At 33.7% G+C, this 72089-nt stretch overlaps 1 protein-coding gene across 2 annotated transcripts; it reads left to right on the forward strand.

Annotated features, from left to right (window-relative positions):
- The first annotated feature begins 18036 nt into the window (after positions 1-18036).
- LOC134247655 (transient receptor potential cation channel subfamily M member 5-like) lies at positions 18037-45981 on the forward strand. 2 transcript variants are annotated; one of them, XM_062729995.1, is made up of 21 exons: positions 18037-18071; positions 21189-21382; positions 21578-21783; positions 24014-24125; positions 25706-25844; positions 27087-27219; positions 27479-27599; positions 28605-28843; positions 29097-29213; positions 30267-30329; positions 31145-31250; positions 31638-31796; positions 31975-32071; positions 32502-32742; positions 35492-35545; positions 35959-36111; positions 39680-39943; positions 42333-42543; positions 43049-43136; positions 45248-45399; positions 45511-45981. In XM_062729995.1, the coding sequence occupies exons 1-21, from the start codon at positions 18052-18054 to the stop codon at positions 45594-45596; spliced, it is 2955 nt and encodes a 984-aa protein (XP_062585979.1). In that variant the 5' UTR covers positions 18037-18051; the 3' UTR covers positions 45597-45981. The 2 variants fall into 2 exon arrangements, with proteins under 2 accessions (XP_062585979.1, XP_062585980.1); XM_062729996.1 differs by having other exon boundaries at positions 28614-28843.
- Positions 45982-72089: the final 26108 nt, after the last annotated feature.

The raw sequence follows: 72089 nt of genomic DNA on the forward strand, positions 1-72089 counted from the left end.
CATCAGCTCCATAACATACAACATAGAAATTATATGACATTAAGTATGACATTTTCTAATTATTGAATCTTTAATGAATTGATAACAGTTTATGTGACCACTTTTCATCGCATAATTTCATTGTGGGAAGCTGGAAAACAAGGGCTACTCGAGACACTGTGTTAAAAATGAATGGTCAAGAATCGGTGAATTAGAGTAGAATTGAACGCGTCATTAAAGCTGCTGTAAATCTTGTTAATTTTCCAAAAATATATTAACTGAAATATGTGAAATTTACATCAACTTATGTCTGTTTCAAACACACATGAACAGGTGGATTTCAATTACCAAAAATTATATAATGGTCATCAAAAATGGGTGCCCTCCTTGTCAACAAGGACATACAACAAACCCATGTATATTAGCGATAATTCAACAAATTATCACAGATTATGTTTTATTGACTTTAAGTTACACAGCAAATTTGCTAGACATCATATCGGGGGTACTTCATACTGTTTTAAAGAAACATTTTATTGTAAAAAAGTTTAATACTCAAATGTCACCCTATATTTATAAATATGAGTGAAAACGAGAGCGTGTAGAAAATCTAAACAATTTTTTTTTTTTAAATCAAAAATTGGTCTTATCCACGTTTTTCTGAAATTCAAACAGATCATGAAACTTGAATCCATTTTGTGTTAAACCCTTAAAACAAATTTAGAATAAGATGTACTTGACAAAACTGCAAAGGCCTAAGAAGAGCAAAAATTTGCAAGAACACAAAAACAGTTTTATACGCTATTTTCTTAAATATTAGCGGTCTTGTTGTTCAAATACATATATAGGGAGGCAGTTCAATGTCTGGAGGAGTCTAGTAAGAAAAATATTTGCCAAAAAATTGAAAGGTTTATGAGAGGAAGGAAACAGAATGAGGAATTCACTACATTAAATTTCTTCCTGACAGCGTCCAAACCCACAGGCCATGAAGAGTAAAGGAGTTTTGGGGAAAACAGAAAGTTAATGTTTTATCACATCAACAATATTCGCCAGATCTTTCAATCTTTGACTTGTTTCATTTCCCAAACTTAGGAAAACACCTTTCAGAGAGAAAAAAAAAGCACAGAAAATTATAGGATCTGCCATTTTCCAGTATACGAAGGGTCATACTCAAAACTGTGTTCTAAAAACAATTAGAAATTGAATGAATATGTTACGGACATGTCTTTTAATTAAAAGTGAATATTTTAGTTAAATCATTAAGACAAAATCATAAAAAAGCGATTTTTGATTCTTTCCGAGCCCTTATGACATTATTTATTGAACGCCCCTCGTAAAATGTTTTAAGCCTATGAAAAATGCATGACGTTTAAATTGAAACTAAAAAACATTGTTCCTTTCAGGAATTTAAGCTTAAAGCATAATAGGACCAAATGAAAAGATTAAGACATTGCATTCATTTATGGCAAATGAATTTTCATCTTATATCTAAGAAGTTTTATTTTCTGTTGAATATTGACGCTGTTATTCTCTTCTCTTTAATCATTGACACCCAGTATTTTCTTTTTTACAATGCTTCTTTTGTCTATCTTATTTGTACTTGTATTGATGTTTCGAAAAATATTGTCGTCTCTATCTAGCTTTAAGGATTTACAACCATAGTGGGACTAAATTCTCATTCTTAAATGTCCGTCAATTACAAAATAGTATATGATATTTTAAAAATTAAAGCATTTTATAGTAGAAAAGAATTTACTGACAGAAAGTTTCAAAAATTTAATTCACTAAGCACCCCTGAACCTGGGGTCATGGAATTCACAATTTCGGAAGAGGCATCGTTGCTTATTATAACTAAGTAGTTAGTTTGTTTGATACCCAGGAGATGAGAAGATTATTTTCAAAGAATTAATGCATTTTCACTATATAATCAAAGAGGTTCACCCTAACACCAGAATCCCTTGGTCCTGGGGCCATGAAATTAACAAATTTGGAAGAGACACTCTTCCTCATTATTGTTATACATCATGGACATAAAGTTTGTTTGTTTAATACCAAGGAAACTAGAAGAAGTTTTTCAAAGAAATGATTGACACTTTCAATGTATAATCTGTACAGCCTCGCCCTAGCACTAAAACACCTGACCCTGGGCCATGAATTTCACATTTTTGATAGAGGGCTCAATACATATTACAATCATGCCAACAGTTTGTCTGCTTCAAGTAGTAAAGAAGAACATTTTGAAAGGTAACATTAATTTTGATAGATTAACTTTCACCCCTCAGCACCCCCCCCCCCCCCTGGAGCGAGGGGGCCTATGAAATTCAAAATTTTGTTCCCCGTTCACCCATAGATGCTAATAGTGACTGAAATTGGTTCAGTTGTTTCAGAGAAAAAGCTGTAAATATTTAAATGTTAACACACAACGACGGACAAAAAGGGATAACAATAGGTGCCTCAGGTTACTTAAAGAGAATTATTATTTGAACCCAAAGTTGCAAAGTTTTATCCAAGTAGGATTTCTGGATTTCATACCTAGCATCAAATATCTACTACATTTTCTTTACTTTGCTGTTAAACTAGCAAAATTATTGTTCAAAATTCGTATCTGTACTTAAAATATATCTAGTTATGATTTTGTGAATACTTATGATATACAAGAACTAGTAGGTTTAACTTAAGGTTCATAATTCCTCTGCTCACTCATATAAAATGTTGCTTGAACCTTAATGATTTTCCAAAAGAGAAGTATTTTATAAGTAAAATACTGACAAGTATAGCATAGCTTGCGGGGCAAAATTGGACAATAAAGACACTTCAATTTGGCAAATCTATAAAGGAATAATAGACATTAATGTCATTAAGAGTTATCTCTCTTATAAGAGTATCAATGACCCCTAAGCTAAGTTTTATAAAACTGTTCTAAAATTATTTTTACCTGAACTTCTACAATGTAAACATTAAATGTTTTTTAACAACCTTCAGTAATGTCCATATCATAGGTCTTTTTGTACTTCATTATGTTAACAGTTTGCCTGTTGTTTTGTTCAGTTGCTAAACTTTCATTGTATTAACATACCCCATGTTAAGGTTTTGTTTCACGGTCCATTAGTACCAAACTTTGCCCTACAAGGTACGGCTATGATGGAACTCTGCACTTTAAAAAAGATTTTTTTTTGAAAATCACAAGCTTTAAAGCATTACTTTATAAGTGGAAAGAATGATGAACCTTGATATACTATGGATATGATAAAATTTATGTACTTCAATCTTTAGACAATATTATGCAATAAAAATAATTTACGAATTACCAAGGACAGTTTAATATAATGATAGTAACTTCCATTCTTATGTCGATACGATATATCATGGTGAGCTTGAGATAAAAGATACCACTGAGTCTGACACATCTGTTTCATACTTTGATATATAACGCCTACTTGAAAAAGATGTAAAAGGTAATCTAACAATAAATCTCTATGATAAAGGTGATGACTAACTTTTCTACCGTCAACTTCCCTTACAGAGTTTATATAACAGTTGATTCAATACGCAAGAGGGGCAGCGGAAAGGGCAAAAATTACCATAATGAGAAAACAAACAATTATTTTAATTTCAATGATCATAAAAACTTAACAAATGATATACAATGCATAATCAACAGACCTTTTCGCAGAACAAGTATACTTTAAAGCATAACATACGAACAAGTACGTAACAAACATACATAAATGCAAAACCAACGATCATCGTTGCAGTACAAACGTACATAAAAACACGACAAACGAAAAAAAACAACCAACGCGCACGCGGTAGATCTGACTCCCGGCTCCCGACGGTATCGGATTTTTTTTTAGATTTCTGTTTTGTCGGTGCACAAAAACTCTTCAAACTTCTCAGACACATTTTCTTTTTAAATGAATTCAATAATATGTAAAAACTTTAACAAATTTGCGTAATTATTACTGAATCAGCAGTATCACCTTCCAAAAAGCTGTAAATGTAGTACTCCGTTATAAATATGAAAACCAAAAACGGACATCGATACAGAGAGACGTAATGTGTCGTAGATAGTATAAAAGGTGCATGGACACAGATCTGAAGTTAATATTTTCTGTATAATATTACGACTTATATATTTTAATAGCATTTCACACAAAAAATATATTAAAAATCTTATTTCATCTAAAAGTTATTAAAACTTCAAATTTTTAGACGGGTTTGATTGACACATCCTTGCACTCTCACAAATTTTAATTTTATTCTTAATACTTAGGAAAAGTGACAATCTTGTTTCAATAACTTTAAGACGAAATAAATTAACTTCAAATCTGTGTCCATGTATCTTTAAAGATATTTAAGGTATTTGTATTGAGAAGATATTTCTTCTCAAAAAGATTGAATTAGTATTACAGTGAAAATTGGTGGTGTTAATAAAAAAAAATGAACAATTAAATTCTATAAAAATTCATAACATCAAAATGATTTGATTTCAAAAAAGATTTTTATCAAAATCTGCATAAAAATAGCTAAATCTAACATTGTACTTATGGTAAAATAATGCAAAATGAAAGTACTGCATTGTTATACATTGACGTAGCATCGTTTTTAAAAGGAGGGGGTAGCCAAAGAAAAAATTTAATCTAGCTTAAAAAAATATTTTAAAAACTTAACAAGCCAAAACAAAAAGGAAATTTAAATTATATAGCCCAAACTCGAAAACCCCGTGTGTGTGAGTGTTTGTGTGTGTGTGTGTTTGGGGGGGGGGGGGGGGGGGGGTTAGGTTCAACTTCTTTCAGTGCCAATTTTTTTTCCTAATATACATGTACTACATAACCCTTTTTTGACCTTACTCTTAAAATTGGAATAGTTGCTACGTACCTGTCATATGATATGCCACTGTAATGTAAAGTTATCATAATATTCTTGTAATATTTAAAGAATTGGGGAAAACCAACTTATGTAACAAGAACAACAAAAATTGACGAAACGGCCTTCAGGAGAATGAGATATTTTTCTACATTTTATGTAAATTCTTTACTTTCATTTTAAATTTTTAGGATGAATTAATCCCCCAAAAAAGGAAAAATTTAAGGGGGATCCGAGGTAGAACCACGTCCATGTTGTATAGCCTGGGATAATAAACATAATGTGGCAAAGAGTTCTGTACAAAAAAAATGTGTGGGGGAATTTCTGTGCATTCAAATTATCTAGCATGTAAATGAGGGTTTTCATTTATTAAAAAATATAAACTGTACCTCAGTTTGTATTTTTTAATCGCGATTCTACGAAAACATTTGTGTCCTTTTTCCAGTGGTTTTCGCTTTTATAGCTGAGTACTAGATTTGCCGCTTTTGGCAGATGATACTGCTGATTCAGTAATAAATACACAAATTTGTTAAAGTTTTCATATATTAATGAATTCTTTTTAAACCTAGAAATTTGCCTGAGAAGTGTGAAGACTTTCTGTGCGCCTACAAAAAAGAAATCGGCAAGAAAAAAGAAAAGAAAACGTGACCGTCGGGAGCCGGGAGTCGGGAAGACTAGATTTACCGCGTGCACGTTGGTTAAGTTTTTTTCGTTTGTCGTGTTTTTATGTACATTTGTACTGCAAAGATGGTCGTTGGTTTTGCATTTATGTATGTTTGTTACGTAATTGTTCGTTGGTTTTGCTTAAGTGTATATTTGTTCTGCGAAAAGGTCTGTTGATTATGCATTGTATATCATTTGTTAAGTTTTTATGGTCATTGAAATAAAATAATTGTTTGTTTTCTTATTATTGTAATTTTTGCCCTTTCCGCTGCCCATAAGCATGCTCTACGTATGCGTATGAACAATTTCTAAAACGAGACAAACAAGTTGATGAAACAAGAATATCAGCAATCTCGTTTAAAGTGATCATTTCGTAAGTTCTATGGTCGATAGAATGACCTTGTCAGCCAATACAATATATCATTGAGTCAAATGCTGACTGACGTTTTTCATACTGATTATTAGTCCATTATTTATACATTGAATTGACAATGGATTTTTTCGTGATTTCCCGATCATGAGAACACGGCGGGTGACCGGTCGTCAGGGGATGCTCACTCCTTTATGGGACCTGATCCCACCTCCGATGTTTTGGAGGTCCGTGTTTGCTCTGCTCCAGTTTTGTATTTTTTAAGGACTTTTGATATTGAATACTCTGTTATCTCCATATGTTTCATCAAAGGAAAAACAACAAAGTCTTTTTATTCTTTCACAAAAGTAAACCTATTCTTTTTTCAAATCGATAGATAAGACTCATTTCTAAATATTTATTGATAGATTCAACTTATATATATAATGCACATGGTAACACAGTTAATTAGATAGACATTTTTTTCTTCAGCTGAAAATATGAAAGTGGTATATGTTTTACTGAATATCTGTGCCATAAGTATCTATTTAAGTCGACCGCAATGCACTTTGGACATGGAATGTCATTTCTTTGACTGGTTACCATGGAGTCCGTGCACTGGTACCTGTGGCAGACAGTCACAATACAGATACCGTCACATGTGCTGCTCGATACTACCGGCTACTCTAGAAACTTGTCTGAGAAGCTGTAACAAAAGTATAAATTTCCCGATGAACGTGTCTCAATCATGCCGAATATGTGAAAATGGTGGCACGCTACATCCTGCATCTTTGTCGTGTGTATGTGATCCACATTTTATGGGGGACTGTTGTCAAGGTAGGAAATTAGATCTCTATCAAATTGTATATTTAAATATAATCTTCATCAATGCTTCCTTTTTTTTTTTTAAAGAAGTACATAAATGGACAAAACAAATCAAAATTTATTTTAGTGAAAATATTTGAATGTGTGCATTTTAGAGAACCTTTGAATATGTTTAATTTTTTTTTTTACATAAAATGTAATAATTATTAAAATCAATAATATTATAGGAAACAAAAATTATGTTACAGTAATTTGATAATTTGATAATCATAATAGCCAATAATAACGAACGCTATTCATATCAAGTCTGACTATCAAAGTCAAAATTTATTTGATGAAATTTACGAGAATTTAATCATAAACGCTTATAATTGAATGGAATATTGAAAATAATAATTTTCACCGAACATTTCAATTTTTGACAAAGTATTTAAGAAATGAAAGTGTATATAGTATACACTTTTTAAAATAATAAATTTTAATATGATTTACGTCAATACATGCATATTTACCTACAAATTATCAATCGTGTTCTCCCCTGATCATACATCAGCTCATCATAAGATTTCTTTAAAAAACGATAAGAGATCAAGTAATTAAATATATATTATTATAACAGTAACTTGATCCGAAGGGTCGTATCACGTCGAGTTGACAGGCGCGGATCATCAGATCTAACGAGACGCGAAGCCTTGTTTTATGAATATGCTATACAATTGATCTCTGAAGTTTTATTTTGCTATATTTTGCTAGTTACGAGGGGGTACGAAGAGCCGTATCTGATGATCCGCGCCTGTCAACGAGACGTGATACGGCTCTTCGGATCAAGCTACTGTTATAATGATAAATTTATCATATACCCCCTCGTAACTAGCAAAATATAGCAAAACATGCTAAAAATCTAAACATTGCTTTTTACCGGAAAAAAAGTCATATACGCCGATAATTCATCTGCACTGATATTTATTTATACCGTGATAATTTTAGAGGTATTGGGCTTTGGAAAAATAAACTTGTAATTAATTCCTAGACCAACCTAGATGATGAACTTTTTTTTCAATTTATGTATTATTTACATATCATTTCCAAAGTTATATCATTGGGATTTAAGCTTCGAAATCTCAAAAAAAAAAAAAGAGAAAAGTTTCAGTGTAAATCAAAGTATCAAAATATTTACTGTAGTTGACTATAATATTCAATTTTAAGTTAATGTTGGCTTTGAATTCGCAGAAGATAGAATGTTTCAGTAATGGATTTTTTATGTTTTTAAAAAAATAGCTGAAGGTTACAAACCAGGTAGCCTTGTACACAGAATATCATAGCTTAAATATTCATACAAATTATGATCTGCTGAAATAATGTTTATTTTTCATTAAATATATTTATGAATATTGTATTGAATGCACCTAAAAGTTTTGATGTTAATTTCTTTTTGTATGTTGACTTCTTTTTCTCTTTATTGAAATCGAAAAAATTTAAGGTTATTCTCTATTTCCAAAAAAATGCTTGAAAATGTTTGCAAATTGTTTAAACTACAGTATATATATAACTATGATGGTAATTATACATGTGGTTATTTATTTACAACAGTGAATCTTAATGATATTATGCCATGATGACATTAACTTTTCTATCGTCAACTTCCCTTACTTATAAAGCAATATACCCTCATCACCTGCAAACTGAGTTTATATATCTCACTTGAGTCGATCCGCAAGAGCATGCTCTACTTATGAACAATTTTTAGATCGACGTAAACTATTGACAAACAAGTTGATGACACAAGAATATCAACCGTCTCGTTTAAAGTCACCATTTCTTTGGTCGATACAATGACCATGTCAGTAAATACAATTTATCATTGCATGAGTCAAATGCTGACTGACGTTTTTCATACCAATTGTTAGTCCAATATTCATACACTAAATTAACGACGGATTTTTCGTTTATTTCCCGATCATGACAAGGAGCACACAGAGGGTGTGACCGGTCGGCAGGGAATGCTCACTCCATGGCACCTTATCCCACCTCTGATGTTTCGGAGGTCCGTGTTTGCCCTGCTCTTATTTTGTGTTATTTAACGGACTTTTTATCTTGAATACTGTTCATTATCTCCTATAGGACCAATTGCGCTCCGTTACTAGCAGACCTATTTTTGTATTCATATGAAGCAGAATTTGTGCAAAATCTTATGCATGAAAAGAAAACACTTGCCGTGGCCTTCAACGCGACATTTAGATATATCGACGACGTATTGGCAATTAACAATGGTAATTTCAATTCCTATACGTCGATAATGATTTATCCTGGAGAGCTTGAATTAAAAGATACCACAGAGTCCGACACTTCTGCTTCATACTTGGATATTTTACTTGAAAAAGAAGTTAATGGTAATCTAACAAACAAGCAATAAGATAAACGTGATGACTTTAACTTTAACAAAATTCCTTTACTTACGTACTTGAGTCGTTTTTGCCGAAATGTATTTCAAATAAAATATGTAATCAAAGTACTCAGAAGTACAGAGAGCCGGGCTCATTTACAGAGTAGAATGGATTTCTTACATGAACCACGTTTATATTCTGATGAAAAAAATATTTTAAAACCATCAATATAAATGATAAGACACTGACAGTGAGTTTTTCAATCCTAATACCACGGTCCGATTTTGTCAGAATCAGAATTAATCTGGTACCGCAGCTGAATGTAAACAAACAGGCCAGTCTGGTTCCCTCTCCTGCTTTACCTCGTATGTGTAGAGAACTACGGTAACACTGATTATCAAAAATCCTTTCGCTAATGAACTATGTTCTTTGACTTATGAAGTTTTCAAAGTCATTACTACTAATGTTTATTTTATATAGATAAAACTTCGTTTTATTTTTGTTGCTTTATTTAATGACTGTATTATCTCAAAAGCGGCTGAGAGTAAGAACTATATTTTTGCAGGTAACTTTAAAATGGCGACTATTGGGTCAACATCCTGCCTTGAACAGGATCCCATAAGCCGGCAATTGCTCTTTGAGCAATAAGCACGGCTAAAAAGTCATTGAGCGGAAGAGTGGTCGTTCATGTAGAACTGATTTAGCCTCTGGTTTAAATATAAATTTAAATTGTAGATCTTGTGACCTGTCGAGAACATCCCTGTAAGCATGGGACATGTACCAATACCAATCGTACATATTCCTGTACCTGTGACAAAGGTTATACAGGAGCAGTCTGTGATACATTTAATTATTTATTTAAGCTTGATAACATGTTAAAGCAAAATTTGGTTAAACATTTATTTTCAGATCTATTTACATGTCAAACGTGAGAGACTGTTGTTTCACAAGATAACAGTATGCTGTATGACACATTCTTTCATTTATATATTAGTGTCGACGTGTACCCGATTAATCGGGTCCTCGATCGAACGTCCGAGTATCGAATACAAAAATGGTACTCGCTTACGCGTCGCCGGTAAATCTCAGTTTGCGATCGTTAAATTAGCATTTACGATTGCAAATACCAAATAAGAAGATAGTTATTTCCTAAATCACTCAAAGTGAATGCACTGACATCGTCCTAACTAAAGAGACTTGGCTGTCATTACGTCAAAATTGTTAAAAACACGCTTCTTATACTATGATGTTACGTTCTACGTAACTTATCACAAAAGGAGGAATATCACGTGACGTCCTTTCAGCCAATGAAAATTACGAAAATAATCTTCTTATATAATATACAGTAATTAGTGACTCTCACCTTTTGTGGCCCGTAATTTTTGGCTTCAATGATTTGTTTCACTGAACATCGTATAAGTATGGTATATAATCTTTAAATCATTATTCGGTAGAGAAATCGGACATGCATACATGTAGATACCCAATTAAAAAGTGAAAAAAATATTCAGAAATACATGTAATTGAATACTTAAAAATTGTTTAAAATCAGTTATGCGGAATAAATTTAGCATTAGTCTTTTAACAACCAACATATGAAGAAATCTGCTTAGTGATCCCAACAACGTACGTGTCCCTTGTCTTTCTTTATACATGTAGTCTGATCATAACAAAGAACTGCAAACCATTTGTATTAATTAGTGTATTAATTAATCTTTGCATTATATATGCAAAAGAAACCATCGTTGTAGTTTAACAAAGATTAAATAGGCTGAAGAAATGTAACACAATTTTATTTACACTTTTTACCGAGTATCTATAAGTACTCGATCGGGAAAATGTCCGAGTAACCGAAAATCCGAATATCAAATACCGGAATTAACCGATTTGAAATCCCTTATATATACATGTATGTGATGAAATGAATAATGTAAAACCATTTTGATATAAGCTACACAATGGAATTCAAATATTACGACCAACTATTATCTGCATGTAAATTACAAATTCGTATTACATATTGTCAGGAGTAATTGTATTTCCGAAAGTAAAAAAGCTATTTTGAACATTTTAGATGCGGCTATAACCAACCCTGCTACTGCCTCGAGCTCTCCATTCAAATCTTTAGGAGCGATCTTGGGTTTGACATTCCTAGGCGTCATGTGTGTCGTCACTGCTGTCGTCATCGTCGTCTGCTGTCTGTATTCTCCGTGGATTTGCTTCTGTACCAGGCCTAAAAGAGACAACAAGGAAGAAAACGACAGGCGTGTCAGAGATGGGAGTACTAACGGCAGAGTTGTCCCTTTGTGATGATGATACTTATTTGAAGTCTTTTATAAGCCTTATCTTCTCTGTAGAATCACAATTACAAGTGAAAAAAGAATTTGATAGATTACATGATCAGTACGTACTGGTCCCTGCTGGCAAAGCAGGTAACAACATTGTCTTCCTTTGTAAGGCTCATTATATAAATTGTATTTTAGAAGAACTTGGATTAAATTATGCAAGTGGTAATCCAACTTATACTCATAGTTCCCTTTCCAAGGAGGAAATTCTCAGTCAAAATCATATGTCAGTTTTGAATATTGATGCTTTTCTGGCCCAGTGGTTCTTCAGAAGAAGGTTTCTCCTATATATTTCCTATTGCGGCCCCGCCCTACCCCAAAGGGTCATGTTTTGAACAATTTAGAATCTACCCTACCCCAGGGTGCTTCCAAAAAGTTTCAGCTTTTTGGCCGATTGTTTCTTGAGATTGATTGGTTATCGTCCCTCTCGAGAATTTTCTGGTGGAGAGCTGCAAATTTTGTCCTATACTCGGCACTCAGGTTCATTGAGCAGGGAGGGATCTTATTTCTTGCCAGCACTACTGCGACACAAGACCTCGGTTTATACAGTCTCTTCCGAAGGACCAGTCTCCACGTCCCACACTTGGATTCGAACCTGCAATGTAAGCAAGACCAACTCCTTACTTCGCGACTCTAGAGCAGACGCTTTAACCACTGCGCCACGCAGCCGACGTGGTTCTTGAGAAGATTTTTCAAAGACTTTTCTTTTCAGTATATATAAAACTTGGATTCTCTATTGCAGTCCCGCCCTACCCACGGGGGGGAGGGGGGGGGGTCATGTTTTAAACAAATTATAATCCACACTACCCAAGAATGCTTCCAAATAAATTTCAGCTTTTCTGGCCCAGTGGTTCTTGAGAAGATTTTTAAATTATTTGCTATATATATTAAAATAAAACTTGGATTTCCTATCGTGGCTCCATCATATCCCCGGGGGTCATGATTTGGACAATTTAGAATCTATACTACGCCAGGATGTTTCCACATACGTTTCAGCTTTTCTGGCCTAGTGGTTCTTCAGAAGAAATAAAACTGCCATTGTATTCACGTAGTATGAAAGATCGTGTATGACGTCACCGACTTGGACCCACAGTGTAGGGAAACAGGAGAGGAGTGGAACAACATACTCCTTAATTTGTTGATACAAGAATGTGGTAACCTTTATTAGTTTATATTAGTTAAACAGAGTCATGTGACCATGTGTCCTTCACATCTGCCATCGTTCTGCACATGTGCAAATCAAGTGATCCAGGCGGTCACTTACATGCTCTGTAGCGTTCTGTTCACAAAAGCTAAATGGTCTTATATGAATATCAATACTTTTGAGCTTTTGACCTTTACCTTGAAGTTTGACTACTTTTGAAAAAACTTTAACCTTGGCCATGTCTTTTGAACAGATTTCCTAGGGCTTTAATATTTCACGTGTATTTCTCGTGACAAAACATTCCCATGGATACCTTAAATTGGAGCCCTTGACATTGACTTTTCAGTTTGATTTACACTTGAGGGCTTTCATATTTCACAGATAAATTCATTGAGACAAGATTTCTTTTGGGTAACAACATTTTTGACCTTGGAGTTTGATTTGCATTTGAAAAATTTTAACCTTCACCAAAAGCTGCCATAGGAAGGGATCAGTGTTTCAGAAACACGTCTTGTTTATTTTGGCACGAGTTTAATTTTTTAAATACATGTATACCAAAGGAAAAAATTATTTAATGTTCACAATTGTATACTGTTTCCTACCTTTATGCATTCTAATCATTGTAAATTATCCCTATATGATTTAAACATAATACCGTGACCTTTTAATCTTTTTTTCAATCAAAATGTGAAAAATTCTCACAGAAAGATCAAACAAACAAGATTTTACAAGTAGGTAAATTTGTATGTATTTACATGAACATCACTGTGAAATACATGTACATGTATAAGAAGGTGTGATATTGTTATAGTGATAATACATGTGAATCTCTTCTACATGTTTATAAACCATATCTGGTCTAAAGTTAGCATTTGCAGTGTTGTCTGTGAATATGGTTGGAGCTGCTGCTAATACGGTTCGATGAAGCAGATTATAGAAGGATAGTCTGGAGAAAAGCACTTGTGAGAGAGTGAGCTCTAACAGATTCGTGTCTGAAATTCCGTCACCTGCAAAACGGCAGAAGATTCTCTTCATCCTGACCTACATTGGAAGTAAAGCAAATCATGCATATATTAATCATATTTAGTAGTTCTGGTACAAAATGACTTTAAAGATATATACAATTTCTGCACTTGAATAAAACAAAGCCTGCAGACGTAAGATTACCTAAAAATTGTCGCTTCCTTTATTAGGTGGTGAAGATACATTCTTCAGTGTACTATTTTTAAAGTTTTATTAAAGTAACCCTCATTAAATAAAATACATTACCATGGAAATCTTACATTTTTACAAATTATTATCAACAGATCAAATAAAATGGGCGCTCATGATCATAGCTTTAAAGCTGCACATATACCCGTTTTTCCTTTTGTCTCTTCTATGCTTTTTTTTGGGGTGGAGTGGGGGTCCCTGAAAAGTAAGAATACATTCTGAATCTAAATTATATTTAATAAACTGAGAATCATTTTGGTAGATTGATTGATTATATGTTGTTAAGTCCCTCTCGAGAATTTTTCACTCATATGGAGACTCCACCGCTTGCCGATGGAGAGATACAAATTATGACTCAGGACCATTGAGCAGTGAGGGATCTTTTTCGTGCCAGCACCTACTGCGACACGGTACTTGGTTTACATGGTGTCATCCGAAGGACCGGTCTCCACGTCCGACAGTAAGATTCCAACCTGCGATGTAACGATCAACTCCTTATTTTGTGACCTAAATCAGACGATTTAATCGCAGCGTCACGTGCCCGCGGGCGACCATGGTGGCAGAAAAAATATCAAGAAAATGAGTATTGCATTAGAAATCAATATTATAAGGAATTACAAATCCATAAGCAAGGGCATCTGAGTTCCTCAATTTTATAGAAATGGTACATGAAAATAATCTTACCTAGAATTTTGTTATAGCCAATTGTTTCTGCGATCATCTACTTTTTGGACTCTCCTGTTCTGTTGTGGTGTTTTATACTTGTCTCAGATTCTTTCCTCAAACACTTCTTCATCCAATAGAGTAATTGTAGTGGCATGAAGAGTATGGTTTGTATAATATTTGCTTAACATGTACTGCAAATTGTGAAAGCCTGTGCAAACTGTCTTATTAATTACTATAACGTAGTTTTTTTTGTTTTATTATCCTAATGTCTTTTAAACAAAAATACCACCCCACCTTGGCATTTTCAATTCATATATACAAGTATTTGGGACACTTTCATATAAATAAAACGTAAAAAAAACCCAAAAAACATTTAACATAAGTAAGAAAGCGCGAACATACAGTAAGCACTACAAAAAATATAAAGGAACAAATTGAAGGCATGTAAATAAAAGGTAACAAAAACATTTTAACCTAAGAAAGCGTGAACATAAGTACTACAAAAAAGAGGCCCATGGGCCACATCGCTCAATTGAGTAACTTGGGTGATGCAGTTCTTACCAGATTCCCCCTCTTGCTATACCTATCATGCCCCACTACCCCCTTCCCTTTTATGATTTTAAGAATTTAATATCTACAGTACCCAAGGATGCTTCCATATAATTTTCAGCTTTCCTGGCCCAGTGGTTCTTGAGAAGAAGATTTTTAAAGATTTGTTCTATATATTTCTATGTAAAACTTGGATTTCCTATTGTGGCCCCGCCCTGCCCCCGAGGGTCATGATTTTAACAATATAATATCTACGCTACCCAAGGATGCTTCCATATAATTTCAGCTTTCCTGGCCCAGTGGTTCTTGAGAAGGAGATTTTTAAGTATTTGTTCTATATATTTCTATGTAAAATTGGATTTCCTATTGTGGCCCCACCCTACCCCAAGGGGTCATGATTTTAAGTATTTTATATTTACACTACCCCAGGATGCTTCCACATAAATTTCAGCTTTCCTGGCCCAGTGGTTCTTGAGAAGAAGATTTGTTCTATATATTTCTCTGTAAATTTGGATTTCCTATTGTGGCCCCGCCCTACCCCCGGGGTTCTTGATTTTAACAATTTAATATCTACACTTCCCAAGGATGCTTCCACATAAGTTTCAGCTTTCCTGGCCCAGTGGTTCTTGAGAAGATGATTTTTAAAGATTTGTTCTATATATTTCTATGTAAAAATTGGATTCTCTATTGTGGCCCCGCCCTACCCCCGGGGGTCATGATTTTAATTTAATATCTACACTACCCAAGGATGCTTCCACATAAGTTTCAGCTTTCCTGGCCCAGTGGTTCTTGAGTAGATTTTTTAGTGACCCCACCCTATTTTTGTCTTTTCTTGATTATCCCCCCTTGTAAGGAGATTTGGCCCTTCATTTTAACAATTTAAACTCCCCTTCACCAAAGGATGCTTTGTACCAAGTTTGGTCAAAATTGGTCCATTGGTTCTTGAGAAGAAGTCGAAAATGTGAAAAGTTTACAGACGGACGGACGGACAATATGTGATCAGAAAAGCTCACTTGAGCCTTCGGCTCAAGTGAGCTAAAAATATAAAGGAACATATTAAAGGCATACACTGACTGATAATTGACAAACAAGGGAAGTTTAGGAGTAAAGTGAGTTTGTAATGACCTAACATTAGGGTAGATGTGATATGTTCTGTTTTTTTTTTTTACCTTTTGAACACTGAGATTCAAACTACTATCCACTCCTTCTTTAAAAGATGATACAGAATTTTTTTGATTTTGCGATTAAATCACTAATCAAGGAAAGAATCAAGCGGTAGCTTGCTTCCTTTCCTTCACATTCCTATAATTAAAAGATTGCAAATAAGTGTTGCTATTACGTAAAAGGAAATATTCTTCCTGCCTGGTTCTGTGACACTCCTATTAATTTTTATACCCACGCTTTGAAGCAGAGGGGGTATACTGATTTACCCTTGTGTGTCCGTCCGCCTGTCCGTAACAAATTGCCGTCGCAGTTTTCTTAGCAACTACTCAACGCAGGTTTACCGTAAGATTACCTAAAAATTGTCGCTTCCTTTATTAGGTGGTGAAGATAAATACATTCTTCAGTGTATTATTTTTTAAAGTTTTATTAAAGTAACTCTCGTTAAATAAAATATATTACCATGGAAATCTTACATTGTTACAAATTATTATCAACAGATCAAATAAAATGGGCGCTCATGATCATAGCTTTAAAGCTGCACATATACCCGTTTTTCCTTTTGTCTCTTCTATGCTTTTTTTGGGGGGTGGGGTGGGGGGGGGTGGGGGGTCCCTGAAAAGTAAGAATACATTATGAATCTAAATTATATGTATTAAACTGAGAATCATTTTGGTAGATTGATTGATTATATGTTGTTAAGTCCCTCTCGAGAATTTTTCACTAAAATGGAGACGCCACCACTTGCCAATGGAGAGCTACAAATTATGACACAGGGCCATTGAGCAGTGAGGGATCTTTTTCGTGCCAGCACCTACTGCGACACGGTACTTCGGTTTATACGGTGTCATCCGAAGGACTGGTCTCCACGTACCACAGTGGGATTCGAACCCGCGATGTAATGATCAACTCCTTATTCCGTGACCTAAAGCAGACGATTTAATCACAGCGCCATGTGCCCGCGGTCGACCATGGTGGTAGAAAAAATATCAAGAAAATGAGTATTGCATTAGAAATCAATGCTATAAAGAATTACAAATCCATAAGCAAGGGCATCTGAGTTCCTCAATTTTATAGAAATGGTACATGAAAATAATCTTACCTAGAATTTTGTTATAGCTAATTGTTTCTGCTATCATCTGCTTTTTGGACTCTCCTGTTCTGTTGTGGTGTTTTATACTTGTCTCAGACTCGTGTCGGAATTGGTCATAATACGCCTTGCCTCAAACACTTCTTCATCCAATAGAGTAACTGTTGTGGCATAAATAGTATATGGTTTGTGTAATATTTGCTTAACATGTACTGCAAATTGTGAAAGCCTGTACAAACTGTCTTATTAATTACGATAACGTAGTTTTTTTTATTTTATATCCTAATGTTTTTAACGCAAGAAAGCGCGAACATAAGCACTACAAAATATAAAGAAACAAATTAAAGACATACACGGACTGATAAGTGACAAACAAGGGGAAATTAGATTTTCAAGTCATATAATTATACAAGTATTAGGATACTTTCATGTAAATAAAAGGTAACAAAAACATTTTAACCTAAGAAAGCGCGAACATAAGTACTACAAAAAATATAAGGGAACAAAGGCATAGACTGATAAGTTACAAAGTAAATTTAAGAGTAAAGTGAGTTTTAAATGACTTAACATTAGGGTAGATGTGATATGTTCTGTTTTTTTTTTTTTTTTTTTTTAGATTTTACCTTTTGAACACAGAGATTCAAACTGCTATCCACTCCTTCTTTAAAAGCACTGATTTTTTTTTGATTTTGCGATTACATCACTAATCAAGAAAACAATCAAGCGGTAGCTTGCTTCCTTCCAACACAGTACATTTTTATTGGAGGAAAGACAGATATTAACATGTGACATCGATCCATTTAAAACTATCTGTCTACATGGCTGACACGAAGTACATGTAAGTATTTACTGTAGTGAAGCAAACTCAACTTGTTCAACATTAAGGTTTTCTCTTTAAGCTATCAATTCCCCCATTAATGGATAAACTTTCAAACGGCTGGGTTAAAAAAAATTGTTTTTTATAATTTATATCAAAAGCAATTTCAACAATAATTATCACATTTTACTATATACTTCCTTAAGAACGGGATTAGTGTAATGAAGAAAATGCTGATTTAAAATCTTGAGGTACATTCACTTCAATAATGATAAGATCAGTGTTTTATCTGCAAACTTCAACATGTACTCAGAAGGTATATGATTCTTTATTCTGCCATAAAATGACAAAATCTACGTATGTCATATAGCTTCCCGTTTGAAATGAAATATTTTGAGATGAAATATATGAAGATAACGAACAGTATTCAAGCTAACGAACAGTATTCAAGCTCAAAAGTCAATAGAGAGGTTGGAGTAGAGTAAACACGGACCTCTAAACACTAGGGATGGGATCAGGTGTCATGGAGGATTGTGTATCCCCTGCCAACCGGTCACACCCAAGAAAAAAGAAGTTTTTTTGGCTGTTAAGCATGGAATCCTGTATTTTTGTTGTGTTTCCAAATTTAATGCATATAAGACCACAGACTGATAACAGATGCTTTTTAGCATCAAAACGTCTTTAACAAAATGATATTTAATATACTTGAAAAGTTGTATATGTTCCTTTTCTTTTATTTCCTTGCTCAATAAGTTGTATCCTGCGGACAAGGATTGCAAATCCCACTTGAACAGAAAAACCAAAAGCTGTTTTTCGTTCATTTCCTGATCACGTGACAATATTCTTTCATCTCTTACATATTGTGGAGATTGATTAAAACAATTTTTAAAAAACAGAATAACTATATTTATCTTAAAAAGGGTCTTAAATTATATGTATTCATCTCAATCTTCTTCGATCGGAAAAAAACATTGAGAACGAATATACTTTTCCCTGAGCGTTCACATGCAATTTCCAACCCCGTCAATACGTCCGTCGTGCATTGTGTGTTAACATTAAAAAAAATTCAGCCTCTTCTCTGAAACCACTTAATCAATTTCAACCAATTTTGACATGTAGCATGTTTTGGTGGAAGGGAGTACAAATTGTGAATTTAGTGTTCCGTGCCCCCCTTGTTCTAGGAGGTTGGGGCTAAAACAATCAAAATAAATGCAATTTCTCAAAATCTTCTTCTTCACTCCTGGATATCAAGCTGTCAAACTGTTGGCATGATTATAATTAGTATTGAGCTTTTACCAAAATTGTGAAATTTATGGCCCCTGAATCAGGGGTTCTGGTGTTAGGGCGGGGTTCTAGTGATTACATAGTGGAAATGCATTAATTTTTGCAAAATCTTCTCTGTTCCTGGGTAATATTCCATGCTTCTGGTGTTAGGGCGGGGCTCTAGTGATTATATAGTGAAAATGCATTAATTCTTGGAAAATCTTCTCCTCTGCTCTTGGTTAATATGCCAATGATATAATTACATATGTACATCCATATGTTCATAGTTAAGATGAAGAAGGTGCCTTTTACAAAATGTGAATTTCAAGGTTCCTGGCTCAGGGGTTCTGGTGTAAGGGTGGGCCTTTTATGATCATATAGTGAAAATGGATGAACTCTTTGTGAATCTTCTCCTCTGCTCCTGGATTTTAAACCAATGAACAATGTACAAAGTTATGATGAGGAAGGGTACCTTTTCCAAAATTGTGAATTTCATGGCCATAGGTCAGAGGTTCGAGGTGTTAGGGTAGGGTTCCATTGATTATGAAGTGAAAATGCATTTCTTGGAAAATCTTCTCCTCTGCTCCTGGGTATTATGCCAAGGATCTAATTACATAGTTATGATGAAGAAAGGTGCCTTTTGCTAAACATGTATTACAAGGTCTCTGGGTAAATTCGTGGATAAGAGTGATCAACGAGGTCCTCGAACGTTGGTCCCTTATGAACATTGATGATTCCACAGTACAGTAATTTAGTGGCTTGTTATAAGTACTTGTACCAATTCCAAATATCCCATAGTAATAGAAAACATTGGGATAAAATAAAAACTATTCCATCAGTTCAAAAATTTATTCCAAAATACTTTTGAACTTTTGCGAAAATAAACCTGTGTTCTACTGTGCCATTTCCTTGCAGTCGTTTTACATAAGAGTGATTATTTTATCTATATTAAATATCATCATGTACTTTTTATCTATGAATTAATTTATAATTAAAAGATTGCAAATAAGTTTTGCTATTACGTAAAAGGAAATATTCTTCCTGTCTGGTTCTGTAATACTCCTATTAATTTTTATACCCCCGCTTCGAAGGAGAGGGGGTATACTGATTTTTTACCCTTTTGTGTCCGTCCGCCTGTCCGTAACAAATTGTCGTCGCAGTTTTCTTAGCAACTGCTCATTGCAGGTGCTTGAAATTTGAACATAATCTTCTCTGAGTCATGCCATATAGTGGGATTCTTTTTTCCTGTTTGTCTGTGCATTTGCCCGTTTTATACATACCAATTTTTGTAGCAGTTTTTCAGCAACTACTCATCCCACATAAGTTGTTGAGGCAGGCCATATGGTTGGATTTATTTTTATGTGAATTTGATGTCAACTTCATATTTATCTTTGCCCGTAATTGATTTTGTGTAGATTAACATGATGGTGTATATTCACATCAGAGCGGGGGTATTTACTAGTGAGCCAATACCGACTTCTTGTTTTTTATATTTTGGAAAACTATTTGGTTGCTCGATGAATTTTTCTATCAGAGTCCATTTTAAGATTAATTTTAATATAAAAATATTGTCGTGACATCCAACCTATATTGTCGCCTTCCCTTGTATATTTCTCCTTTCAAAAAAGTGTTTACTTTCCTTTTAAAAAACTTTAATTACTTAAATTCAATGATGCCATGTGCCAAGTTTGGTTGAACTGGGCCTTGTGTTTCTGACAAGGAAGTCGAAATGTTATGTTAACGGACGCATGAAATTTTTTATCAGTAGATCTCACTTAAATCTTTAGCTCAAGTGAGCTAGAAACAAGAGCACTATTTTGAATAATAACAATAGCATAAGCAAGAATTTCAATTCAATTTATTTATCTTTGATAGGTATAGTACTCCGAAGGAAATGGAGGAAGAAGAGGGGGAAAAGACGCTTACTTATATTATGGATTTCTATGGGAGGGTCCCACGTCCAAACATGATTTTCTCCGTCATTGGGGACTCGGACAATTTGATCCCAAAGCCGTGGCCAAAATCTCGCTTTCAGCAATCCTTGATCTACGCAGCAAAGGCTGCTGGAGGTAAATTTATATTTTTGTTTAAAATTCCAATATATACCTTGTATGCTGTGCTGTTTTTTAGTACATTTTCGTACATAACATGGTTGAATACATGTATGCCTTGGGTCATTTGGTAACTAGTAAATATAAAAAAAGAGTCAAAACAAGACATTTGAAAGAGCGAATTTCTATCTAATTTTACACTGAAATTTAAAGAGTGTTGGATACTCAGCAAAGGAGAGCCCCTGACGGTCTCTAAAATTATCCGTGAGATGATGGAAGAGTACATCTACCTAGATAAGGCTGCCAGTAAATCCCTCCGACTGATCTCCGTCCCTTCTAGACCTGTTGAGGACACAAGTCTGTATTTCGATTTACCAGAGGCTCTAGAAGATGATGGAGACCGGGACAAAAAGAACCAGGTATTGTCCAAGACGTCTTTAAAAGCTTCATCCCAGTCTTTTATAGTTTTGTTTCAATTAAGTGATTATCTTTTGGCTTCGTCATATTCATCTGTTTTGAAATGCTTTTGAATTAAGTGTTTACAATAAATAATTTTTTCTCTTTCATCGAAGAAATTTATTTTCATCATCGTTTTAATAAAACATAGATTTATAAAATACAATGGAAAATGATATCTTCGGCATATACATGTAGTATACTAGTAGTCATAAAGCTTAAAAAGATGTCGCTTACCAAATGTTTAAATAAATATTTTAAAGTTGCCGCAGTACTGTAGTTCGTAAGCTAAATCTGAATAGTACATGAAAGTAATAAAACCATGTTCTTGAAGACAGTCTCCTCCACAAAGCAAAGGAAAACGTAGGAACCAAGATTTTTTCACTTCTGCAATATCCAAATCTGTGTTTTATGTATTGTTTGAACACCGTTACTTATCTTCATCTTTTTTTTTAGTTGAAAAAAAAAACATATTGGTCTGATGTTTAACTGTTAAAGTAACTTTGTTTTGAAACTATATGCTGTATACTAGTATATATTTTTATAATTCGACTGTCTACTGTACTGGGCTGTATTTACTTACTTAAATATCGATTCATTGGTAGGTCACCTTAAGGTGACCTATTGCTATCCTTTTTTCGTCCAACGTCATGCGTTGTGCGGTAACATTTTCAGCTTCTTTCCTGCAACCGCTGAACCAATTTCAACCAGTTTTGGCATAAAGCATATATGGGTGAAGGAAAAACAAAATTGTGAATTCCCAGGGGCCTGAGGGCTGGGGCCAAAACCACTAAAATTAATGTAATCTTTAAAAATCTTCTCCATTACTCCTGGACATCAAGCAGTCAAACTGTTAGCATGACTGAATTCAGTATTGAGTCCTCTACAAAAATTGTGAAATTCATGAGCACAGGGTCAGGAGTTCTAGTGCAAGGGCGGGGCTAAATAGAGTATATAGTAAAAATGCATTATTTATTTGAAAATATTCTTCTCTGCTCCTGGGTAAACTCCTGAATAAACTAACCAAGTACATAGTTATGATGAGCAAGAATATCTCTTCCAGAAAATTGTGAATTTCATGGCCCCTGGGTCGGGGGTTCTGGTGCTAGGGCGGGGTTCTACTGATTATATAATGAAAATGCAGTAAATAAATTCTTTAAAAACTTTCTCAGCTCCTAGGTTTTAAACAAACTAGTAGTAGTAATACCAAGTACATAGTTGTAATGAGAAGAATACCTCTTTCAAAATTGTAAATTTCATGGCCCAAGGGTCAGGGGTTCTGATGTTAGGGCGGGACTCTATTGATTATATAGTTAAATTGCATAAATTCCTTGAAAGTCTTTTTCTTTGCTTCTGGGTATAGGCTAATGTCAATGATCAAAGTACATATTTTATTTTAGACCCAAATGAATACATTAAAATCAGATTTAATGAATTTGCTGATTTTCACTTTACCGCCTAATTAGTACTACCTGCCTGACACTTACGTGGATTTGTACTTGAATCCAAAATTGTCCAGGTTCAGAGGTTCTGGTATTAGGGAGGGGCTCTATTGATTAGATAGTGAAAATGCATAAACTCGTTGAAATTCTTCTTCTCTGCTCCTGGGTATTAAACCAATAAACTATGTACATAGTTATATTGAGGAAGATGCCTCTTCCAAATGTGTGATTTTCATGGGTCATGGGCTCTGGTGTTAGGGCGGGACTCTAATGTTTACATATGTATATAGTGAAAATACATGAAAATTCCTTGAAAGTATTTTTCTTTGCTTCTATGCATAATGCCAATAATGCATGGGAGTTGGGTGGTTACATAGTCTAAAGATAAATTAATGCTTTAATTTCCAAAATTTTGAAATATGTGACCCCAGTGTCAGTGGTTCCTGTACGGTGGGGTGCACAGTTGGTTTGTAAAGACAAAATTTAAATGCATGTTCTCTTTGTTACTCTGATTAACCTCTGGGTATTAGGTAACCAGAGTAAGCATGCTAAGCGTATAGTTATGATAAGCAATGGTGTTTATCTCAAAATTGTGAATTTCTTGGCTCTTGGTTTAAAACACGTACCAAATTCAACTGTTGGGAATGGTATTACATGATGCTCAAGTGACCAATAAGGCCCATGGGCCTCTTGTTAAATCATAACTTGTAATCAACTTACAACTTTGTATGGTTTTTTGTTAACGTTTCAGACACATCAGTATGACAGTAATTTCATAAATCTCCCTGTCCCCTCAGAAGTTGAAGATTACCTTGAGTTCAGAATTAAACTGGAGGAAACTTTAGAGAGACCCACTGATAAAGGTATCATACTTACCAGAGTTAAGGTTTGATTTAGAGAGAACTTAGGAGACATCGCCAGACAAAGGTAACATATTTATACCCCCCGCTTGAAAAGCAGGAGGGTATATAGTAATCGTTAATTCCGTCCGTCTGTACGTCCGTCCGTCCGTCCGTCCGTCCGTCTGTCTGTCCGTCCGTCCGTCTGTTACGCTTTGGGGTACCCATCTCTTATCCGCAACTCCTCTCATACCACTGAATGAAATTTGATGAAACTTTCACAGAATCTTTATTACATATTGCCATTGTGCACCTCCTATTTTACTTTTTGATCCGGCACATATATTGGGTTTCCCAGCCACAGGAAAACATGGACTTTTTCACCAGTTATAACCATATGGGAGGCGGGGGGTATCATTTAGTGAGCTCATCGCTCACAGTACCTCTAGTTTTACTTGAGTTTAGGTTTAAATTAAAGAGAACTTTGGAGAGACTAACTTATTTACATAAGTTTAGGTTTGAACTAGAGAGAACTTGGGAGACCGACAGACAAAGCTAACATCTTTACTTGAATTAAGGTTTAAGTGAGAGAGAATAGGAAATAAAATAACATCCTTACATCGAGTTAAGATATGAGAGAGTTAAAATATCAGAGAGTTAAGATATGAGTGAGTTAAGGTATGAGAGAGTTGAGATATGAGTGAGTTAAGGTATGAGAGAGTTAAGATATGAGTGAATTAAGGAATGAGAGAGTTAAGATATGAGTGAGTTAAGGTATGAGAAGAGATCTCTACCTCAAGTTCAGGTTTAAAGAAGATATGATTTTTTAAAAATATTTTTGTTACAGTAATAGTTCAATAACCTGATACCCGAGAGATTGAGATAATTATTAAAATATTTTAATGGGATCATAAATTATTATTATACCCCCCCGCTTGAAAAGCGGGAGGGTATATAGTTATCGGGATTCCGTCCGTCCGTCCGTCTGTTACGCTTTTTTCTCTTATCCGCAACTCCTCTTATACTACTGAGTGAAATTTAATGAAACTTTCACAGAATCTTTATTACATATTGCCATTGTGCACCTCCTATTTTAATTTTTTATTCGACACGTATTTTAGGTTTCCTATTGCAAAACATGGACATTGCCATTTTTTGTTTACCTATGACGTCACATAATAGAAGCTTCTGGATAACATTTGATAGGACGAGTTATTCCTCTTTACACGTTACTGTAAAACAATATTTATAGCAACACATGGACATTATGGGAGGCGGGGGGTATCATTTAGTGAGCTCATTGCTCACAGTACCTCTAGTTTGTAATAGCATTCATCTTGAGAGTCATTATATTAGCAAGATGGAACACATTAACTGTAGTCATATAGTGAGCTATTTCTCTATTGGGTTTAGTTCTAAATTTAATCATTGAGTGAATGACTGATTGAATGACGAATCATTAAATTGAAAGATGTTACTATGGTTCATATTTAAAAACATACTGCCTTTACACTGCCCCTCAGGTTTAATGTTTTCTTCAGATAAGTAGTGATCGTGTTGATGTCATATGCATTTATGTATAAACTTATTGTTGTTGATTTCAGAGAGAAATGCCCTAGTTGTAATTCTAGTGGAGGGAGATTTGTCAGTTGTGGATCATGTAAAACTAGCCATTGGGAATGGAATACCAGTCTTGTTTGTCAAAGGAACAGGCGGGTTGGCGGATCTAATGTCCATTTCTATGTAATTTACATTTAAAAACATGCACTGTCTTCAGAATGAAAATCATCTAAAAATCATTAAATTTAATCTGAAATAGCATAGCATGTGATCTTCATATGAAGTGCAGGTCTCGTGTTGACATGCATATACTTTTACATACATGTAGAATCAAACATGTTACTTCATGTATAAATAATTTAAAACAACCATCTATAGAGGATACTACAATCCTGTCATGTACATGTATTATATAATCGCGTTTCACCTCTTTGTCGAATTAATCTTTTAGTAAAATATTAATAAGATACTTCAGATTTTTACACATGGTGTCCATTCTTTTTTAAATCTATGGAAATGAAACATAAATCAAATATCCTACGATACGTTATCTTTTTCTATCTTAAGTTATGAAAACAACCTAATTGTAAGAGTATGTCAAAATTTGATAATGACTACTGTAATAATGAATTCATCCAAACATTTTTATTGCTTCGTGTTTCAGAGAATTTGGAGATAACGAACAGTAATTGTCAAGCGTAAAATTCCATGGAAAAAATACAGATCAGGAGAAGAGCAAACACGGACCTCAAAAAGATCAGAGGTGGGATCAGGTGCCATAGACGAGAAATAATTCCCTTCCGACCGGTCAAATTTACTGTCTGCACCTTCTCATGATCAAAAGCATGGAAAAAATCCTTAGAAATTTAGTGTTTAATTAATGGCCTGGAGCATGGAAAATTCCTTAGAAATTCAGTGTGTAATTAATGGCCTAACATTTAGTATGTAAAACGTCATTCAGCATTCATCTTCATAATAGATTTTTTTTTGCTAATAAGGTCATTGTATCGACCATAGAAATTGCGAAATCTTGACTTTGAACGAAATGTTTGATATCCCTGTTTCATCAATTTGCTTGCCAATAGCTTGCTTTAAAAAAGACAAATATCAATTTAATTCCTACAGTTTCCATCTCGAAAGGTTTACCAACGATATACACTAAAGCTCTGAACTGTGCTTGATTTAAATTAATAATATAGGAAAAAAAAGCACTACGATAGTTTGGCCCAAGGAATGCGGAAGATTACATGTATATAGTATCTCTATTACATGTAACTTATCTTTCTGTCAGACAATAATGTACAAAGTTAGATCATACGCAACGCAAGAACCAATAAATGTACTAAATGCTTCAAATGGCAGATTATTGTAAATAGTATTTGCAACGTTAAACAGTTATATATTTATCAGAAATAATCTATTCAGACAACAGCCGAAAGATGCAAGCGCTTTAGAATTAAGGACACTGCTCCCAACTCTATTTGGGATTCAACTTGGTGACAAAGAGATTGAGGAACTGGAAGCTAGTTTGAACGCTATTTTAGAAAGACCTTACCTAGTAAGAAAATTGTTTTCAATCACTTTTTCTATGGTTCAGTCTCTAATATAAATGAACGAAATCTACATTTTATTTATTACAATTTTCTGGTATTTTCCATAAATTTCACACTTAAGTACAATACATTGAAAAATCATTAAGAAATTCTAGCAATGCCAAGAAAGGAACTGGATCATTTTGTTTCATTTGTACAAATACTCCTTTTACTCCTCAATAGAAAATTCTTTCGAAGTATTTAGGAATGCAATTAAATTTTTAGGTTGGTGTTTTCGACCTTCTTGAAAAGAATGAAGAAGAGTTTGCCTCCACTGTAGGGGAGCTGGTACAGAAATCATGGCTTCTAGAAAACGCAGAATCCTCGAAACAGCATAAGAACAAAGGTCTAATTAAGCAATATTATTATAATGTGCCATTAAGAACGACACATCACATACCATAAACGAAACATACGACACACCATGTGCAAATTATTGTATGGCTCTCTATGTTTTTTAATTTATGGGTTTTTTTAAAAAAAGAGATTCCTTTCTTGTTTCAATAATTAAGAGAAAATTATTTTATTTAAGGAATCACTGTCTAGTTAGCATAGTATGCCAGGGCAACAACGATACTAATGTGCATATTTTGGCCTTCTTAGCCCCTGACCTATCGATTTGCCTAATTTGCATTCCGATAGAACTATCAAGAAATAAACTCTAACTTTCTCAGAGTTATCACAGAGAGAAAAAAAAAATAGAAATGGAAATATTATTTGATTGACAAAATGTAACTGTTATAATTACGCGTTGAAAATAGAAAAAAACCTGAGAGTATATCTCATTATTCTTTCTTTACAAGCACTACTTTAATATTGTAGATTTGTTTTTTTTTTGTGAACATAGAAGATTAAGGGGTGGTAAACTTACAGCATTTTTTCTGTTTTCATAATGTAATAATATAGCAGAGAGAAAAAGCATCGCATGGCAATAAGTTTACAGGACTGACAGGGAAACAGCTGTTCTTGTAAACTTGGTAGTCAAAAAACCCACGTATTAACAATTCATTTGATTATAAGCTCTATATAAACAATACAGAAGAAAGTATAATGATGTACTGTTTCATTTATACGGAAGCCGGTGATGCAAGGTAGAAAAAAATTATCTGGTTGCCGCAAGATAATTTTCTGGCAGCCGCCAGAAGGTTAACAGGCAGTCACCAGTTATATTTATATGTTGACCGCCAGATCTATTCATTTATGCAGCCGCCAGATATCTTTGTGGAGGCTGACAGATGAGATATTTTTCTACCTTGGACCCACTCGCTTCCGTACATTTTATAAATAGTATTGCATTTCTTAAATTTATACGGAGCACGTGCATTTTAATTGGCTAATTTTTATTTCGTAGCACAACAAGCCAGAGATATGAAGAACAAAGCAGAGAGCCGTATCAGTTCTTATGCATTGGAAGAGAATTGGCAAAGGGAGGAAAAAACCTGGCACATGTCCAAAAAACATGAAACCCTTGGCTTTACAACCTTCTCGTCACCATTTTCACTTCCGCTGGACCTGTTCTTCAGATTCTCTAAGTTTCTAGAACTAAAGAGGGAAAATCCTTCCTCAGAGAAGGTGTTGATTGAGGCACAGGTAGTATTGTTTAATTTGACATGTTTACTTTAAAATAGCATTGTTGATAAAATAGAATGTATTGAGATTGCTATATAATAACCCCACTCCCCCATTAACCTTGTTCTTCATATCAAATTTAGATCAAGTCGCTATTTTTAAAAATAAATTGCTGGGTCTACAGTGTCAATCAAATGAGCAGTATTGCCAGTTAGTCTCTTCATATTTAAGATTTTTTAAAATTGTTAATGAATTAAATTTTATTTTTTTACAGGACCTGTTAAAGACTGCTCTACTTACAAACAGAACAGACTACGTAAACGCCCTTCTGGACTTGAACCTTCCAATATCGGAACATGCTGCAGCCATGCTAATTGACAATCTCTACAAGGTAAATATGCTATAATATCCATTTGCATATCATATAACAAAATCTAGGTAGGAAAAATACACAAAAAGACTTCTCAAGATCACTCTTTTTTTACATCGATAAAATCAAAATGTCTTCGAACAGTGATTAAGATTATTGAAAGTACTTGAATTATAACTTGTTGAACGTCTTTGTATTCTGCGTTAAAAGAATTTGATTCTGTTATGACATTGCACAGTTATGGTTAGCACAGTTGGTATGCCCCTTGTACTACACTGGGTCCTATAAAAATGCTGTCTTACCAAGAAAATTATATCAAACTAATCGATTAAAACCATACACTTATGAGTCACGAGAAACTGTATTCCCTACAATTTGTTTGGAGTTATGTTCCATGAAATACTTACCCACTTCTCCTCATTAAGTTGTAATCATACGAAATGTCTTCTACATTTCGGATAGATAGTTTTTAAAGGATGATGCGCCATACACCCCCCCCCTCCCCCCGGAAATTGACAAACTATTGAATGTCTAAATTTTACTCTTATATTTGCATGCCTTTGTGTACCCTAATGGGATACCGGGTACTACTATTTTACTAAAAATAGAAAAGTAATGTTGAAAATTTTATATATCTTTAATTTGGGTAGGGGTACCATGTTTACATCCAATTTCTATTAAATGTTGGCCCCGCCCAGCTTTTTGAAGCCCTTGAAATATATACGAGTGCAAGTAGGTACATTATTCTCCTTTTGCTGGTTGCTGTATTGTATCGATTTCTACTTATATGTGTAAGGAGAAATTGTACCCAATTGCGCTCAAATATTGTGTTTAAGATATTGTAAAATCTAACTGCCCCTTTCCCATTATGAACAGAACAAGGAATTTTTTTCCTGACATTATGGCAATTTATTCTTTACACAGATATGTATTGCTGATCGAAAGTATTTACCCTCTTCATGTTCAGTCGAGAATATAATTGACTTGAGTACTTTTCAGGTTCTTTTTGAATGCTTTTCTTTTTGTTTACACTAATTTTGAAATATATAAAAGATATCCATTTCTAAACTACAGAATACACTGTCTGCAGACATTTCAGAAAAGAGTGATTCGTCAGGCATGAGCTGGGTTTTAATGGTAAAATAATTATTGCTTAAAACTTTCGATGCATGCATTTTTATATTGAAGATAAATATGCAAGTAAAATCTGATATGCTAACTTTTAAATTGTGATTTTGTAAAATTTTGTCTAGTTCGTTGTATGACGACTTTAACATAAGGTATTGTTTTTTTAGCTTGCCTGAGCTGAAATTTCAAGTGGGCTTTTCTGATAACATTTTGTCTGTCTGTCTACACCCTTGGGTAAAAGGAATTCATTGACAATTTTTTTTCAAATTAAGAGCCGCATGGTTTTCATGGTTTGAGAAAAAGACTATATGAAAGCCATGACTAATCATGTTTAAATAGAAGCAGCCAAAGGTAGTAAATCTGTTCAAATCCTGACCCGTGGGGGTAAGTCGGGGCCACATCTTTCAAGATATTCTCAAGAACAGCAGAGTCATGATTAGTCATATGAATATTGAAGTATCCTCAGATAGTGTAGAGACAAAATCTGCTGATGAGGAGCTGCAGGACCATTGTGACTCATATGAGCGTTGTAGCCCATAGGCTTCTTGTTAATGACAACTTTTTAAAATAAAAGCCTTGGGACAAGAAAAAATGCCAGCAGTACTATTTTGATGGATTTATCTTTGAGATACGTAAAAAGTTTAATAAGTACAAAAAGATAACATTGCTACTAGTTCACTTTGTCAAAGCTAAGATGAGTATATGTTATATATTTGTTAGAATGAATGATGTAAATATTCAGCATGCAAATGTACAAGGTCATACTAATTTTCATCCAAAAACTTGCCCTAGATTTATATACACACTGTAACTATATGCTGTAGGAAATGGAGAAAGGGAAAGAAAAACTAGCAAAGCATCTTTTTGAAGGTGAAACAGATTGCCACAAAATTGCTCAGAAAATGTGTAAAAGACTTCTGAATTACAAGAGTGAGTTGTTGTCAACCTTAAAAAGTGATATTTTGAAAGAAAATATAATTTAAGCGTTAAAAATCATCTTGACACAAATGATGGAAACGAAAGTAGAAGAGATAACGTATATACATGCAAGGAGTTCTACACTTGTACAAAATCAAATTTATATAAAAACATTGTCATGTTGTTTCGATTCAAATTTATTCAATAAATGAACAATCGTGAGAATGAAACATCTAAAGGATCACATTTTATATAATCCATTTATGTAGAGAAGACTTTTAGACCCCTTCCACCTCGTATATATACCGGGTATATCCAACGTTTAAGGAAAATTTTATAGTCCCCTGCTTTCAAAACATTAATTGCGATTTCACAACATGTTGAATTTTTTAAATACAGAAACTGAGGATCCTAGATTATTTACAAACTGTAGGACTCAGAGAAGAAAAGAATATCTGCATCGACAAAACCTCCTACAAGCAGTTCTTCTGTGGTCATTATTGACTCGTAGGACGGACATCGCTACCCTGGTCTGGCGGAGAGTAGCCAATCAACTCTGTACGTTCACTGTAACTCTCCTATTTATTGTGTGATTTCTACCAAAAATGAAAATATTGATGGTTTTTTCACTTGATTTGCAAATATGTTTCGGCAAAGTTCTAGCATTGAATTGACCTGTGCCTGATGTTGTTAAATCTGAAGTTTCCAATCTAATGAATTATATGTTTACATATAGATACTGGACTTGTAAGTGCATTAATTCTCCAAAAGATGTCCTCCATAGCCAAACTGAAGGATAAGAAGCTATCAGTTAAGCTAAAGGAACAGTCAAAGTAAGGAGAGATAATCTATATTATGTCTTGTACATATTCTAGCGTTAATTGTTAGTACAGTTGTCGAATAATAAAGCCTTGTATTCAAAATGAAAAGACAACAGAAATTGAAATGTCATGATGACTAAATAAGTTACAGAATAATTTTATTATCTATGATCAAATGGCCGAAATACAAGATATATAAATGACAATTAAAATTTAGAAATGAAACTAATTTATCATTGCATCATTCAGGATGAGTAAAGTTACACATCACTAACGAATATATATATATATATATATATATATATATATATATATATATATATATATATATATATATATATATATATATATATATATATATATAGTGTCTTGTGGATTTGTATAATCATAGATCAGATTGTGCTTATACGAACTAGTTAACCTCAGTTTACTCCTTTGGTAGAGTTTTTAGAAGCCGGGTTTTAAGCATGATGGACGATCTTTATCAGACAGACGAAGTACTTGCTTTTGAAATTTTGGACGAATTAGACACAGTCTGGACTATCCAAGCAAAACCTCAATCGTTTGCATATGAATCTAAGATGTATGATATTATTGCCCATCCGTGTTCAGTTGGTCTCTTGGACAAGATTTGGTATAATGGTCTTATTCCAAGCGGGAAGAGATTTTGCGCAGATTTTTTGGTATGTTAATTAACTACACTTTATGAATACGCAAGTTTCGAGATTATCTCCTTTGTTGCGCTCTTTCGTTGAGGAGGGGAGTTTCGTAGCCGCGTAAACAGACAGATGGGACAGATATTTATTATTTATACATTGGATATATCGATACAGATAATCTACTGGTTTATCGTCAATTCATGATTGTCAGGATGCACTCTACAACTCGAGAGTAACCGAATTAATGTAGAGATATAAATTTTTAAAGCAAAAAATCGTAACAAAAAAGAAAATATCAGTGGATGTGAGACTTTTTAGACGAGGGAAGAGATATAGACCTCAAATAAATACATGCATCTGATCATTGCACGTCGGCAATCTAAATTGCATATTGATTCTTTTCCTTATTATAACTCTTAAAAAACACTAATTGTTTAGAAAATGTACAATCAAGAAAATCGGTTACTTTCGATAAAGAGTACAACGTTTCTTTCGTTTTCAAGTACCCTATAATTCAAAGTAAAATTGCAAGTATGCATAGTTCATCAAATGCATCACTGCTTAACATCATTATCTTTCTATAACATTTAATAAATTCTAAAAGCCATAAATATCGTTCATTTATTCATGCACGTTTGTATACAATGGTATACAGAAGCAACCTGTCCCACCTCCCATGCTGAAATGGATACTTTTTGCACCTCCATCGTAGGAGAGATACAATCTCGAAACTCGCGTATTAATTACTAGTATATCATATCATATTACGTGTCATCAAAAAAGTATCAATCGAAAAAAAAAGCCGTCCGATACCTGTTACCATGTCGTCAAAATATGAAATAGATTTGGATTTTTCTTTTTTAGGTCACCTGAGTAAACTCAGGTGACCTATTGATATCTGTTTTCGTCCGTCGTCGTGCGTCGTTCGGCGTGTGTTAACATTTGAACATTATCAGCTTCTTCTCTGCAACCACTCAACCAATTTCCACCAAATTCTACATAAAGCATCTATGGGTGAAGGGGAAAACAAAAGTTGTGAACTTCGTGGTCCTTGCTCCCCTGGGGCCCGAGGGGTTGGGCCAAAACCACTAAAATTAGTGCAACCTTTAAAAATCTTCTTCTTTACTCCTGGACATCAAGCAGACAAACTGTAGGCATGAATGTAATGACCATTGAGTCCTCTACCAAAATTGTGATATTCATGGCCCCAGGGTCAGGGGTTCTAGTGCTAGGGCGGGGCTCTATTGATTATATAGTGAAAATGCATTATTTCTTTAAAAATCTTCTTCTCTGCTCCTGTGTATTTAATTAAACTAACCAAGTACATATTTATGATGAGAAAGAATGCCTCTTCCAAAATTGTGAATTTCATGGCCCCAGGGTCAGGGGTTCTAGTGTTGGGGGGCTCTATTGATTATATAGTGAAAATGCAGAATTTGTTTGAAAATCTTCTTCTCTGCTGCTGGGTATTGAACAAACTAACGAAGTATATAGTTATGATGAACAAGAATGCCTCTTCCAAAATTGTGAATTTTATTGCCCCGGGGTCAGAGGTTCTGGTGTTAGGGCGGGGCTCTATTGATTACATAGAGAAAATGCAGAAATTGTTTGAAAATCTTCTACTCTGCTGCTGGGTATTCAACGAACGAATTAACTAAGTATATAGTGATGATGAGCAAGAATGCCTATTTCAAAATTGTGACTTTTATGGCTCCAGGGTCAGGGGTTCTGGTGTCAGGGCGGGGCTCTTTTGATTATATAGTGAAAATACATTAATTCTTGGAAAATCTTCTTCTCTGCTCCTGAGTACATTTATTAAATAAACTAAGTAAGTATATAGTTATGATGAGCAAGAATGCCATTTCCAAAATTGTAAATTTTTATGGCCCCAGGGTTAAGGGTTCTGGTCTTAGGATGTGGCTCTATTGATTATGTAGTGAAAATACATTATTTCTTTAAAAATCTTCTTCTCTGTTCCTGGGTATTAAATAAACTAACTATTAAGTACATAGTTATGATGTGGAAGAATACCTTTGTGAATTTTATGACCCCAGGGTAAAGGGTTCTGTTGTTAGGGCTGGGCTCTATTGGTTACATAGGGAAAATGCAGAATTTGTTTGAAAATCTTTTTCTCTGCTCCTGGGTATTAAGCAGATAAACTACCTATATAGCTATGATGAGCAAGGACCATTCTTCCTGAATTGTGAATTTCAACGCCCCTGGGTCAGGAATACCATAGAGGGGGGGGGGGTCTACTTATAAACTGAGAATTAATAAATTGATTGAAATCTTCTCCTTTGTATTAATCAAATATTTTTGATAAGCCAGGATGCCTTTTCCAAATTGTAAAATGTGTGGAACAAGGGTAAGGGATTCATGTGTGGTAGTGGCACTATACTGATTATTGCTGAATATTACTGATTTGTTGAAATGCATTTTTTTGTTCCCCTACTCTGTCTATGCGTATTAGGTAACCAAACTAAACATGCTAAGTGTATAGTTATAATTAGCAACAATGGTGCCTCTTTCAAAACTGTAAATGCCATAACGTCTAGTTTAAAACATGAACCAAAGTCAATCGTTGTAAAGTTGTTGCATGATGCATGATGCTCAGGTGACCTATAAGGCCCATGGGCCTCTTGTTTCTTTCTTCATTAGATTTTTTTGGCTTATTGATTTTGCTGAATTTAGTGATTCGGTAGATATAAATGTTGCATAACAATGGAAATATTACTTGATATGCTAGTACTAAGACTTGGTGTTTTTTTTTTAGAAACAACCTTATGTCTCAGGAGGTGCCCCTTGTTTCCATTTTGCTCTACATTACGTATGTAAAATCAAACTTTAAGTTGGTTGGTAATCAATAAATCTTTAAATAATCTCGAAGTGATAGATATATCAATCTGTCCATCATTTCCTAATTCATAAGTCAGTCTTTTTTCTCAGAGCATATTTCATACAAATATCAAGATAGTTCATATAAAAAGAAATCTTCTAAAAGACGATTACTTTTATGAGAACCATAGCAAATTTTTATAATAGTTGATAACATTTTAATTTATTGTCCCCCGCTTTCACTGAAAAATGGATATATATATATCGTGAGACTTCTTTATACCTATTTCTAGTGTTTAGTATGTTGCTTTTCACATACTTAGTATTACTACATCAGAGTTTAGTAAAGTGCTTTGTACCTTGTACCAGTGCTTTGTATTATGATTTTTTAAACCTATTTTTCAGTTTTTCTTTGGGATTATCCTCCTGATGTACAGCTATGTCGTACTGACCCCCCTGAAGAGATATGAGGACATGTCTTGGGTTCTTCTACTGTTTGAATTCAGCCTCTACATCTGGACAGGCTTAGATTTCTTCAATGACATAATTGGCATTATAGTATTGTTTACGAGTTTATTCAACATTTTCTGTCTTATTTTAAATTCTTCTACTCACAACAATTTACATGTATCAAAATTATAGCTCTCCACCGGCAGGTGGTGGCGTCTCCATATGAGTAAAAAATTCTCTAGAGGGGCGTTCAACAGCAAACCAAAAAACAAACAAACTGAAATTAAGTCCTGTCCCTTCTCTTTTCTACATATAATGATTAAAATTGTTCATCATCGTTCAGTTTGATGTAGGAACTTTGATCTTGCATGCGTCTCCAAAATATCCATGAAATGGATGGATGATTTTCAAAACAAAACATTACTTAGTATATGTCGGACTACGAATCGATGTTTAAAAAGAAAAAGATGAAGATAACGAACAGTGTTCTTAAAAAATCTACAAACAATACAAATCTTGATCAGAGCATAAAACACGGACCCCCAGAAATTCCAGAAATGATAAGTGCCCTAGGTGGAGTGAGCATCCCCTATTGACCGGTCAGACCCGCCGTGAACCCTATGTATCAATCAGGTAGACTGAAGATTCCTTGTGTACATGTAAATTTAGTATAACACGTCTTCCAAAATACTAAAAGTCTACAGAATTTTGGCGTTCAATATCTTGGTGTTTTATCGAACACCGAGTTTTTATTACGTATATTAGTTTGCCCGAAACATTCCGAATACGAGCCTTCAATATCGAACGCCCCGTCGAAAACAAAAAAATATCGTCTGGTCAACTTCTCAAAAAGAAATTTATTACAGGTAGTGGCAGTTAAGTAAGATGTATTTATTTTCACGAAAAATTGAAGTTATTTATTATTATCTCAGATATGTGCATGGTTTCGGCAAAATTTAGGTACGGCTGTGTATTCAGAGACACAAATTGGTGTCTCTGGCAACAAAACAAAGGCAGGATTAGGCTACATCATAAAATATTCAGATTCAAAGTTCAAACTTTCAGGCGTTACATCACTGTGTATAAGGAAAGTTACTTATATCCGCTGTTTTAGCTGGAAAAGAAACTGATATGCACATCTCATCTGGAAAACAAACGGACAGTCGTACCAGATTTTATGAATCCCCATTATTAGAAAAAAATATTGGCTACTGCAGAAATGGTGCATGATTTGCTCTTGGAATGAATAACTTCCGTATCTTGAGGCCTGCAAGTTGGACCAAAGAATAACTTAGCTGTTCCTCATGTCACATTTACATTCAATCTCTCGAAAGTCCAACATTTTGTGAGTCGGAAAAGTTACTTCTGACTCGATCCCCTTAGCTTTTCCCTAAGACAATAGTTTCATCTCAAAAGTTCTATGTGTTGAAGTACTGTTTAGGTTTAGACGTGTCAGGGTTGATATCTGCAGTTGACGTGTCTTCGTCTGAAAATACAAAAACAAAAGTTGATCTCTTCTACTTGGGTGTGATGGTGGGTGTTTGAAATTAATAATATACAATAACAAGAGGACAAATTTTTACCGAACTAAGTTGATGCTGAAAAATTGGAAAAGGAAGTTGCAACCAAAGCGACCTCAAGTGTTTAGGTTAAAGGGGTAATGATCTGACAACTAAAATTTATTTGAAAGGAAAGATAATCACCAAGAATAAGTACAGATATTTTGGTAAGTAATTTATGCACTTCCTTCGATAACAGCAGCTAATTCAGAGTGAATTAGCTGGGAATAATATACCTATGATAGCATAACCTGACATATACGAGTGTTGTTCGATATGTATTGTATATTGTACGATATCTCAAAAGCATTCGATTCAAATAGTCAAATGGACATTACATCCCTTCAAAGTATTCTCCGTGATTTGAAATACACAAGTTTAATCTCTGAATCCATTTCTGAAATGCGTCACAGTACGCTGATTTAGGTATACCTCTGAGGCACTGACTGACGGCTGAGCCAAGGGCCTGTCGGGACTTGTATCGACGACCAGATAAGAACTTTTTAAGTTTAGAAAAAGGAAAAAGTCTCATGGTGCTAGGTCCGGAGAGTATGGTGGGTGTGGCAAGACGGTAACCTTCTCAGACTTCAAAAATTGCTTCACAAGCTCAGATGTATGTGATAGAGCATTATCATGAAGAAGGCGAACATGCCTAAATCCCGACACAGGACGTCGTTTCTGATAATATTTCTTGAGGTTTTTCAGTACAACATCTCGGTAATACCGACCTGTAACACTTTTGCCCTTCGGCACCGGAATTTGTACGGCTAAACCATCACAAGAGAAGAATATGCAATAAAGGACCTTCTTTGTGCTCATTGTCCTTTTGGCAACTACAGGCCTTCTACCGTCTTTGGTTAGCCATAATTTGTTTCCAACTTTTCTTACTGGTTCGAAATAGTGAACCCATGTTTCGTCACTAACTATGTTTGCGAATTGTCTTTGATTGAAGTTTGAAACATTTTTAGCAGTCGCTTAGCGGTTTGTATTCGTACCTTTTTTTGGTCATCTGTCAATATATGGGGTATCCATCTGGCATAAATCTTTCGTACTTTCAAAATACGCTTCAAAATGAAATGCACCCGCGATAGCGATATGCCAACAGCTTTGGCAATATCACGAATCGTGTACCTGCCATCACTTTCAATTATTTCTTTGACTTTTGAGACATTTGTCTTGCCTGATACAGTCACAGGTCAACCCGATTTTGCTGCATCTTTGACGGACTCTGTGCCAGTCAGAAATTTCTGTCCACCTACGAACTGTCTCATAAGACACCTTATCAGACCCATAAACTTCCCCCAATTCAGTAAAAAACTGCTTTACCGAATTACCGAGTTTTGTGCGAACTTTTATATAAGTTCTAATTTCTTCAATATTCTCAACCCTTTTCCCAACCATTTTTACAACAGTGGTCAACGATTAGCTCTATTGAAATGACGATTATTTTATAACCATGTGTAGATGAAGGCTCGTGTTTATACTGTTGGCAAGGTATTGAATAGAGTTATCCAGGCGTATAAATATCGACGAAATCGTGCAAGGCGTTATCGCGCTGTGGTACAATATACATATCGAACAACCCTCGTATATCGTGCTTATAAACTAACGATCAAATGGAATGCTGATATGCAGTACCATTCTTTCAGTCTTACTCTACCTCCACTTTTTCTATGTTCTTGTGTAGACAAAAACACGACATTTCAGTATGCTAGACATTCAACATTCTGACATCATTTTAGGAGTTATTATATACTCGTACGTCATAAAATGAGAAAGAGACATCAAAAGAGTGCAAATTTTCCATCAATTTTCAGTGGTATCAAATTTATTAATTTCCGTGAATCGGTTTAGCAAACTGTTCTCAGAACTTTTTAAAAATGCCCCTGGCCTGTATATCAAAGACTTCAAATTATGCCAAAAATTAGATGATGTTCACAAATCAAGTGACAGTATGATAGAGTATCCCTGACATGTTCTAAAGTGTATGTTTGATCTATATAATTTTTATATAAAACAAAAACAAGTATATTGATGTCACAGTAAAGCCTTGCAAAAGGGAACAAAAATGGCGAGCAATAACTGAGAATGGCATTAAATTACTACTTATATTTTAGGGCGTGTTTTGGAGAAGAACAGAAACAAGGAGGAAAGGCAGATACAGATTTCTTTCTTCATTAAATGACATGTGGAAGCTTTTGGGACTCGTTTGTGCCATTCTTGTTGTTAGTACTGTAATGTCAAGACGCAAACCAACCAAGACTTTCAGAATGGCGAATCGCTGGTGTGCCCTTTTACTGCTCTTCTCGTACCTTCGGTACATGCGTGTTTTTGTCATTCACAAGTACACGGGAATCACCTTCCTTTTTCTAAAACATATGGTTGGTAAAGTTTTAATATATATTTGTTTAAAATTGATAACAACTGTTTTTTTTTATAAAGAATTGGATCTTTAGAAAGTCTAAGATCATTATTGTTAAAGTGATTTTTTTTCTTATAAAAGCACACACCGACGACGAGAAATTAGGACCATATGCCGCTTAGTTTGGACTGTAAGTAAGGCATGGCATTCTCGACGTTAGCTAATTAGCTTCTGACAGCTTTCCTTCACTGTTGAAATATACATAGGATAGTAATTCGACCGAAAGTCAACTGGTGTAGCAAATAGCCAATTAAAAGTTCTTTCACGGCACAGAGGTGGGACATAAGTCGTCTCATAGTTGACAACAACAATTCAAAGTTTCTGATGTTATTAATTTCTTAACCAATGAAAATCTACTACTATTCGCCATTACGTAGCGCCGAGAATACCACACCATTCTGAAAGTCCAAGCTAAACTGAGAACTGCAATATATTGACAAAAGCGAAAAACACTGTACATTTACATTATAGAAAACCATAATGTAAGAAAGCTTATTTAAGTTAACAAGTGGAATAGTGCGAGGATGATAAATACAGGTGTATGTTTATTTAGGAAGCCAAGTATCCCTTGTTCCCATTCTTTGTGTCTGTAGTTTGCCAAGTTTTATTATTACTGCAGACCTTCTCTGAAAAATATGAACAAAAAACTCAGAAAGAAGTAAAGAGTCCAGTCTTCTGTTTCTTTTTAAATGATAGCAAAAATTATTTATTTGCCTGAAGAATGGGATCAAAAAAACCAAGATGAAAAAGTTGAAGATAACGAACAGTGGTTGATCTTTAAAGGTTAACTAATTTAACTAATTTAGTAAATTCCTGCCTTCATGCAAATGGTCATTCAAAAGAAAACGATTATTCTCACAAATGCTATGAAGAAAGCAAATCGTGAACAGGTAAAAACCCGGATCCCTGTAATTACCTGACTTGTGAACTAGAAGTAGTAGACGTCTCCTTGAACCCATTATTCCCGATTTTGGCACTATTATTTATCTTACTATTATCTTACTGTATTTGATTATTTGAATACGTACTGAGTATTTCTCTTCATATCAAAATACAACTTTTTGTTAATAACTTGACTTCTGGACCCAGACGCAATATTTCTGAAACAAACATTGTCATCTTTCAAAACTATCTTTTCAAACCACAAGTTCAATGACCTATACAGATCCTGATTTTCTGTTCGTTTAAAATGACACACGCCTGCATGAAAAAAAAAGGATTTGCCACGTATACGTAATACTCACAATAAATATTGATTGCTTAAGTTAGTCAAGTTTCTTGAAAAGCTACGACATAAAACCATGGTTTAAGATAAGTTTTTCCGTGATATAAAACAAAATATTGTAGTTATCGTACGTACTTCAACATTTAGTCATGTCATTTTCTACTTGGAGTTACACACAAAAGCAATTAAAGTAAACGTGAAACTCCGTTATAAAATTGCAACGTAATTAAAACGTAATGGTTTTTCGGATATCCGCGATTAATTTGAAGTGGACATCTGAGAAAACAGAGGAGTTAAAATCTGAGAATTAGAATTTTAAATTTGATCCAATGTTTCTTCAATTGTATGCTACAAATTGTACCTGCCATTTATATTGTTACCATCAAATGCTTTGAAAGTAACAGATGTTGATAAAATAGCTGCATGTTTCTGATATTGCCACTTTTTAGGTTACCTAAATCACTGTGTATTCGTCTGTCGTCGTCCATCGCCCGTCCTGTGTTAATATTTGAACATTTTCAGCTTCTTCCCTGAAACTGCTTAATTAATTTCAACCAATTTTGACATATAGCGTCTATGGGTAAAGGGGAACAAAAATTATCAATTTCATGACCCCAGTTCCCTAGCTGGGGTCTGAAGGGTGGAGCTAAAACCACTAAAATTAAGGAGGCTGGGGGGTCAACAATTTAAACACAAATTAACCACAAGATTTAACTTATTTTTTTAGATATGGTATCTTTAGCTGTCAACATTCATTTGGCAAAGAAAAAAATCATAAATTTTAATTTTAAATTTTGACCATTTTTGTATATCTTTATATGGAGCTCTTCTTTTAAAGGAGATCGAAATAGTCTAAAAATGGCTGCCACACCCCAGCCTCGTTAATGCAATCTTTAAAACTGTTGGCTAATTGTAATAAGCTTTGAGCCCTCTACCAAAATTGTGAAATTCTTGGCCACAGGGTCAGGGGTTTTGGCGCTAGGGCGGGGCTCTACTGATAAAAGCGATCGATCGAAGTAGTGTTAATTTGCAATGTTTATTCTTGCCCTAGGTCACATGTCATAGATTAAGCACAATTATATGCTGGACATATATAAATTAAACTCTCAGTTTTTATTTTCAGCTGCTAAATCTGGTGCAGTTCTTAATTACGATTGCATTCTTTGTGCTGGGGGTAGGAATTTTTATTGAGGCTATGATCCACCGGAACCAACCAGATTTGTTTCCTGGGAAATGGTACGACTGGCGAATCTGGCGTATCATTTACTATCCCTTCTACCAGTATTATGGAGAAACGTTTGATGATGCACTTGGAATAGAGAAAAGCAATGAAGGTGCGTCATCTGTAGTTTCTCTTTCTGGTATGCAAGTTCCATTTATATTTTGAATTTCCTGTGATGTGAATTTTAATGAGAAAACAAACTTTTTATGCCCCCGGATCGAAAGATCCCGGGGGTGTATTGTTTTTGTCCTGTTTGTCTGTCTGTTGTCAACTTTAACCTAGTTCATAACTATCGCGCTGTCAAGAGTAAGGCTTTAATATTTGACATAAGTGTTCATTATGACAAGACCTTTCCATTGGTAAAGAAATTTTTGATCACGTGATCTTCACTGTGACCTTTGTCCTACATTTGAACAAGTGTATACCACTTCATCCTACGCCCCACTCCAGAATTGTGTTACCACCAGGGACATAGTGTCTCGCAAACACAACTTGTTTAAAGTCGTGTTCTCTTAATGCCTTTCCCATACCTTAATGAATGAAAAAAAAACTTCAAATTTTAAAATATTAGGTACTTGATACAGATATATATATAAGATTTAATAAATTATTTTTAGAAGTGGATTGGAGTGTTAAAGCATTAGCAGCAATACACATGATGGTTGGGAATCTCCTCATCGTTAATGTTATTGTCGCCCTTTTTACGTGAGTACTCCTTTAAGTCTGTTTTAGATGTCCCTATTGGCTTCATTACTGTTTCTTACCTTTTTTATATCTCCTCAGGTTTTATTACAAATTTAAATAAAAATCTTCCTCTAATGGTTTATATTTACATATATATTATATAAATGGTGCCTGTTTTGGAGGGTAACATTTGAAATTGACACCCCAAGGAAAACCATTGTCAACCGACGCGTCAGCGGAGGTTGACACTGGTTTTCCGAGGGGTGTCAATTTCAAATGTTTCCCTCAAAAACAGGCACCATTTATTTTATTATACTGAATGTCTTATTGATTTAGGACGTCAGCAAAAAAAAAACCGTCGATCGTCTTTACGTTCATGTATAGAAAGCTTTCACACTCACCGGTTCGCTAATCTCCTTATTGTTCGTTTGATACTCGAATTAGAGTCATTTATCATATAAAGTTTCGTTATTTCTGGCTCGCAAGCATGTTTCCTACACTCGCAAGCATGTATCGTCTGTCGTTTATTGTTGCCTGACGTCACGGCGTCAGGCAGTATAAGGATTGATATTTCCAAGATCCGAAAATGTGCGACCATATCTAAAGAGCTAGATTTTGTGCAAGCTGATTTACATTGGAATTCTTTACCTGTAATTTAAAAGAAACAGTTTTCAGAAAAAAGAAAGATATAACTGATGCGAACTACTGCAGTGTTTACTCCCATTAATCTTTTTGCATGGAACAGATTATTCCGTATGATTTGCAGTTTCAACATGTCCGTGTATCCTTTTTTTCTGCATTTCTATACTACTGGATCAGTCCATTTATATTCTACGAAAGGGGTGAATCGCTTATTTTCGCGCCAAATGTCACTAGTAAGCTATCTTCGCGCCTTTTCCTTGGATTGTTCTATTGTATGAATGGGTGTGCTAACTTCTATGGAATTAAATAAAGTTTGTCCTTTTAATTTCCTTCTAATGCTTCAGAAATTCTATCTATAAGTTTTATACCATTCTTTAAAAGACATGTAACACTAAAGAAATGATGTTTCTAATTTGTTTACCGATCCCGCGGCTGGTTTATTCCATAAATGGACGAGTCCAATAGTAATAAACAACATCGTCTCCAGATGCATGATCTATCATATGTCTTTGTTCAGATGCACACGATAAATAAGAAAGTAGTGAATAATCTTGGATATTTCTTTCTACAAAGCCTAACTATTGAATTTACTTATTTCATTCTCAATATATCTTGTATTATATGACAGTGTCATATCCCCCTCCCCTTTTAAGAAAAAAATAATGAACACACATTACTACTGTTTACTTCATAGGAGGAAATACACTCCAACAAAATGTGTTTTTAATTATATCCATCTTTTAAAATGTTCAAAATGCGTGATTTGATAACAGATTTTATAATAGGTGTTACAATGTAGCCTGAAATCAATTTAGATCCAAGGGCAGATCACTCCACTTGGCACTTGCACCCCCCCTTCTTCAACTACAAAGTTTTTTAGTATGCAGTGTAGAGATGATTCTTCTACAAGTTCAGTAAAATCAAGATTTCAATTACATAAGGTTCTCAAATATAAAGTTAGGATATTTTTTTAAACCCACAAAGTATTGCTCAAAAGGGTTATCACTCTTCATGCAGATAAATTGATTGATTTAGTCAGGCAAGCTTTTTAAAAAGCTGTTACTTGTTTTCAAGTAAGCTATATCGGACGCAAGCTTTTATTGACGTCAAGTTAATTCCGGTTCTTTCAAACGCGCAACTGACGTTTTGAGAATTCTACGGTGAACCGTACGCGCATAATTTCCACGCATGTGGCATTAACGTTGTGTTACCCGTTGTCCCGTGTGTTGCTAAGGCTCAGGGTAATCGAACGGATTGTTAACTGCGTCTAAACCAGATTTTAGTATTTAACATGAAAGTATAATAATATTGATTATAACCCCCTTTCAAAGGTCTTTTACTATTACCTTCGTCTATATGAAGCCTCCTGTGTCACTTTCCGAATTTTTTCATTTATAGATTGAACAAGAAGAATATTGACTTTTCCAGGATATTTTTATAAGTTGGAAATATACAACAGGTGTAATAATAAAATTTAAATTTCAAAACAGGACAACTTATGAAAAAGTTCTGAAGAAATCTGGACTTATTTGGCAATATGAAAGGTACCACGTGATTAAGGACTTCAGGCGCAGGACACTGGCAAACCTTGACTACGTCATTCCGTGGCGCTTAATTCAATTTTGCAAAAGAAAACGTAAAGGTAAGCCTGGAAATAGTTTATTACATAAATGATTTGAAATTCAACTATATATCTCAAATAATTTTGAACACATTTCTTTTCTATTAAAGTTAAACACTAATTTTTTTTTAGATTCTTATGTGCAAAAGGAATTGGTACGTACTCGTGAACGCCAGATTCTACAATACATCATGGCGGGGAGATCCCTAGAGAAATAAAGAAAAGACTCAACACAATTTATCTAAGGAATCTTTTTATTCTTTTCCAAAAACTTTTTTTCCATTTCTTTTTATTATTGAAGTTTATTTTTCTGTAAGATTGTATTTTTTTTTATTGCTTAGAGTGTAATGATAGGATGATTTTTTATTTTCAAGTCATTTTTAAAAGGGTTTAGACACAGATTTGAAGTCAATATTTTCTCAAGTTTTCTGCATAATATCATGACTTATAGAATTTCACATGAAAAGATTATAAAAGTGTGTTCAGAAACTTATTATATCTTTAAATTATTGAAAGTACGAGTTTCGAGACGAATTTGATTGACATGACCTTTTACTTTCACACAGAAAACTTTACTCTTAATACATGTACTTAAGAAAAGTAGAAATTTTGTTGCGTATTTATGAAAAATACTAAAACTATTTAAAATACGGAAAACCAGAGTAGAGATGTGAGAAAGCAAAACCAACTCACCATTTTGTCAGTCCGTGCTCAGTGTTGTGTGCAGATTGAACACACCCGATGAAACGCAAACATGGACAATAACCGAGCTCTAGTCCTGTTTACAGAATTAGTTCATTCACCGTAGTCAACACTACATCACTAAATTGGAGTTTTGATTGTTAGCACTTGCTAGAATAATTCATTTAAATCTAAATTGGTTTTAATACTTATTATTCAGTTTGAAAGAAAAGTGTTATTAGACCTATTTCAATAGAAAACTGTAGAAAACTTTTTCCAGGACATTTTTCTCTCCAACCTTGCATGTAGTGTGCCCGTGAGTCAAGAGTGAATAGTTACCTTCAACCTATTTTCTCGCTCAGATATCAAATATTGAAGAAAACCCGTCTTTGGGAAATCATTGTCAAGAGCACTTGTCTTTCCAATTTCTAATTTCATTCAAAAAATATCCTGGGATATCGTTTGAGCACTGACCTTGAACCAAGTTTTTGGATCAGATATCAAAGATGAAATCCTCATATTTTCACCTTGGACCTGCTATGCTCAAACTTTACTTTGGTATTTTTATTTTTCCACCTTTGCAGGGTTGTCCCTAAGAATTAAACACAGGCTCTTGTTTCGGAAATAATTTTTTAACCTATAACATAATAATACTAGTAACACAAGGTATCTAAAATGAGACGTATTAAAATTTTATTACACCCCCGCTCCGAAGGAGAGGGGGGTATACTGTTTAACCCTTGTGTGTCTGTCCGTCTTTCCGTCTGTCTGTCCGTAACAAATTTTTGTCTCAGTTTTCTCAGCAACTACTCATCGCAGATGCTTGAAATTTTGACACAATCCTCTCTGAGGTATGTTATATCGTGGGATACATTTTGTTCAAATCCAATGTCAACATCCTGTTTATCCGTGTGTCTGTCCGTTTCATACATAACAATTTTTCGTCGCAATTTTCTCAGCAACTACTCATTGCAGATTCTGGTTTTAACACAATCTTCTTTGAGGCATGCCGTATGGTGGGATTCATTTCTATTCAAATCTGACGTCAACTTCCTGTTGGCCTGTGTGTCTGTCCATTTCAGACATGTGTTTATACATAACAAATTTTCGTCACAGTTTTCTCAACAACTACTCATTGCAGATGCTTGATATTTTGACACAATCTTCTCTGAGGCATACCGTATGGTGGGGTTGATTTTCGTTCAAATCTAATGACAACTTCCTGTTCGTCCGTGCGTCTGTCTGTCATATATGTTTCATGCATAACAAATTTTTGTCACAGTTTTCTCAGCAACTACTCATCACAGATGCTTGACATTTTAGCACACTCGTTAATATGGCATGCTTTATGGTGGGATTAAATCTTGTTCAGATCCGATGTCAACTTCCTGTTTGATAGTGCATCTGTATGTTTCATAAATTAACAAATCTTTGTCGCAGTTTTCTCAGCTGTGCTCAATACAGATGCTTGAAATTTAAGTACATACTTTGTTGAGGCATGTTGTATGATGCGATTCATTTTCATATGAATCTGATATCAAAATCAAATTTTCCGTGCATATACCCGTAACGTTTATTAACATGATATTATATTTCCACATCATAGCGGGGTATTACTAGTGAGCATTGGCTCACAGATTTCTTGTTTATTCAGGGCAATATTTTAAATCTGGAATTGAATTTTTAACACACTCATTTTTGAAATTTTGCTCTTTGCCCGAAATTACCACATACCGTTTCGTGGTTGAGTTCGACTTTCCTCTCGGCGTGCAGAGTTTTGACGTTGTTTACGGAGCTAAATGAAAACAAAAACATGCATGCCATATATATGGCACGCCAAATTCACAAAAATGAGATAATCATAGTTTCACAATCGATAAACTAGGTTTATCGGTTGTAAACTATAGTTTACAAACCATAAACTATAGTTAACAACGTTAATCTATATTTCACATCTGTAAACCATAGTTAACACCATAATCTGTGTTTCACAACCGTAAACTATACTTAACACCGAAAACAATCATTTGCGATTGCAAAACATACTAGTAGATTATCTGATAAATACAGTTTCACGATTTGTTAACTATAGTTTACAAACGTGAATCTATGTTTATCAACAAAATCTATTTTTAACACTTTATTACAGACAGATAAACTTAAATTAACATTCGTAAACTATAGTTAACAACCGTTAAATATAGTTTTACAGATGAAAACTATACTTAACGAATCGTTAACTATAGTTTACGGTTTGTAAACTATAGTTTACAGTCGATAAACCTAGTTTATCAATTGTGAAACTATGATTATCTCATTTTTGTGAATTTGGCGTGCCATACATATATGGTTGTGTAGATAAATTTTCTTAGAAGACAATGGTAATAAAAGTTTGCCAGTGCATTTAATCTGTAAGTGTAAATGAGTGCGTTTCTGAGGAGGGGGGTACTGAGTGTAATTCGGAGTTAGATACCTTGTGTTATTATTAAACTACAGGTTAAAAATTTAGTTCCGAAACAAGTGCCTGTGGAATTGAATTAGAAGAGAACATTAAAGCCAAAGGGGTCTGGAGTTCCTCTTCTTATGCGGAGCTTGATGGGAATGCTAAAATAAAGGGGGAATTGCATAATTAAAGTCTAGAAACCCTGGGACTTGAAACAAGTCACTCTTTGTCCCTTGTGGCTTAAACTTCATCCAAGAGTGCCCTTGGATTAATGACCATTCATCCTAAGCTCCTTTGCTAGAACAGGATATTTTGAGATGGTCTTCATTTCAACGTTAACTTGTGTAACTTGATGTTGAAATATATGGATAATAAATTGTTTTCAAGCTCACTTGTACATTCAAAATATAGAAATCAGGGACCCGTTTCATAAATTTATTTTATGACTAAAATCTGCCTTAAGGCCGAAAATTATCTCAAGCTTGCACCAAAGACGTTTCCAAAAACTGTCATATCTAATGATAATCTTAAGGTCTGCCAAAATCTTAAGACAACTTTATACATATGTCTTAAGTCTAAAGTGAAACTGGCGACAGTGTATCTTTTGGCTAAAAACTGAAGGATATTTAAAGAAAACGGTTTTCAGAGATAGAACAAACATTTTGAATGTATTAGGCCAGTCGGAACATTCAAAAAGCCAATTAATATACGGAAAAAAACCTAAAATCTACCCATAGGTTTTTCCCCTTTATTCATTTCAAGGCATTTTTCTTTGGTTCTACCCCCTACTGATATTGCACCCCCTCCCTCTCCCGATGCTTCATGTATATATCTTATCTTATGTTGTACATGTGTGTGTGTACGATCCAAATATCGCATAAAACTTCATTCACAGTTGTTTAATTTGAACTCAATACCCCGCAAGAATATCACAATATCTATGACCAAGCATTGCTAACTTATTTAAAATGGCCAACGTAATTCGAGATACATGTAGTTTATCTATTGTTGGGTTAAATATACTTTGAATAAATAAAAATATGAAACATGTGCATTTTTTGGATTGAATGAGTCTATGAAAATTAAAAAAATAACTTCTGTGAAGCTACCCTGCATTTATAAGAAGTTTTACTTTATTTTATTCTGCTACATTGTGATGATTTTTTTTCTAGATATTTGAAAGTAAACATGCATTTTATTCAGTCGTACAAAATTAAATGAAAATCAAATAGTTTTATTTCTTGAGGTATCCCTCATTAATTCACTGGAATGTGTAAGAAAACTTAATCTGTTGTAACATTTGATGCTGTGTGCACATGCTTTCTCAATAGTATTGAAACTGTTTGAATGGAAATTGTTCTTTTATTCCTCTTCTTCATCTGTAAGCATTGTTATTTGTTGCAGTAGTTGAAACGTTTCAGAGACATCTCCATCAAATTTTATGAACGAACTTTGAACACGATTTGGTGTTTCAAAAGGATTCATTCCTAAAATCATTCATTATTTGCAAAGGTTCAGATACACTAGTAGCTTTATAATAAATACACGTTGTATCGCATACATTTCGTCTGCAACTACTATTTTCTCAGCAAAAAGACATATAAGCAAATTTTTATTCAAGATTTTCTCTTGTGAGGAAATTAATTCAGATTTAGTTTGATGACCCCAACCGCCAACACACATACACTAAGTACATTAAGGTTGATGCCATAAAATGTTTTCATCCGAGGGTATATCTTCAACGACACACTTTTATCTCAATATTTCACAGAAAATATAGAAATACAACTAAACTTTGTGCAAACATATTTTTAAATTATTTCCTGTGATATTTAAGAATAGAATTTGCCGTAAGACTTATCTTATGATTTCTTACACTTAAAAAAGTTTTGTGAAACAGCAGTGACAAATCTTATAATTGTCATAAGTCCCCTCTTACGATGATCTTAAGATCTATCTTAGGACAAATCATACGATAGTTTGTGAAACCCGGCCCAGCTGTGTAAGACTCTGTGTTTTACTCAATCTCAATGTCACCGGGATATATCATGTCGATAATAATATGAATTGAAATATTTATTGTTAATGGATAACACGTATTCAATATTTATCAAAAAGTTAAATTGAGGGGCAAAACAAGTGTCTTCCTGTGTATACATTAAGAATAGCTAGATTTTTCTTCGTATAAGTACAAAAAAAGGTCTGCTTATAAGCAATTGGTGTCCATTGGAATGCCAATTAATTGTTGGAAGAGTTGGTCTAAATATTCCGCAGAGGTATTGTCAATCAGAAACTTATGAAATTAAAAAAACATGTGCAAATAAAGAAAGGCCAGTCTATGAGAGAAAAGTGAAGAGAGTTAGATAGATATTAGAAATTTGAATTGCTTGTTAGTCTTCTGAAATATCTTATCTTTAAAAATTGATATTCTTTTTAAATGCAGTTCTGTATTTCTTAACTTTTTTAGCAGATGGATTGATCAAATTCTACAATTCCTGACATGTTATCCTGTCCTTCATTTAAAACTTATGTTATGAAGAGATTACTCTAATCTCAAATATTCTATTCTTTCCAAAAAAAAAAAGAGAAACATTTCATATAATTATTCATTTTAAATTAAATGTGTCCAATGAACCTGTCATATTTTCTAAAACAAATCTGATCCCATTTTGTAATCTACATTCATAATCAATATTTCTCTAGAATTTTCCTTAGAAACAAGGGTAAAAAGCATAATAAATGTCTGTGTGCACTGCTTTAAATGGTGATTTAATGTCTTCTAAAACAGATGTTTATTTTAAAAGATAAATTACTTCATTTTTTAAGAGATCAAGGTCAGGGCTCAGAGTTTAAGCGTATGCTATGTTTTGTCATTGGTATTCAAAGAGCAGCAGTCCAAGTAAAACATTTATTGTTTAAAATTGCTCCCGGATAATCTTAAAAAATCTTTTAGGGCTCTAAATCTTTATTTACTAGTACCTCAATTCACGAAAATTGTTTAATTGATCACAGGTTTGGTACATTATCTACAAACAGTCCTCAATTGAATCTGGTATTTAGAAATAATAAGCAAATGAATTTTAACAAAAATAACAACGACAATAATAAATTTCATTTCTTTTTATGCTTACAAACAGAGAGTTATATAAATAAATACAAGGGTTACAGTGTATTACTTAATTAATAAAACTTCTGAAGAAGTTAGGTAAACAAGGCGCACAGAATGTCCAAATGTGCGATAAACATGAAAGTAATAATAAAGAACTCTCAATTAGAAAAAAAATCTTTGATATGTCATCTTACATTTCAAGTTCATTTAAAATCTGCACAACCTGCAATCAAGATTTAACTATTTGCCTATGAAATAAAATACACACCCTAAAGAGTGCAAAATACATGTTCTCGAATTAAAACACAATTTTTAATACTTGTGATGTGGATACTTTAAAGAAACTTTTCGAAAATTTGAAGTCATTAAATTTTACAAAACACAACAACATTAAAATCTACGACTTTTTTTGACTTAAAAATGGAACACGTTAATTTACTCACCTTGTCATCGGTCGTTTGCAAAATTATTTTGATAAAAACATTCTGATTGTACACACAAGTACTATGAAGTTGATATTAAAAAAAATATACTCGAGTTTCTGATTGACAATATCTTTATGGTTTTTGGAGACCAGGTTTGCAAACAGTCTATTGGAATTCCCATGGGAACCAATTGAGTTCCGTTTTAAGAAAAACTACATTTTGAATTTATATATTTATATAATATTAACAAGTTATTTCATTCTTATGTCGATACGATATATCCCAGTGAGCTTGAAATAAGAGATACCACAGAGTTTGACACATCTGTTTCATATTTAGATATTTCACTTGAAAGTTAATCTTAATTTAACAAACAAGACTCATGATAAACGTGATGACTTTAACTTTTCATTTGTTATAAGTACCCTTACTTATGCAGCAATATACCTTCATCACCTGCATAAAGGACTTATATCACTCAGTTGATTCGATACGCAAGAGCATGCTCTACGTACATGTGTGTACAATTTCTGAAGCGATGTAAATTATTGACAAATAAGTTGACAAAACAATAATATCAGCAGTCTCTTTGAAGTCATCATTTCGTAGGTTCTGTGTTCGATACAGTAATCTTGTAAGCAAATATAATTTATGATATAATCAAATTCTGACAGACGTTTTTCATACTATTTGTTATATACACACACTGAATTGTCAAAGGATTTTCCCGTTATTTCCGGATCATGACAAGGAGCACACATCGGCCGTGACCGGTTGTCAGGGGATGTTCACTCCTCCATTAAACCTGATCCCACCTCTGATGTTTTTGGGGTCTGTGTTTGCACTGCCCCTATTTTGTATTGTTTAATGGACTTTTGAGCTTGAATACTGTTCCTTATCTCTAATATTTCATTATACAGGCTCCAAATACTATTGATTGCAATACTTTATCAAAACATTTAAGGGAGTTAAAATCTCGCTGTTCGCGATAACAGGTAAAAAGTCTTATCAAATAGAGTTACTGACATAGGCTATTTTTTACCAGTTAAATAATTTGTAGAAAAAATCCAACAAATAAAATGGACTTTATTAAAGTCTTACTACAGATTTTCAGCTTGTATATCAGTATGATCTTAGCTGATGACTGTTCTCGCGCACTAACGTGTCAGATGTTTAACTGGAAAGAATGGAGTCCATGCACGGGTGTCTGTGGATCACAATCTCAAAGAAGACAGCGATTTTTCCGTCGTCCTAAAACTGTTAGTCCTTACAATGAAGAAAACTGTCTTAAATACTGTAAACTGCCTTTAAAGTTTGAATTACACCAAAATAAATCTTGCAAAATATGTGAAAATGAGGGAAAACTTAATATTTTATCTCTATCGTGCAAATGTGATCATTATTATAGGAATATACTAGTATGTTGCCAAGGTAAGAGATAATTTAATTAAATATAACATATGTTTTTGGGTTTTTTTTTCATAAATTGTCAAATTTGTCTCTACATTATATTTATACTCTTAATACATATAGAAATAAAAGATTGCTTCAAAATTAATTACACTATTTAATAAAAGATTTTTTTGGGAGTTGAACTATGTTCAATCTCCCATGGTCATCACGCATTTAACAGGTCGGAGAGAATACTCGAAATCGGGTATTATCCGTGAAATCGCGTATTATACTCGATATGAGGGTATCGTTGAATCCGCGAAATCGGGTATAGGAGGTGTAAACACCTAATAAAACTTAAAGAATGGGATGGCGCATGTTGCCGAGTTAACTTTCATCTAGATACACATGTTTTCTAAAGATATCACTAGCCAAGTAAGAATTTGGGCCTCAAGATTAATGCGCTTGGGACAACAAATACCCGTGGAGCTCAGTATATTTCATGATCTGCACGTAAAAATGCGTTCGATTTGCTTTATATTTTACCTTATGTTGAAAGTATATGCATCTTCCTAATGTTCATTCCCAACACAACAGAATTGTAAAGTATCAGAATTCGGGAATTTATAATAATTCCACATCAACACGACAAACATGAACAATTTGTAAATGAATCAGATTATACGGAAACACATTTCACACACCAGATATGATGCCATGTATAAACAAGAGATTGTCTATTCTATCTAATTATGCGTCATTAATTACTTTAACATTCATCTTGTGCATAAAATCAAATTTATTTTTGAATGTATAAAAATCTAATGACAAAAGTGTCCAAAATTTCGGCTAAAAGAACCCTCTTTCTCTTTTTTCAAAATCTTTTCTTTTTTATTTATCATTCAAACATATTTGCAGAATATGTCTTCAAAATTTTAGCAGAGACAGTGATAGTTTCAGGAATACAGTTTATGAGAGAACATAACTGTTGATCGTTTAATTTCGCTAAGTTATCAATATTTTACCATTTCCTGGCGACTTCAAAAGGGGGGGGGGGAGGGGCTAAAGGCTTCTTGACCACCTCTGACAAAACAACCTCGACTGTGTTCTACATGTGTCTTAGAGACTTTTCTTTAAATGTCACGGTCGGTTAAACTCGGTCATATATTTTTAATCGTAAGGAAGGGGGGGGGGGAGGTAGGTTCGAACTTTAGTACCTAAATTTTTCTCCAAACACCAAAACTTTACCCATTTTTAGCCTATACTGCCAGGTGTCTGTGGAAAGTGGGGGGGGGGGATTTACCTATATAACAAGGTTCAGTGTATATACTAAGTATATATAGGGAAAAAAGTGGGGGGGGGGGGGCTAAGCCCCCTAGCCCCCCCCCCCCCCCCCCCCCGGTTCCACCGCCTATGATAAAGAAAGGAATTGGCTACGATTTTTATGAAATTTTAATGTCCGATGAGGAATCATATTCCCAAAAAGTAAGGCAAGAGTTTCCAAGGCAATTGAACACACCATTATTTCAGATTGTTCATTAACATGTTCATAAACGTAAAAACTATAAGAAATGTGAAAACTTGACTATGTAATTCATATATCAATATGACTGTACCTCGATCTAAATTGAGAAATTCAATGTATTTTAACTTCATGAAAAGATGTACACATTTGACTTTTATTTAACCCCCCCCCCCCCCTTAAAAAAAACACGAAAATCCTGTTCATATGACATCTCGCTCTAAATTTTCACAAAATGCATAAAATAAAGGTAAAATAGTATATTTTTTATCGATTAAAATGCAACCAAAAAATTTACGGTGTCTTTGAAATAAACATTTCACGCTACATTGACATAAAAAAAGATACTCCGCTTCAATTAGCGTTTTTCAAACTGTTTTCCCGTGAGTATTTATTTCATTTTATTTTATTTTCTTCTTTATAATAACGTTGTTATTCTATAATGGCAGAGATATACAATTATGACTCGCTTATACTGTTTTCTCTAACTGTTAGGAGTAATTTATATTTCACGAGAAAGGGACGCCATACATTTTTCAGTAAAAATACATAACACGGCGTTAGTCGTTTAATTTCTTTAAAATTTCACGTTTTGTGAATAGTGCACAAATTAGAAAATTAAGTATATGGAATACTTTAATGGGAAATAAAGACAAACGAAGTGTAGTTATTTGTTTTTAGAAATTATATTGAAAAATAATAACGCCATTTTGTCCTCTTTGTTACCCCAGCAGTGTTTGTTGTGTGATTTTAAAGTTATTTGACAACCTTATGAATTAGGTTTAATAAAAATAAATCCACAAGATACTGATGTACAAGTAACAGTTACTGGCATAATGCGCCGTTGCTTTATTCTTTAGTTTTTATAGAAAGTTGCACGGAATACCCGATTTCGCGGATTCAACGATACCCTAATATCGAGTATTATACGCGATTTCACAGATAATACCCGATTTCAAGTATTCTCTCCGACCTGTTTAACGTGCGCAGTAATTTGTGTTGATTATATAGAGCCGAAAGCGAGGCTCCTGTGTTGACCGATTTACTCCGATGATATTCAACAGAAAACATGCATAAACATCCGCCGCAAATTGTTCATGTCATTTTCTCCTGAATTGATCTAATTTTCATAATTTGAAATGTAAGTAAATGTAAAGATAAAGTAATCTCATTTGGAATATCAGATTTCGTTCAAAGTAAAACTAAATTATAAAGAACCTCAAAAGTTTTTCGTAATGGAACTCATTTTTAGTGTAGCGTCACACACTGAAAAAGATACGAACGACAACTCTACATACTGACGGCAAGCGGTAAATCTAGTCTTCCCGACGCCAGACGGTCCCGGATTTTTAGCAATTTCTTTTTTACCGGTGTACAGAATTTATTCAAACTTTTCATGAACATTTTCTTGGTTTAAATGAATTCATGAATGCATAAAAACTTTAGGAAACGTGCGTATTTATTACTAAAACAGCAGTATCAACTGCCAAAAGCGGTAAATCTAGTACTGTGTTATAAATGTTAAAACCAAAAAGGGACACCTATGTTTTCGTAAAATCGCGATTAAAAACAACAAAATGAAGTATATACTGTATATTTTTTAATAAAAGGAAAACCTCATTTACATACTAGATAATTTGTACGCACACAAACTCTCACATATACCACTGTTTTTATGTTTGGTCATTAAATATTTGTTTTTAACTTGGTATTGCTTTTTTCTTCACAATATTAAATTAAAAAGATTAACATGCGTTCTCTGTAAGCACCAACAAATTTACTATAGGGCTTGGAAACGACATGTCTCAGATTTTGATGAAATTTTTACCATAGGAGTGTCTTGGTACAAAACTAGTAAACATGTTGTCGGAAGTTCCACACGTACACTTGGTTGCCATGGAGACGGATCCATTGAATTCGGCCATTTTTCGCCCATTTTGACTAAATGAAAACATGAAAATTGAGGAAGTGTAAATGAATATTTATCGGTATCTAATACACCCTAACAAAAATCATTGGATCATATGATAACATGATCTTTTAAGGTACACAGAGCATATAACCGTTTATTCTAGAAATATTCCTTCTGTAAGAAAAAAGTCTTGCAAAATGACATGGTTTCTAAAAATTTGAAAAATGGGGAAATCGGAATTTTTTTTAGATCTTTGAGGCTAAATAAAAAAAATTGTCCGCGGAAATTTCCCATATCTTTTGTGTGTTACTATACTTGGGAAAAAGTAGTGTCATTTCATGAAAAAACATAAGTGGGCTTTTGCTCCTATTTTTAGAAACATGTATCTATAAATAGATATATTTTAGAAACATGTGAAAAATCAAATTTTGGCAAACTTTTAATTGTCATTACTGCAAAATTAGAACGTATTTTGTAAAAATTGAAATTTTAATGACAAGAGCTGGACACCACTAGCTGGTATGGACAACGGTTGAGGGGAATTCTCTTTTCTATTTTTAGTATCAGGTGGCTAAATATAGAGATATCTCTGAATATTAGGAAAGATGGCATTTTTGTTCTAATTGGAAGCTTCATATAAGAAGTCCAAACAAATATTAAGCTTTCTACAGTATGCTTTCAGAATGTACATGTGTTTGTACAAAAATTGCTACAATATTGAGGATGGACTCTTGTTTCATTTTATGGCAACGATGGTCTAAAAATAGATTACTTGAATAATTGAGAAAATGTAGATTATTGCACCTTTTCAGGCACTTTTAGATGTAGTTGCTGCATAATTAGGAAATATTTTGTAAAATTTTAGATGTTAATGACAAGATCTGGATACCACTAGGTGGTATGGATAATTGTTGAAGGGAATTCCCATTTCTATTTTTAGTACCAGGTGGCTAAATATAGAGATGTCTCTGAATATTAGGAAAAATAGCACTTTTGTTCTAATTGGAAGCTTCATATAAAAAGTCCTAACAAATATAAAGCTTTCTACAATATGCTTTCAGAATGTACATGTGTTTGTACAATAATTTCCACAATATTGAGGATGAACTCTTGTTTCATTTCATATCAACAATGGTCTAAAATAGATTATTCGAATAATGGAGAAAATGTAGATTATTCACCTTTTTAAGCACTTTATAGATGTCATTGCTGATAACTTAGGAAGTATATTGTAAAATTTTGGATGTTAATGACAATAGCTTGACACCTTTAGCAGGTGTGGACAATGGTTGAGGGGGTTTGCCATTTCTATTTTTAGTATCACGTGGCGTAATATAGATATGAAGTACTCTAAATATTAGGGAAAATTGCAGTTTTATGCTAATTTGAATCTTCGTACAAAATGTCTTTATAAATATAATGCTTTCTACAGTATGCCTACAGAATGAACACTTGTTTGTACAATAAAAGATACAATATTGAGGATGAACTCTTGTTTCTTTTTAAGGCAACAATGGTCTAAAAATAGATTCCTGGTTTAATCGAGAAAATGTAGATTATTGCACTTTTTAGATGTCATAGCTGCATAATTAGTAAGTATATTGTAAAATTTGAGAAGTTAATGACAGTAGCTGGCCTCAACTAGCTAGTGTGGACAAAAGTTGGGGGGGGGGGTCCTTTTACTATTTTTAGGTCACCTGAGTAAACTCAGGTGACCTACTGCTATCCGTTTTTGTCCGTCGTCGTGCGTCGTGTGTTAACATTTGAACATTTTAAGCTTCTTCTCTGCAACCACTCAACCAATTTCCACCAAATCTTACACAAAGCATCTATGGGTGAAGAGAAACAAAAATTGTGAATTTCATGGTCCCCGCCCCGCTGGGGCCTGAGGGGTGGGGCCAAAACCACTAAAATTAGTGCAATCTTTAAAAATCTTCTTTTTTACTCTTGGACATCAAGCAGTCAAACTGTTAGCATGAATGTAATGACCATTAAGTCCTCTACCAAAATTGTAAAATTCATGGCCCCAGGGTCAGGTGTTCTGATGTTAGGGTGGGGCTCTATTGATTATATAGTGAAAGTACATTAATTCTTTGAAAATCTTCTTCTCTGCTCCTGAGTGTTAATTAAACTAACTAAGTATATAGTTATGATGAGCGAGAATGCCTCTTCCAAAATTATGGATTTTTAAGGCCCCAGGGTCAGGGGTTCTGGTCTTAGGGTGGGGCCCTATTGATTATATAGTGTAAATACGTGATTTCTTTAAAAATCTTCTTCTCTGTTCCTGGGTATTAAATAAACTCTCACTAAGTACATAGTTATAATGAAGAAGAGTGCCTTTGTGAATTTTATGGCCCCACGGTCAGGGTTTCTGGTCTTAGGGTGGGACTGTATTGATTATATAGTGAAAATACATTATTTCTTTAAAAATCTTCTTTTCTGTTTCTGGGTATTAAATAAACTCACTAAGTACATAGTCATGATGAGGAAGAATGCCTTTGTGAATTTTATGGCCCCACGGTCAGGGGTTCTGTTTTAAGGTTGGGGCTCTATTGGTTATATAGAGAAAATGCAGAAATTGTTTGAAAATCTTCTATGCTCCTTGGTATTAAGAAGATTAACTACCTATATAGCTATGATGAGCAAGGGCCATTCTTCCTGAATTGTGAATTTCAATACCCCGGGGTCAGGGGTACCATAGGGGGGGGGGGGCTCTACTTATATACTGAGAATCTGAAAATGAATTGATTGAAATCTTCTCCTTTGTATTAATCAAATTTTCTTGATATTAAGCACGGGTGCCTTTTCCAAAATTGTGAAATGTGTGGACCAAGGACCAGGGGTTCATGTATGGTAGTGGCACTATACTGATTATTGCTTAATATTACTGATTAGTCAAAATGCATTTTTTGTTCCCCTACTCTGTCTATGGGTATTAGGTAACCAAACTATACATGCTAAGTGTATTGTTATGATTAGCAATGGTGCCTCTTTCAAAATTGTAAATGCCATGGCGTCTTGTTTAAAACATGAACCAAAGTCAATCATGGTAAAGTTGTTGCATGATCCTCATGGGCCCATGGGCCTCTTGTTAGTATCACGTGGCGAAATATAGATATTTAATAGGCCATTTATAGGAAAACCTGTATTTTCATTTTTTTGTCCAAAGACTTTTAATTTTTTTAGACGAAGACTCAAAGAGCGTATTCTATATGGCAGTTTCTGTGGTCTGCATTTTTTTTTATAGTCACCATATGTCAAGAACCTTTCGTCATTTTTTGTCAAAATTGTCACAGAGTATCTATGGATTTTTGTTAATACATGTACCAAACATAGGGATTTTCTCTTTAAACAAGAGGAGATACTAGGGAATCTAATCTCTAATAACAAGACCTTGTTAAAATGCCATTTCACCGATCTATTACAGGGTTACTCTCATGACTGTTGATGCCCTCTGGTCTGTTTTATAAGAAGGTACGGTTTGAGCTTTATTGTGCCCTAAAAATTTAATGTTCTTAAAAAAGTTGTTAAATTGGCTTTAACAATCATTGAGTAGATTAATATGATAGATCATTAAAGAATTTGACACGAAGGGTTCGTTCAGGATATATGACGTCTTTAATTTGGTACACTTTTAAGTTAAATGCAGAAAAGCCTCAAAATGACTCATGTCTGTGCTGATTTTCCTTTAGCCATCGTCGCCCTCTTTAATTTTTGGATATATTATGCAAAGTGCCATGAAAAATCACATATTGGTTATCTCAAAATCTCTCTGGGCGAGAGAGGCAGAGTATGTCTTCTGAAAGAAAATATTCCACTGAAAATTGATGTCTTCTGCAACTTTTTAAGAAAATACGGGAAAATACACAAGTTAATGACGACACAATTAGCATTTAGGAGGTCAAATAAACAAAACGATTTGTGTATTTTTACTGCAGGGAATTCTTTTGATTCAGAAAGAGTGAATTTTTATTTCCCATATCACTTTCATATTTTAGAAAAATATAGGGCTTTAAATATTTTGTATTAAAGCTGTACCTTGTTCTTTGTTTCTATTAATAGAACTGGAAGTCCTCATTGATTTCGCATATTTCAAATATAAGTAGAACTAAATATCATCATTGTTTTTATGCTTGTTAGTTAACGGTAACTACTGATATTACATATATTTTATATTTATCAGTCACATGATTATTTTACTAGGAAAACTTTATTATACTCATGGAATATTGAACATGTTGAATACAGCAGTATATTTCGTAAATATGTTATCAATGAAGCTCCTTTAATCCTTTGTCATTTTTCTTCTTTTGATAAGAAGTTGCTACATATAAGTGGATGTGCTATAAATAGAAAAGAGAGCCCCCCGTTCAGATAGTGTGCATTTCACTAAATAGTTTGGAAGTATTTGTCAGTCACACAACGTCTACCGGTACATATGTATAACATTGATTTTTCTTTCCAACATTGTCTGAAAAGGCACAATAACCCATATTTTCTCGATTTTTCTAGGAGTCTTTTTAGACCATTGTTGGTATAAGAAAAAGGATCAGTCTTAAACATTGTAGCAATTCCTGTACAAACAAGTGTTCATGTCGAAGGCATATTGTAGAAAGCTTTATATTTAAGACATTTTCTAGGAAGATTCAAATTAGCAAAAACCTTCCATTTTTTCGTAATATTTAGAGACAAATCTATATTTCGCCATGTGATACTAAAAATAGAATTGGGAAATCCCCTCAACCATTGTCCACACCGACTAATGGTGTCCAGCTATTGTCATTAACATCTCAAATTTACAATATACTTACTAATTAAGCAGCAATGGCATCTATAAAGTATAATGTACATTTTCTCAATTATTCGAGTAATATATGTTTAGACCATTGCTGCTATAAAATGAAACAGGACCCATCGATCCTCAATATTGTAGCATTTATTGTACAAACACGTACATTCTGAAAGCATATTGTAAAAAGCTTTATATTTGTTAGGACTTTTTGTATGAAGCTTCCAATTAGAAGAAAAATGTAATTTTTCCTAGTATTCAGACATATCTATATTTAGCCATCTGATACTAAAAATAGAAATGGGAATTCCCCTCAACCATTATCCATACCTGGTCAGCTAGTGGTGTCTAAATCTTGTCATTAACATCTCAAATTTTACAAAATATTTCCTAATTATGCAGCAATTACATCTTAAATGTACTTGAAAAGGTGCAATAATTTACATTTTCTTAATTATTCGAATAATCTATTTTAAAACTATTTTTGATATGAAATGAAACAAGAGTTCATCCTCAATATTATGGCAATTATTGAACAAACACATGTACATTCTGAAAGCATATTGTAGAAAGCTTTTATTGTTAGGGCTTTTTTTATGAAGCTTCCTATTAGAACAAAAATGCCATTTTTCCTAATATTCAGAAACATCTCTATATTTAGCCACCTGATACTAAAAATAGAAATGGGAATTCACCTCATCAATTATCCATACCTGCTAGTGGTATCCAGATCTTGTCATTTACATCTAAAATTTTACAAAATATTTCCTAATTAAGCAGCAACTACATCCAAACAGTGCCTGAAAAGGTGCAATAATCTACATTTTCTTAATTATTCGAGTAATCTATTTTTAGACCATTGTTGCCATAAAATGAAACAAGAATCCATCCTCAATATTGTAGCAATTTTTGAACAAACACATGTACATTCTGAAAGCATATTGTAGAAAGCTTAATATTTGTTAGGACTTTTTATATGAAGCTTCCAATTAGAACAAAAATGCCATTTTTCCTAATATTCAGGGACATATCTATATTTAGCCACCTGACACTAAAAATAGAAAAGGGAATTCCCCTCAACCGTTGTCCATACCAGCTAGTGGTGTCCAGCTCTTGTCATTACAATTTCACATTTTACAACATACGTTCTAATTATGCAGTAATGACAATTAAAACTTTGCCAAAATTTGATTTTTCACATTTTTCTAAAATATATCTATTTATAGATACATGTTACTAAAAATAGGAGCAAAAGCCCACTTATGTTTTTTCATGAAATGACACTACTTTTTCCCAAGTATAATAACACATATAAGACTTGGGAAATTTCCGCGGACAATTTTTCTTATTTAGCCTCAAAGATCTCAAAAATTCCGATTTCCCCATTTTTCAAATTTTTAGAAATCATGTCATTTTGCATGACCTTTTTCTAACAGGAGGAATATTTCTAGAATAAACGATTATATGCCCTGTGTACCTTAAAAGGTCATGTTATCATATGATCCAATGATTTTTGTTAGGGTGTATTAGATACCGATAAATATTCATTTACATTTCCTCAATTTTCATGTTTTCATTTAGTCAAAATGGGCGAAAAATGGCCGAATTCAATGAATCCGTCTCCATGGCAACCAAGTGCACGTGTGGAACTTCCCACACCATATTTACTAGTTTTGTACAAAGGCACACCTATGGTGAAAATTTCATCAAAATCCGAGACATAGAGAATGCGTGTTAAGTTTTCACGTACTCCATGTATAATGTTCGTGTAATTGACATACATTTATATTCACAGAGAAGTTTTATATAACAAACCTGTTAGCTCTTAAAAGGATGCTGTGTTAAAATCCACATTCAGTAAATGAAATGTCACCAAAAACGCATTAACAAAAAAATATAAATAAAAAAAAAGAAAAGAAAATATTTACGGAATTCTTATAATTTCAAACAAGTGTTTGCAAATCAAGGACAAATACATGAATTTCAGTTAAATGTTAAATAACTCTTAAAGGCAAATTCATTAATCAACAAATAGTCAAAAGGAAATATCAAGTAATAATACATGTCGATTCATTAATGAAAGGTGCCGAATTAACCAGAATCTGATGCCGAATTAACCAGATTCTGGTGCCGAGTTCACTAGCTGCCGAGTTCACTAGATGCCGAATTCACTTTTTCTTTGAGTGCCGAATTCACCAGGTGCCGAATTTACTTGTACCCATTTTTGTTAGGGTGTATTAGATACCGATAAATATTCATTTACATTTCCTCAATTTTCATGTTTTCATTTAGTCAAAATGGGCGAAAAATGGCCGAATTCAATGAATCCGTCTCCATGGCAACCAAGTGCACGTGTGGAACTTCCCACACCATATTTACTAGTTTTGTACAAAAGGCACACCTATGGTGAAAATTTCATCAAAATCCGAGACATAGAGAATGCGTGTTAAGTTTTCACGTACTCCATGTATAATGTTCGTGTAATTGACATACATTTATATTCACAGAGAAGTTTTATATAACAAACCTGTTAGCTCTTAAAAGGATGCTGTGTTAAAATCCACATTTTATCAACATTGATATTATTCCTGCGAAACTGAAATTTTCATAACACATGGGTAAAGGTGCCAAGGAAAAATATATTACAAATTTGAAGACTGTGAGCAGTGAATTATATAAATGATCAACCGCCTTTAATATGAATATAATAGCAGTGTCCATGTTTTGCCCAAAATGTGTGTAGGATGAAAAAGTAATAAAAAGGTGCACAATGGCAATATGTAATAAAGATTCTATGAAAATTTCGTTCACTGGTGTAAGAGGAGTTGCGGATAAGAGAAGGGTATACCTAAAGCATGGACGGAAATCCCGATTAATAAATACCCTCCCGCTTTTCAAGCAGGGGGTATTAAAAAAAAGGACTAATGTAGGCAGGCAAGCATTATGGCCCATGCATTTTTTTGCCATTCAATGTCTCTGAATGTCTTTCTCAAGATTGTTGCAACTCAAAAAATCTTAAACAGTTGTCTATATTTGAAATAATAATATTATTCACTCACTTAACCTCCCGATCAAAGATTTTATTTTACACCATGTTCAACTCCCATGAGTGCTTTCAGTACTTTGATTTGTTTTAGCTACTGCAAAATTGATAAAAAAATCAATGGTTTATTTTGTATTTGGTAAGTGCAACGTTAAAAGTTTGACTTACTTGGCTTATTCCTTTCTTTCTGTGTGAAGAGAAGAGCCAAGGAGAAAACTTTTCCAATCCAAATTTTGCTTTATTTTACTTTTGAAGGTTTTCTTTTGCTATTCAGGTTTTATTGCAGTATTTTTTTTTCTATGTTAGAACATGTTCTATCAGTTTTCATTCCCCCTTTTCTGTTTCAAATGCCATAACAGTATACATATAGATCTAAAAAGTATTTTTTTTTTACAAATATATCTTTAAAGTGAAGTAATAATATTAAAAAAAATTCCCTTATTTAATCCCACAATGGGAATCGGGCCCGCGACGTTAGGATAAAAAGGTCAGAGTCATCTTGTTTACCATGACGTAACGTCAGGTACTGCTACTAATAGGAAATAATACGCTCAATCCGTTTTCAGCTTACATTTGTTGTACAGTCTTGATAATAAACATGTAGTGTTTCATATGAAAATAAAGGGTTTTTTCCCACCAATAATGTTGTAATGAAAAGAAGTATTATTACAATTTATGTACACAATTAAGTTGCACACAAATCCAGGAGTTTTGTTGCGAATGCAATTCTTTATACAATAAAAATGTATTATTTTCTTAGAAAATCCTCTTAAACGTTGGCTACTGATGTGTAATTAGATCTTTCTTCCATATTGTATTGTAAAATTCTTTAATAAACAAAAAGATTTTTGTTAATTTTCACTTTAATTCAAAAACATCTGTATTATTTACAAAACAATGCCCTTTATTACAAGTATAATTCAATGTTCTTTCTTCTTTTTACATTACAACATTTGTTGTATTAAGAAATAAAATTCAAAAGTAAATATATCAACATAAGAAAGTTACAAAACGCAGAATGTTTGTGTTATACTCTTTACAGTTAAATTGACACTGATATAATTTAAATTGTTACCCCCAAAAGTCCCACTGGTGCATGTATAAAGAGAGTTTATAATTGTGGAAGATTTCACCATGCCTCATATCTTAATGATAATTATATTTACAAATTTCAATGAATTTGTAGATCTGGTGACATGTCGAGATCATCCCTGTAAACGCGGGAACTGTACCGACACCAATGGCACGTTCACCTGTAGCTGTCATCAGGGATACACAGGGCCAGTTTGTGGTGCACGTTATCATCTTTCACTCAGAATTATTATTTCATTTTATAGCAAATTCGGTCATACAACGGACTATAAGCGTTATATTGCACAATTCTGCCCTCATATGTTTAAAATTTCGTCAAATGAGCTGAAGTGTAATCTATTGTACGAGAAATCTTAATTAACCGAAAATATTATACATGTAGTTACAAGCAGGGAATAGTCAATCTCTTTTTATTATTTTTCAGAAAGAAAAAAAAATGGACAAATTTTCATCAATTTTAACTATAGAATTAAAAGAGCGCAGGCCTGTGTAACATTGATATTTGAGCCGGGTTGAAAATTGACCCGGGGGGGGGGGGGGCAGGGTTGATTGCCCCCTCCCCAATTTATAAATTTTGAAATCACCTTTGTTGTTTTTTCAAAAGTCAGTGACATCAAAACAACATTTGTACACTAAGCATTTCTCACGAAAAATTTAAAGCTATACATTTTTACTTTTTAGACAACTGCTTTCTCAATAAAAATGGAACTCAGAAATTTTCCTATTTTGTGATAGGTCATCAACGAAAATCACTTTGTTAAAAGTGATTCTACCTAGAAGTATCTTGAAGTTGATATTACATGTAAAGGGAAACTGGAGTTCCTTATCGACACCGTTTTTGCAGTCTTCGGAGACCAATTCTTCCTTCAAAACTTGGAATTCGATGGTGCTCCTTTATTGGCCGACCTGTTTTAATATTTCTATAAAGCAAAATCAGAATATATTTTTAAAAACTTAACATAAAAAGAAGAAAACACTTGCTTTGTGGTTCATCTCAATATTTAGATACACCAATGACGTATGATCAAGTAACAATAGTTACTTTCGTTCATATGTCGACCATATATATCCCAGTGAACTTTGATTTAATGTCACCACTGAATGTGCCACAACTGTTTCATGTTTAGAAGTTTTACTAACTATGGAAGATGAAGGCCTACTGAAACTATACTGTATAAGAAAAGAAATGCTTTCTTCTTCATCTTTTTCAAAGTGAACATTCCGTATTTGTAAAGTAATATTCCGCTATCACCTGTTTATGGTATGGCGGGTTAAATGTTGCATTATTATACTTTTTTGTTATTCTTATTCAAAAATTGTTTCTAGTTTTTAAAATCATGTCATTGTTCGATAAAATATGATTCCTATTCGATTAATTGATTAATTGTTATTCTTTTTCCGTAAAAAATGTTATATCTGTTTCGAGAATTCATCATCTTTACGTTTTTTTTTTTCTATTCGCTAATTTTGTCATTCCTATTTGATAATTTTGTGATTACTATTCGATAATAAAAAGATTTATATTCGATATTCATGTTAAACATGATATTCCTATTACACTGAGTTTACAACCACTTTTAGTTTTGTCATATTTCCTAGAATGCCATTATTGAAAAAGAATAAGAAAAACATCGCACAAGAGAGATAAAATTATGCAATAAGATAAGAAGTTTATCGAATAGGAATCGTATTTTTTTTCGAATAGAAATGGATGCTAACATGTTTTCAAACAACAACTTTATTGCATATAAACCAAATAATTATCGAAAAAGAGAGATAAAATTATCGAATAGAAATGACAAAATTAGCGAATATGAATCTGTTTCCAAATACGAATGACATCGAATAGGAAACGCGTGTTTTCAAAAAGAATGTGCATCTATTATGATATAGGAATCATATTGTCATTTCATCCAATAGGAATAGTAATTTATCGAATAGGAATAACAACTAATCGAATAGAAATAACATCGTATCGAATAAGAATTATTATATGTTTAGAATAAGTTTAATCTCATTCTCAAGATTATGCTCCGAAAACGATCAATTTTAAGCCGGGACAGGCTACTGACAGATAAATTTGTTACAGGGATTTCACCAACCTTGTTTGAAGTCAGCATTACTTACATGCTATGGTCGCTATATTGATTTTTTTCACAAATATAACCTCTCATTGGATTCATTTTGTCCGATGTGTTTCATTCTACTTTTGAGGCTATTAAGTTTATTAATTTTTATACTGAATTTGAGTAAATGGGATGTTTCTAGACACCAGATTTCCAGAATTTTTCTTTTATGTCTTATTTATAGTTATGTAGTTATTTTAATATGGATGCTATGGATTTGAGAAAGTATTGTCAAAAAATAAAGTTGTCATGCTTGAAGATAACTAAAAACGTGTACTGATCAAAATATACATATATACATGGAATGATAGGTTTATTTCTATAATTCTTGAAAAGGGAATAAAATTGAAACCAAAATATAAATATAGAGGTACTGATAAATCGCGTAAAACAAATTCCCAGTTCAAAAAGTATTCAAACTCTGAGGTGGGGACAATATTCAACAGGGTCAACTTCAACTTGTTGAGATCATTAGGGATAAGAAAAAAATTATTAAGCTGTTGAAAAATGACCCCGGGTATAAATTCAACGACTTTTTGTCTAAATTTTCAACGGAGAGAAAACACCCCCGGTTCAATTTTCAATGTTGAAAAATGAACCCCGGGTCAATCTTCAACTCGGCTCAATATTCAACGTTACACCTGCTCTGGAACAATATTTACATATTTCATTTGATGGCGCTGGGTGACTTTCCCTCAAAATATCGACGTAATACACGCCTTTTTCTGTAGATACCAAAGAATTTTTTGACTAACATCATTTTCTGAGTCATACCCAACATATGACTTCATGGTTTATGAAAATATTCAGTGCTTTGAAGTTTGTAGATATCCCCCGGGTTTAGAACATTATTATATATTTCTCTGTCAAAGTTTGATATGACATAGTCCTTTGTAAGGATGTTCATCGATTGAAACTGTTGCTTCCTCAGAGAATTCCAAAAGCTTTTTCTTATATTTTATTGTATTCAACATCTTGACTAGGCATGCAAATGAAATATAAGGAACAATTTCCGTCTGAAATTAGCACAATCGAAATTAAGCCATATATTTATTATATTTTTATTTTATTTATTCAATTTGACAAAAACCACATGTGGCGCAAGTCATACATACAGTAAACAAATATAAAATATATAGTCACATAGATTTTCTTATTTATTATGAAGTTACAAATATTTCTTGTAGAATTAACATCTGCTGGATTAAGAATTTCATAAGATATACATGTACATGTATTATTAAAAAGTGTACAAAATTACTTCTTTTGTTTATATAGAGGACATAAAAATAAAAAATGATTTTCTTATTTTTACAATTGCACAATATTGACATCTGTAATTTGTGAGCACTTATTCTTCGAGTCAAAAAAGAACGAAGATTCTTGGAAATGGAAAAATTTAAGTATGGTTGAATTTCAAGTTTGTTTAGATTCCCTTGACTTATTAACTGGCTGTAGAATGATAATTTACCATTACCTTTTTCTCTGATATTTATTATATCCTGAAAAACTATATTCTCAAAATATTTTTTCAAATTATTTTCAAAATCATTTATTGATAATGCATTAGCATTTGAACCAATAACTTCATCAAGTATAGTTTGTATACAGTTTTGCCAACATGTTTTTCCACTTCCTGCAAGTTTTTCATCCTCTAAATATGCTTGGATCTGCAACAAGTTTTTTAAATCATCACTGATAATACTTTTGAATTTTTTTTTTCAAAGTTAAAAGTAAATATTTTTTATATGCACATTGAAATTTTTTTGATTCCGTCATGACGAATTCTGCAACCGCATCTTCTTCCGAATCTTTGGGAATGATCTTGGGTTTCACACTGCTTGGCGTCATAGCGTCATATGTGTCGTCACTGCTGTCGTCATTATCGTCAGCCGTTTGTGCTGTCCGTGGATTTGCTCCTGTACAAAAAGAGGAAAAAAAATTGAAGAAAAGACAAGCGTTTCAAAGACTGGGATACATAATAGCAGAGTTGTCCCGTCATGTTGATACTTACAATTCCTAATTTCTAGAGTTTTTTGTTTAATTAGGTTTCTTATCTCTGTAAAATTTGTCACATATGTCAATTGATTTTCAGAGAATAAAAAAGCGAAAACAAACGTGTAAAGCTATCTGGGTGGATTGAACACTCTCTATTTCCCACTTTACGTGAAGAATCAGCACCTTATTTTACGGTTCTACAGAGGAGCTCTGTTAAAAACTTTTCAATCTCTTTTGTCGTCTTGACAAAATCAGTTTTTGCGGTGACTTTGTTCGTACGTTTTCACGAATTTACGCGTGCTTACAATGCTGAAACATTGAATGTCACCATAAAGTCCACACAGCATTTTAAGAAGAGATTGATAGGCTATTCACCAAATATGGGATTTTTTTGGCGTTCAGTATACTAGCAATGGATGCTCTAGCTCTAGGCCTATTTGTTGCCATCATTGTAATTGTTTAAAATTTTAAATAATTATTCAAATGTTATAGAACTAATTAGGATATTTAGGCCATATCGCCCTGTAGGTGCCCTATAGTGATCGGATGATCACTCGATCTCTGCATCCGTCTGACTGTCAAGATACATTGCGGGTTCCAGTAAATGTTCAACCAAGCCTCTTTCGTTACTCCTCACTAAGATATTGACAGAAGTGAAGGAAAAACTTCAAGAGTACTGTGCAACAATATATTCAAGAAGTGGTGTGAATCAGATGTGGATACTCAAAAATTCCAAAGACCTTTTGGACACTTTGAAATCACAAGATTTTACCAAAATCAACAGATTAAAAACTTACACGACTTTTCAATTTTATACATAACCATTCCCCACGATAAATTAAAGTCCACGCTTTTTGATATCATTGACAGCTCTTTTTCAATGAAAATGGAACTCTTAAATTTACTTACCTGGTCATTGGTCATTTTCAAAATTATTTTGTTAAAACACATTCTGATTGGAGACACAAGTACTCTGAAGTGGACATCAAAGAGACGCTTGAGTTTCTGTTTGACAATATCTATGTGGTTTTTGGAGACCAAGTATTCCAACAATCTGTTGGAATTCCCATGGGTACCAATTGCGCTCTGTTATTAGCAGACCTATTTTTATATTCATATCAAGCAAGATTTGTGCAAAATCTTATGCGTGAAAAGAAGAAAACACTTGTTGTGGACTTAAACTTGACATTTAGATATATCGTTGACGTGTTGTCAATTAACAATGGTAATTTCCATTCCTACTTCGATACGATATATCCTGGTGATGTTAAGATAAAAGGTACCACAGAGTCTGACACATCTGTTTCATACTTGGATATTTTACTTGAAAAAAGACGTTAATGGTAATCTAACAACCAAGCTATATTATAAATGTGATGACATATTTTTCTATCGTCAACTTCCCTTACTTATGCAGCAATTACCTAGCTGGTAATATACCTTCATCGTCTGCATACGGAGTATATATATATCTCAGTTGATTCGATATGCAAGAGCATGCTCTATGTATGAACAATTTCTAAATCGAGGTAAATTATTGACAAGCAAATTGATGAAACAAGAATATCAAGAGTCTCATTTAAAGTCATAATTTCGTAAGTTCTATGGTCGATACTATGACCTTGTCAGCAAATACAATTTATCATTGAGTCAAATGCTGACTGACGTTTTTCATGAGGAGGTCCATATTTGTTCTGCTCCTATTTTGTATTGTTTAATGGACTTTGATATTGAATACTGTTCGTTATCTCCATATCCTCCTCCTGTTGTTGAGCAACATGAGATATGCGAAAATCAAATCCATCTTCCTCCAATAGATCTTTCCTTATATTACTTAAATAATGTGTTAAGCCTTTAATTGCCTTTGAAAATTCAGTCATTTCCCCCAGGCTTATCTGCAAGTTTGGTAGAGTCTGCATTGCACCGAGTAATTCGGCGTGAACGGCGGCATAAATTGAGAAACAAACAATATACCGCTAATGCTTGAATCCGAAGTAGGCTGAGCGTGTCCACTGTTCCTTTTTTGTACGGACATCTGCTCATGACTAGAACTCATCTGCTCACGACTAGAACCCTATCTCCCAACTCGACACTTCTGAGAAGCGTCTCCTATCAAAGCCTGCAAGGACCATCCCATAACACAAGGTCTCCACCTGTGAACCGCTTCCGAGCACGGACA

Source organism: Saccostrea cucullata, unplaced genomic scaffold, assembly GCF_032062105.1.
Source record: "Saccostrea cucullata isolate Sc308-1 unplaced genomic scaffold, CSIRO_AGI_Scuc_v1 ctg1963, whole genome shotgun sequence".
Taxonomy (NCBI): domain Eukaryota; kingdom Metazoa; phylum Mollusca; class Bivalvia; order Ostreida; family Ostreidae; genus Saccostrea; species Saccostrea cuccullata.

Coding starts and splice junctions, on each gene's coding strand:
- LOC134247655 (XM_062729995.1), top strand. CDS start 18,052: ATGGCTGACACGAAGTACAT. Junction 21,784..24,013: donor ACCGGGACAAAAAGAACCAG/GTATTGTCCAAG, acceptor TTAACGTTTCAG/ACACATCAGTATGACAGTAA. Junction 32,743..35,491: donor GATTTTGCGCAGATTTTTTG/GTATGTTAATTA, acceptor TTTTTTTTTTAG/AAACAACCTTATGTCTCAGG.